Source organism: Varanus komodoensis, unplaced genomic scaffold (assembly GCF_004798865.1).
Source record: "Varanus komodoensis strain SLA01 unplaced genomic scaffold, ASM479886v1 scaffold10, whole genome shotgun sequence".
NCBI classification, from domain to species: domain Eukaryota; kingdom Metazoa; phylum Chordata; class Lepidosauria; order Squamata; family Varanidae; genus Varanus; species Varanus komodoensis.
Window position 1 is genome coordinate 14,190,337 of NW_025335269.1, and position 72,089 is coordinate 14,262,425.

General features: G+C 42.8%; 3 protein-coding genes across 3 annotated transcripts in view; 1 reads left to right on the forward strand and 2 right to left on the reverse strand.

Annotated features, from left to right (window-relative positions):
- Positions 1–7,290, reverse strand: part of EPDR1 (ependymin related 1) — a 21,019-nt gene extending 13,729 nt beyond the window's left edge. Inside the window, exon 1 of the mRNA XM_044454450.1 lies at positions 6,791–7,290. Coding sequence (XP_044310385.1) covers positions 6,791–7,080 — 290 coding nt within the window. The 5' untranslated portion in view covers positions 7,081–7,290. The remainder of the gene's footprint in view (positions 1–6,790) is intronic.
- Positions 7,291–14,457: 7,167 nt separating this feature from the next.
- On the forward strand, positions 14,458–26,197 carry SFRP4 (secreted frizzled related protein 4). The gene is made up of 6 exons (XM_044419130.1): positions 14,458–14,911; positions 16,403–16,489; positions 16,596–16,661; positions 19,999–20,197; positions 23,593–23,656; positions 26,009–26,197. The coding sequence occupies exons 1-6, from the start codon at positions 14,458–14,460 to the stop codon at positions 26,195–26,197; spliced, it is 1,059 nt and encodes a 352-aa protein (XP_044275065.1).
- A 6,663-nt stretch (positions 26,198–32,860) lies between these two features.
- Positions 32,861–59,222, reverse strand: NME8 (NME/NM23 family member 8). The gene is made up of 15 exons (XM_044419131.1): positions 59,190–59,222; positions 59,046–59,103; positions 58,433–58,539; positions 56,154–56,225; positions 52,330–52,446; positions 48,441–48,507; positions 47,849–47,974; positions 45,754–45,878; positions 43,284–43,480; positions 40,576–40,754; positions 39,741–39,885; positions 38,571–38,678; positions 37,519–37,670; positions 34,974–35,118; positions 32,861–33,120 (listed from the first exon to the last, which is right to left on the reverse strand). The coding sequence occupies exons 1-15, from the start codon at positions 59,220–59,222 to the stop codon at positions 32,871–32,873; spliced, it is 1,881 nt and encodes a 626-aa protein (XP_044275066.1). The 3' UTR covers positions 32,861–32,870.
- Between the last annotated feature and the right edge of the window lie 12,867 nt (positions 59,223–72,089).

A 72,089-nucleotide genomic window follows, 5' to 3' on the forward strand; every position in this document is an offset into this window, starting at 1 on the left:
AGCCACGTACCTTGCTTCCAGTAAATGGAAACTCCGAGGACTGCACTTTCTGATTGGTTTCAGATGCTCGGAAACTCACATCATGTCTATAGGCTTTTGGTCATGGATTCAAACTGTGACCATTATCCCAACTGTGGAGATAACTTGATGAACCAAGTTGTCCAGAAACAGCCAAAAGGCCTATGGTTGGACTCCTGAGCCAAAGGCAATGATGAGGAGAACAAACGGCTGAGTATGCCGCTTTTAGGGACTATAGAGCCAAACCCAAACTGCTTTCAAAAATAGACTTTGGAGTAGATAGCTTTTAAAAAAGGCCTCTCCTTCGACTCTGCATGGTCCAGAGAAAATAACTGGAGGAGGAGGCAAGGAATGGAAGATAGCTGTGGGGAGTTGGCTTGAGACCCCAAAGGACATTTACACAATACTCTATGCCAGTGGTCCTCAAACTTTTTAAACAGGGGGCCAGTCCATTGTCCCTCGGACTATTGGGGGGATGGACTATAGTTTGAAAAAAATATGAATGAATTCCTATGCACAGTGCACATTAAAAATTAATCCTAATTGAAATTAATTTAAAAATTAATTTAAAATTTTAAAAAATGTTTGCACCACTCCCTCAGGCTGCAGCTGAAGCCCAAGATGAGGTGGGGAAGAGCATGCCCATATTCAAGGGACATAACTACAACACAACCAAGGCACTAAATATAGTATTTTGCATAATGCAGCTGATGACTGCAACTGGTATTTACAAAGAATGAAGCAAAAATACTAAGGATAAATACCGTTAGTGCCACTCTTAGTATTTGAAGCAAATCAGCCCAGAACAATTCCCACAATACACAATGGCTGTATTTGGATGCAGAGCAAATGACTACCATATTTTAAGTGCAACCTTGCCAAAACTGGTACTGTCCAGATGAATTGGACTACAACTTCCACTGGCCATGCTGGTTGGGCATGATGGAAATTATAGTCCTTGCCACCACCCCAGTTCCGAGGGGGCCAGAAAGGGAGTGGGAGGCCAGAGAGGCGGGCGTAGGGCAGCTCCCCTGGCCAGGAGAGGGCCGCGAGGAGGGAGGCAAGGGCTTCTTTCCGAGGAAAGGGGAGGTGAGGGATGGGGCCATGGCTGGCCGAGTGAAGCGCCTCCCACTTCTCTCCGCCGTAGGGGAGAGAAGCATGGTGCCCACTTAACGTTGGCGGCTTGCCCAGAGAAGGCTGCGGCTCCTGCGCCTCCATTGTGGCCTTCTCTGGGCAAGCTGCTGTGGCCTTCTCATCAAGCAGCTGCCCCTGTACTCGGTGAGGCAGCCGCGGCTTGGCCTGCAGCCCGCAGACATGGCTCACATAATTAAAAATAGATTTAAAAAGTTATATTTTCCTTACCTTTTATCCTTTTTTAGTGTCTTCATCTCTCTCATTTTTCTGACCTCCTCTCTTCTGTATTCCTGCTCCATATTCCCGCTCTGTATTCAGAGCCAACATGTGTGTGCAACAGGGGGAAAAGCCAGCACATGCGCAGCTGAACTGTTACAATTTGGTGCATGTACCGGTTCCCTGCTCAGATTCAGAGAACGCCTGCGCCGGCTCGGAGCTTTTGAACTCACTCAGAGATCATTTTCTCCGAGTGAGTCCAAAAGCTCTGAGGTGGACTGGGTAAATGCCCATGGTGGGCCATAGTTTGAGGACCCATGCTCTATGCTCTCAGACATCTCCTTCACCAAATCAGTAGACCACTAGGCTTGAACACAGCAATTCAAAAACACTGAATGGCACAATCAGATAGGGATTTCTAGGGATTTCCCTAGGTTTCTGAGATGTTCACACAAGATTCGTGGTCCCAAGAGTGTGGCTGCGTAACCACAATGGGAGCTCACAAGTGTACAAGGCAGAAAGATTGATTTCACAGTGTGACTAGGCTGCACCACATGATGGAAACTGACTAGACAGATGAGAGTTGCTCCACAGAGGCTGAAATTCCATTGGCAACTACAAAGCAACAGTTCTAGCTGGGCAAAGAAGGTATCAAGGAAAGCAAGGAAACCTGCAGCTTTGGAACTGCGGTTTAGGGACTAAAGTAGGAGAGCGTGGGTGCTAGGAACAGGCTGTAACCCAAGCAAAGCTCTGGTGATTTTTGGAGCTGCATGATGAAGTGTCTGTCCATGCTGGGCCTCACAATCAAGAGGCACATTAGATATCCAGATAAAGGTAGTTATAGACTTGAAATAAGAAGAAAATGGGGCAGGCTCAGAATGGGGAAGAATAAAAGGATTAATAGTACAACTCCAAGAGAATTAAGACAATAAAAAAGAACCTCAGGGAGGCTCCTGACTCCCTGACTTGAGTGAAAGTCAAGAGCTAAGGATCACAATATTCATGTTTCCATGTCACAAATAAATACAGATATAGATAACAATGAGAGCTCTAACAGATGCTCAGATAATAGAGTAAGCGGCTGATCCATCTTGGGGTGAGGCCACTTCAGGATTTGACAATGTTTCTCTCCAAGGCTTTATACTGACCATTTTTAAAGCACCTTGCAAGTTGTATGGCTGTGGTGGCAAACTGTTTGTCAGAAAGGGATTTCTATTTCTCAGAATCCCCAAGTTTTGCATACTGCAGCAAGGCAACTTCTATTATTCCTGGACCATGAACTACAAATTACACAAAAGTCAGGCAGTGAGTACTCTTTGACTCCAAGTTGTCATGAGATGCCTGCCCATCCAGCTTTTCCTATAATAAAATGCATAGCAGATAAGGTCAACAGAATACAAATCACCCAGTACATATACACAGCAAGCCATCATGGCTAAGCTCCCCAGTAACAACCAGTTTCTGGGTGTGCCATTTTAAGATGCACACAGTTGTATCTCAGTGTTTGCCCCCACACATACAAAATCCAGCTTTTTCCACAAAGGAGTGCATAAGGCTACACTGAATCCTTCTCCCTGACATACTAGTTTTCCATGAGCAGGGATGCAAATTCTTTAAGTTTGACTGGGACAGCATACAAACAAACAACTTTGCTTACAGCCTGAGGTGATAAACTTTACAATTTTGGTGACTGTATAAACTGGATCTTAGATTTCAAGAATGACTTTTGTTCAACTGCCAAATCCTTTTAGAAAATGTTCTGTTCCCTAAATTCTGCATCAGTGCAGATGTTAGTTTTCCATATCCTATTCTTCCAAACTTGCTGCCACAAACCAATTCCCCAGGGTTGTTTTTTGTTTCTATCAAAAGATGTGCCAAACCACATTTTCTGATGTTTGAGAAAGTTGTGCCAGATCGCTAGCAAATCCTGTCTTCTTTTAAAATGTAGAGAGCTAGGTACATATTTGAGTGCTTAGCTGGATAATGGCCAGAATGACTCAACATCTTGCAAGAGCAAAGCTTCCCAGAATTTTCTTATATGATGTTAAACAATACTTTGTGAAATTTTTATTTTTCTCCATCCCTTTCAAAAACTGAAGCTAATTTTAAATAGCAATCTACCTTCAAGACAATCTGTCTGTAGAGATCAGGAACAAGGGATATAGCTTAGGTGTAGGCAATCTTTCTAGACCTGTGGGCATATCTGAGAAAGCCTTTGGCTATGGGGCAGCATCCAAATGCAATAAATATAATAAATAAATATAATAAATGGCAACTTGAAAAACTGTGCAGACCATGACCACGAAATGGATGCTCTCTGGATGAACACATGAGCCTGCAGTCACTTGTCATCTTCATTTCCAAAGAATGTCTATGAGCCCTAGATGTAGCCCAGAAAACTCATAGATAAGGATGATGGGAGTGGCTAGAGGCTCCCACTTTGCATTGGAGCAATCCTAGCTGTCAGTTAAGATTGTCTGTCATTTAAAATAGAATTAAATTAAAAAATATGGGTACCTTGACAGGTACCAAGAAAGGTGTTCACAGGAGCATTGGTGCCTATTCCTTATATAGCTACTCAGTTATGCTGTTACCTTCAGTACATCTTTGAAAAACTAACTTTTGGAAGCCAAAGAGCCTCTAAAGCAGCCATGGGTGACCTTAGGACCGTGAGCCAGTTCCTCTATGGGTATGTGTGTAAATGGAATGGAGGTGGACGGGGGAGAGGGTGGCACCCAAACAGTTAGCCTGACACAACAACCAGTGAACCCTGATGGGACAAATAATATTTCACTGGCAATTCTAAAGTGCATGTGACTTTCATGAACCAGCACTATAATGAAGTCACAAAACTGGCTTTAAAGAACAAAGTGACATGATTATAGTTTGGAGCCTGATTTGTCCCACTTAAGAGCAGACCCACTGAAAAGAATGGGGCTCAAGTTAGTTATTGTTTTAAAGGAGCTGAAGTAATGTCTTTAAATAATAACATGCCTCTAAATCAGAAGCAAGGAACCTATGGCCTCTCAAATGTCACTGGCCTACAGTTCCCATAATCCTTGACAACTGACCATATGGGTGGGGTTGAAGGGAGCTCAAGTTCAGCCACATTTGAAAGGCCCATAGTTTTCCAGGGCTGTCTTAAGCGAAGTGGTAACTGCTCATGAGTTGTTTACTTTGAAAGGTATCACCAGCTCTCCTAGCAAATGCTGATATATCTGAACTCCACCATGTGGTGTTCCCTATCAGTTCTGAAGAAGGACTGAACCAAGTGTGCAGGTCTATTCTAGCAGTGTGTGTTCAAGATTGTCTGATCATAGTTCTGAGTCGTCCTTACAACTGGCACATCTCCATTCCCAAATAAAAAGTAATTTATACTTATGCCTACAAATGCTGCAGGAAGCCCAATATGCAACAGCAAGTTTTGGGGATAAAATGTAATATTATCTGGATAGCATTCATGAGATTCAAAACTGGTATTTTATATGAATATGCCTGGCTCTGCCTTACCACAGTATGCAAATTTTAAGGGGACTTCTACATAAGGAAGAAAGCTAGCCTTGCATACCCATGTAATCCAAGATACTAAAATTACTCTGAAAGACTGAAAACAGGAGTTGTGGCTTTCCCAGAATTGTCTGCCTGGCCTGGCCAATATTGGATCCAGGGTAATAGTTAAGTCAGAGCTTTGATCACTTTCAACATAGGGATATCCTTATGTTCTGAAGCCAGAAGGATCTCTGCTTTGCACAAACGCAAAAGTTATATTGTGAAACCATTGTGATCTCTGGTTTAAAAAAGGGCCAGTCTACCACAAATTCTTAAATGTGCAGTAGCTGGAAGTCTACATCCCTGCCACAGTACAGCATTAACTTTTATTGCATTCATTTCTTATACTATTTGTCTTTTTAAACAGCCTTTGCCTCTACTCAAAGTTGAGGGCTTGAACTGCAGGACAAAAGGAAGGAAAGAACCTCTCTCCATTATCTTTTGTCATGCCCTATTAGCTGCTGATTTTAGAAAGTTGTGTAAAATCAGGAAGTGGAGAGAATGTGAATCACCACCTACAGGTAGTGGATATCACTACCTTTCCCCTCATATTTACCAACGCAATGGATGTAGAAGAAAGCTTGGAAGAACATGCACCCCCAATATCCCGTTTTGCCAGTACCATCGTTACCATCTTTCAGGAAAACAGAGAAAGGAACCACAAATTACAATTCTTTGATGCAGTTGTTTGATACACAAGTGTGGGAGATAGGCTGCAATATTTTGTTGGGCGGCCTGCTTGATTATGGTACCTTGATGCAAAGAACAGTTCACATACCTTTGCACAGTCATGCAAAACGGGATTGCAGCAGGTGCAGCTGTCTTCCTTGGATCGCTACTTATTCCTTCTATTTTTTGACATAGTGACAAAGTGACACCATCCACACACAAGAGATAGGCATTAGTAAGCTTGCCAGATCCAGAAGTTTGCAGATGTACAAGAAATTTTGAAAGACAAATAAGCTCTTTGGCGGGAACCCAAAACTGCCAACATTACTGGGCATGTTCAATGGGCACAAAGTGCTAGCCCAGTGTTGCAAGGCAAAAGAACGGAAGGAAGGAGGAATGGAATGTAGTGTGGGAAAGGGCATGGTGGTGGACATGTTGAACAGAACACTCCACGATGAAGTATTTTCTAGCAGCATCACTTTTATGCAGTTATGGCAAACACAATCTCTAAGTGCCTATCTTTATGAAGCCAAAAAGGTATACACAGAGGGAGCTATCAGCAGTCTGGGCAGGGTGATAGAGGGAAGTATTGAGATTTCATAAAAGTTTTAAAAAATAGAAACAAGAGAAGATGGGGGGGGGAATCCAAAAACAGTCCAATGACGATTGAGCATGCTCAGTGAGCACAGAATGCTGAGTCTTTCATATGCACGGTGAAAAGGCAAAAGGGCTATTCTGGAAAGGGGCGTGGCAAGTGGAAATCCTAAGCGTTCCACACTGCAACACTTCGTTGCAACTCCCACTTGTGGCACAGAATGTCACATCTTCACAGCCTGAGCCTCCCCACTGACGAACTCTGTTCCGTGAGCTGGGCCTCTCTGGCGACCGAAATGACCGCCACTAGTGCTAAGAAGGGCACGGCTGAGAGCCTCGTCGCTTGGCCGGCGATGGCAGGGGGCGCTTTGCGTGCCCGGTTAGCCGAGCGGGCGAAGGACAGAGACGAAGTAAACACACGCACGAAGCGACGAGAAGCGCGCGTAACTGGCCGCGGGCTGCCTTCCCCCACCCCCCGCAAGGGCGTGGCTCAAGGGGAAGAGACCCTCCCCCGAGCCGGCTGTCGCAAGGATTTTTCACGCTCCTTCAACCCCTCACGTCACCCACGACCGAGAACGCGCAGGAGCGGCGGGCAAGGCGGGGCACCTACTTCTTGCAGGGGATGAGGCCCTTCCTCTCCTCCAGTATCCGCAGGCGCTGGTTGGAGCCGTCGTAAGCCACGGCCGCCCGGGTGTTCCTGCCGGTGCTGTGGTCGTACACCACCGTGCGCCCCTCCCACTGCAGCGGGGCCTCGCAAGGAACGACCGGCTGCGCGCTCGTCGCCTGGGTCGGGCTCCAGCAAGTCAGGCAGAAGAAGACGCCGCCAACAAGAAGGGCGAGCGGCGGCGGCCGAGTAGACCCGCCGCGGCGGGTGCTGGCGGCGGCGGTGCTGCTGGCCATTGCCTCGCCTCGGTGCTAACGGCTCTGGCTGCGGGGAGCTCGAGGCCGCGCTGTCGCAAGCAGAGGAGAAGACGGCGCAGAGCCGCCTTGAACGTCGCTGTCTCCGGTCCCTTCTGCGCGACCGCGGGTGCGCGAGGCTGTGGCCGCAGGCGCGCCGGGAGGGCTTCTGCAAGGCTGCAGAACGGCAGAGGCGCTCTCGTGTTGCTTGTGCCGCGGCAGCCCAGCAGGAACTGCAGAGAGCGCCCCTGGCGCCCAACATGGGCATCAGTATTTACCCAACAGGCTTTCGGCTTCCTCTGCGCAGGGCAGAGAGGGATAATGGGAGAGGTAGATGCAGAGAGTTAGAGAGAATGGCAGCGAATAGTTGACTGAATAAATTGCTTTTTTTCATACCAGCGTAACCTCGAAATGCCTCAAGGCTGTCACAGAATCACAGAGGAAGAGCATGGTTTATTTTATTTTATTTTACTTTTTTGCCCAAACAAGACAAAGCCCGAGCTAGTTGTCCTAGAAAACAACCCAAAAACCACAGATGGGCCATACCTTTCCAAAAGCCAAGTGGTGGGGTTTGGACTGGTTCTGATCAAGGTATTGCCCAACTGTGAATGCGAATTTCGTGGCCCCCTCAAGTGGATTGGAACTCATGGTTAGCTGCTACCGACTTAAAGTTGAGTGCATAACCCAAGCTGGAACACATGCAGATTTGATGTGTAATATTAAGTATGCTACAATATCTCCATTTCATATGGTACTTAATGCTTAGAAAGCCCAGCTGTCCCATGAACCTGTATCCAGGCTTAATTGTACTTGGAGCAGACCCCTGGGGCTCATATATCATGAGTAACATGACCTATTGGTTTCAGCTGGGTCTGAAGTGAGAGCAATGGGAACCAATTCTCCCATTGATTTCAGTGGGTTTACTCTAAACATCACTACATTCTGGTCCAACCCATAATGTGGAAATCAAATGTTAAAGAATCAAACAAGACATTTCAACTGGATGTTCACCCAAATATGTAGGTATGGGACCATATTCTTGCTACTGTGAGCCTAAAATCACACCCTGAGCCTAGAAATGTTTTCTTAGAAGCAGTCTCCAAGGTCTTACTTCCATAAGACCTAAGATTACCTGAATTTAGCACCTGCTGAAATAAAAATTTAATTCATTACTAATGTGTTCAATGATTTCAATGGGCCTTAAATGCAACTACCTTTGTCAGCATCCAATCCCAATATGTGTGTGGTTGGGATTTGAATTTAATCAGTTACTCTAACACATGGGTCCTCAAACTATGGCCCGTGGGCTGGATCCGGCCCACCATGCCCATTGATCTGGCCTGTCATAGCTCGCCATGCCCGGCCTGCGCCCCCTGCCCACACCGCCTTGGCGGCCCACACCCATCCCTGGCACCTTTCAACTGGCCCCCTATTCAAAAAGTTTGAGGACCCCTTCTCTAACATGTACTGTTAATATGGCTCTTGTTATTCCTGCATCAAGAGAACTACTATTGAGAAGTAGGTGCTGCCACCTTGGAGTTATGAGTACTTCGTTGGCTCTGCTGCCACTACCAGTATCTTTCACTGAAAAACTTTCCATAGTGGGGAAACAAACTGCACAAGGTCTCCTTTCAGATGGTGTCCTATCCATGAATCTATTGACACAGGGAATTCAGTGCCACAAGGTGTAGTGATTGATGTTCTCTTACTTGGGGCATGGCCTATAGCCAGAGGAAAATTCAGAGTCCCAGCTTCAACCTCAGTCCTTCAAATCTGGTGTGCCCTCTTCTCACAACCAGTGTAATTCTTACTACACCAGAACCTGGCTGTGGATCTTGAAGTTGCAAGATTGACCCTGAAGCTGGCATAGGAGGAGAAGGGAGGAGGAAGGGATGGAAGGAGTCCCAGCAGTGCCTCGGCCTGCCTTCTTTGTAAGCAGGTGCAAATCGGCCATCAGCCTCTGTGCACCTTCTGTCCTCAGCAGGATGCTTGTGGTCAGTCCTCTGAGTGTACAAGGTTACTGGCAGCCACACTGGATGGCACTGCCTGATGATACACAGGTCTGTTGACAGCTATTCATCATAGTAGAGTGAAGCACCCTTGTTTGGAGGCAGTATACCTGCCGAAAATGGGAGCTAAACAAAAGGAGATGGCTACCAGTGGTGTGTGCCACTGATATTTGTCCTGGGAGCAGCTTGCTGCCCAGAACTGGAAAAGACTTCTGGGCCATCTGGATCTTGGAGTGATTCAGCTGTACAATTCATATGTTTCCCATTGCGCATTGGTGGTGGGGAGGGGTGATACTCATAAACAGTGATATCATGGACATTGTCCATTTAGTATCTGAAAGAGACAGCCAGCCTCCCATTCATATCAACAGTGTAGCAGCAATAATAGAATCCAGTTTATTATTATTTTTTTAAGTTTAGATGCAACCTTGCATGTTACAGAAATCTGCAAAATGGGATTGACTAATGATCATGAATCACAATCCACAATGTGGCTCTACAATACTACCCTCACATCTCTACAACGTTGCTGGCAGCACACAGACCCTGTTGAAGTTCTGAGGATCTCACAGTCCTGCTGAGTGTGCAGAAAGGAAGGCTAAATAGTAGAGCCTTTTCATATGACAGAAAAAGATTTTACTCTTCAGGCTAGCATTATCTTGAGCACTGGTGTAAAGTCCTGTTCTCACAGATGATTGGGGTACATTAGCAGAGGGAGGATTATAACTCTGAGCACATGCTTAACATGTAGGAATTCCCAGGATTCAATCTCGGGCGTTCCCCTTTTAGGGACCTTAAGTCACAGGACTACAGCCAGGAGATGAGCCAAGGTGATGTGGTTTGAAATGGCATTGCTGGGTGCATGTGTGTGGAACGTTTAGAAGTTACTGATCCATCCTGTGGAGTCTCCCAAGAACAGCCTTCTCCAACATGGTGCCCTCCAGATGTACTGAACTGAAGCATCCAGCCAGCTGGGGATTTTGACTGTTGCTTCCCAAAACATCCAGGTTGCAAAAAATGCCAGAGAATGTGTTGGCATAGTTGACTCAATTGAGGGGAAAACACATGCAGGTACAAAGTGATGGTTCAGCACTAGCAGAGATAACTGTTTCCATCTTCCAGCTAATAATTCCACCCTTCCCTGTATTCCATGAAAACTGATCTCAGAGATGCACTTGTAGAATTCAGAGCTGAATTTACTTAAAAAACCTGAATCCAATGGTATTTAGTTCCTATAAGGATATTTGTGTAGTGCAATGAAGATATGAGCTATGCTGTGCAAGGACACTCAGGACGGTCAGGTCATAGCAGAGAGTGCTGACAAAAGGTGATCCACTGGAGAAGGAAATGGCAACCCACTCCAGTATCCTTGCCATGAAAACCCCATGGACAGTACCAAAAGGCAAAGAGATATGATGCCGGAAGATGAGCCTCAGGTTCAAAGGTGTCCAAAGTGCTACTGAGGAAGAGCAGAGGGCTAGTACTAGTAGCCGAAAGGACACTCAGTTGCAGATGTATCCGATGGTCCCATGCTGTAAAGGAAAGTTCGATGCTGTAAAGTAAACTACAGCATAGGAACCTGGAATGTAAGATCCATGAATCAAGGTAAGCTGGACATGGTCAAACATGGGATGACAAGACTGAATGTCAACATCTTGGGAATCAGCAAACTAAAATGGACAGAATGGGTGAATTTAATTCAGATGACAATCAGGTATACTACTATGGACAAGAATCCCTCAAAAGAAATGGAGTAGCCTTCATAGTCAATAAAAGAGTGGGAAAAGCAGTACTGGGATACAATCTCCAAAATGACAGAATGATCTCAGTTCAAATCTAAGACAAACCATTCAACATCTCAATAGTCCAAGTCTATGCCCCAGCCACTGATGCTGAAGAGGGTGATGTTGACCAGTTCTATGAAGGTCTACAACACCTTCTAGAAATAACACCAAAAAATGATGACCTTATCATCATGGGGGATTGCAATGCTAAAGTAGGAAGCCAAAAGATAACTGGAATAACAGGCAAGTTTGGCCTTGGAGTACAAAATGAAGCAAGGCAAAAGCTGGCAGAATTTTGTCAAAAGAACATGCTGGCCATAGCAAACATGCTGGTCATTTTCCAACAACCCAAGAGACGACTCTACACATGGACATCATCAGATGGTCAACAAAGAAATCAGATTGACTATGCAGCCAAAGATGGAGAAGCTCTATACAGTCAGTAAAAACAAGACCAGGAGCTGACTGTAGCTCAGATCATGAACTTCTTGTTGCAAAATTTAGGCTTAAATTGAAGAAAGTAGGGGAAAGCATTAGGCCACTCAGATATGATCTAAATCATATTCCTGCTGAATATACAGTAGAGGTGACAAATGGATTTAAGAAATTAGATCTGATGGACAGTGCCTGAAGAACTTTGGATGGAGGTTCAGAACATTGTGCAAGAGGCAGCAACTAAAGCCATCCCAAAGAAGAAGAAATGCAAGAAAGCAAAACAGCTGTCTGAGGAAGCTTTACAATTAGCTGAGGAAAGAAGAGAAGTGAAAGGCAAGGGAGAAAAGGAAAGATACACCCAACTGAATGCAGAATTCCAGAGAATAGCTAGAATGCCTTCTTAAATGAACAGTGTAAACTTACACTGTAAAGAAATAGAAGAAAGCAATAGAATAGGAAAGACTACAGATCTCCTCAAGAAAATTGGAGATACGAAGGGAATATTTCATGCAAAGATGGGCATGATAAAGGACCAAAATGGCAGGGACCTAACAGAGGCAGAGGAGATTAAGAAGAGGTGGCAAGATTACACAGAAGAACTATACAAGAAAGACCTTAACATCCCTGATAACCATAATGGGGTGGTCGCTGACCTCGAGTCAGACATCCTGGAATGTGAAGTCAAAAGGGCCTTAGGAAGTCTGAGCAACAACAAAGCTATTGGAGGATACAGTATTCCAACTGAGCTCTTCAAAATCCTAAACGATGATGCAGTAAAAGTGCAATATGCCAGCAAATTTGGAAAACTCAGCAGTGGCCACAGGATTGGAAAAGGTCAGTTTACATTCCAATTCCAAAAAAGGGCAACGCCAAAGAATGTTCAAACTACCACACCATTGCACTCATTTCTTTTTTTAATAAATTTTGAGAAATTCTAATCCTAAAAAAACAAAAAGAAAATTACAAACAACATCCATCATCAAAAACATGGAGCCCGCTGGGTCAACCCGCACCCACTTCTTTTTCCATTTATGATAACTTAAAAACATATTTAAATCTATGTGAAGTCCCGTTTCTCTAGCCAATAATAAAAAAAATTGCACTCATTTCACATGCTAGCAAAGTTATGCTCAAAATCTTACAAGCTGGGCTCCAGCAGTTTGTGGATTGAGAACTACCAGAAGTACAGGCAGGGTTTTGAAGAGGCAGAGGAACTAGAGATCAAATTGTCAACATACGCTGGATCATGGAGAAAGCTAGGGAGTTCCAGAAAAACATCCACTTCTGCTTCATTGACTATGCTAAAGCCTTTGATTGTGTGGCCTTTGCTTGTGTGGATTACAGTAAATTGTGGCAAGTTCTTAAAGAGGTGGGTGTACCAGACCATCTTAATTGACTCTTGAGAAACCTGTATGCAGGTCAAGAAGCAACAGTGAGAACTGGACGTGGAACCACTGATTGGTTCAACATTGGGAAAGGAGTACGGCAAGGCTGTTTATTGTCACCCTGCCTATTTAACTTATATGCAGAGCACATCATGAGAAAGGCGGGGCTAGATGAATTTCAAGTTGGAATTAAGATTGCTGGGAGAAATATCAACAACCTCAGATAAGCAGATGATACCACTCTAATGGCAGAAAGTGAAGAGGAACTAAAGAGCCCCTTGATGTGGGTGAAAGAGGAGAGTGCAAGAATTGGCTTGAAACTCAACATTAAGAAAACTAAGATCATGGCATCTGGTCCTCTCACTTCCTGGCAAATAGATGGGGAAGAAATGGAGGTAGTGACAGATTTTGTTTTCCTGGGCTCCAAGATCACCGCAGATGGTGACTGCAGCCAAGAAATTAAAAGACGCTTGCTCCTGGGGAGGAAAGCTATGGCAAATCTAGACAGCATACTAAAAAGCAGAGACATCACCCTGCCGACAAAAATGCGTATAGTCAAGGCTATGGTTTTCCCAGTTGCAATGTATGGCTGTGAAAGTTGGACCAAAAAGAAGGCCGAGCGCCGAAGAATTGAGGCCTTTGAATTGTGGTGCTGGAGAAGACTCCTGTGAGTCCCTTGGACCGCAAGGCGATCAAACCAGTCAGTCCTAGAGGAGATCAACCCTGACTGCTCTTTAGAAGGCCAGATACTGAAGATGAAGCTCAAATACTTTGGCCACCTAATGAGAAAGAAGAACTCCCTGGAGAAGAGCTTAATGCTGGGAACAATTGACGGAAAAAGAAGAAGGGGACAGCAGATGATGAAGTGGCTAGATGGAGACACTGAAGTAGTGGGTGTGAGCTTAGGTGGACTCCGGGGGATGGTGGAAGACAGGAGATCCTGGAGTAATGTTGTTCATGGGGTCGCAATGGGTCTGGCACAACTTTGCGAATAACATAAGGATATTTGTGGGTGTAGAGTATGCACACATAAATACATGCACATTGTGCTATAGTTGCTATATGACACAGGCCGTATGGATAAGTAAATACAGAATCTTGAAAGAAGAAAAATTGGAGAACTTAAATATTTAAGTGTTGGGGGGGCAGGGGTGCTTTAGGTCTAGCTAAACAAATTCCGTTGGTTGGGATTCCACCTGCCCTTCCACTGCCCCATAACTCCATTGAAATTTGTGTCTGAATTTGTAGGTATACAGCAGACGAAAAGAACCAGATTACCGGCCCTCTTTCATTTACACCGCTCACTCGATAAACTGCCCCCCCCCATCTCCTTCTAGAATTTATGGCACGCATCAAGCCGCTTGCTGCGGGGAAAGGAAATTTGTAGCTCCGAGACACACGCAGTGAGAAATCTAGCGATGATGATGTCGCCTCGGGATTAAATCAAGTGGAGGTGATGTCAACGTGCGTGCCTTCGAGGAAACACACACAGAGAGAGCCCACCTCCCTTCCCCGAACAATGCCCGGGGCTGCCCAGGAGAACGCTCTCCTTTCCCACGTCACCGGTGCCACCGATTATAAGTGTGCTCCCGCCAGCGCGATGGCTGTGTGCACGTCTCCGATAGCTGGAGCCGCGAGGGCCGCCCGGGAGGGAACTTCTTGGCAGGGCGCAGCGGGGCTCGGACGCGGCAGCGGGCGCCTCCTGCCTCCACGTCGCCTGCGACGCGATCCCCAGAGCGAGGCCGGCTTGCCTCCGCCGAGCCGGCGATGGAGACGCTGCCGGCCGCCCTGGCGTGGCTCTCGCTGTGGCTCCTCCGGGCCGCCGCGGCGCTCCACGGCTCCCCCTGCGAGCCGGTGCGCATCCCCATGTGCCGGAACATGCCCTGGAACATCACCCGCATGCCCAACCACCTGCACCACAGCACGCAGGAGAACGCCGTCCTGGCCATCGAGCAGTACCAGGAGCTGGTGGACTTCGGCTGCAGCCCCGTGCTCAGCTTCTTCCTGTGCGCCATGTACGCGCCCATCTGCACGCTGGAGTTCCTGCACGACCCCATCAAGCCGTGCAAGTCGCTGTGCCAGCGCGCCCGCGACGGCTGCGAGCCCGTCATGCGGCGCTACAACTACAGCTGGCCCGAGGGCCTGGCCTGCGACGAGCTGCCCGTCTACGACCGAGGCGTGTGCATCGCCCCCGAGGCCATCGTCACGGACCTTCCCGAAGGTGGGAGAGGCGCGGCGGGGCAGGCGGACGGAGAGCCGGGGCGGGGGGGGGGGGGAGTCCAGCCGAAGCAGGGAGAAGCCGGGCTGGGGCTGGGGCTGGGGCTGGGGAGAAGCTCACGGGGGCACTTGAGGCTAGTCGCCAACTCCCAGGCTAAGCTGGCCCACAGGGCTGCGCGGGGGGTAAGCGTGAGGACAGCGAAAGCCTCGCAGAAGGGAAAAGGGCGGGATATACATCGCATGGGAACAGAAACAAATCACAGCAATGCAATGCAGCACGCGAGTCCATCCTAAATAGTCATCCCTTGGCTACTTACCCAGCCCCAAATAAGCGTCATTGGACTCCGTTCGGCTGAGTTCTGAGTAGGTTTGCTCTTGCAAAGAGTTCCCTACGGGTCGCCCGGGGCACCACGACCAGGTATTGCAATCATCATTATAACAACAGCTAGAAAAATATGCACCCCGGTTCCACCCGTTTGTACTTCGAAGTGGGTCCAGCTGGTTTCAGTCAACAATGTCCCACGCTGGAGACATTCAAAAAGAACCTGGACAGCCACCTGAGTGGGACAGTGTAAACTGGTGTCCTGCAACAGCAGGGGGGTGGACTCGATGGCCTTCATGGCCCCTTCCAACTCCACTGTTCTATGATTCTTTTCCCTTTTCAACGTGATCTTCGACAGCTTTACTCAGAACAAATCCTGCTGTGAAGAAAAATATTAAGGGCAGGCTCCTTAGGAGTTTTGCAATTTAAAGGCAAAATCCTATGCAAATTTAGACAGAAAAAGAAGTCCCACAGCTCCCTGCATCCCCAGGCAGCGTTATGGGAATTGTGCGGCCTAAATATGCCTAGGATTGCGCTCTAAAGCACGTTTATGCTTCAGTCGTGCCCGCCACGACCTGGATGGCAGGCTCTGGGTGGGGAGCGACAACTCCGCTGGTTTTGGGAGAAACGCAGCGAGCGGGCTCACGGCGCGGGCCCACGCGTGGTTCGCTGCTTTGGGAGGCATTCAGACGGCGCTCCTGGGCGCGCTTGCTTGCGGGCAGAAGGAAACTGAGCCACTGGGGCGCTGCCGTTTCCCCGGGCTTCTGCATCACGCCGAAAGAGAGACGGGTCCGCGGTTGAGAGAAAGATGGAGAGAGAAGGGAAGAAGGGGAAATAGGTGAGCGTGTATGAGAAGGAGCAAATTGTACGGCTATGTAGAGAGATAGCTATATGGCAAAAGAAAAGAAAAGATGTATGAGAATATGTGTATGTATACGGGACAGCGGATAATATAACGAGGGAGGGAGGGAGGGAGGGAGATGATACAGCCAGAGAGAGAAAAAGAGGGGATGATATCCATCCATACGTCTGTCCTGCTATATCGAGCGATAGACAGAGAGAGAAGTATGTTTGCCTGCCTATCCAACCAACCAACCACTCACCCGTGTGCACTTCTCCCTCCCTCCCTCCCTCCCTCCCTCCCGCTCGACTCTGCCCGCTCCTCCCGCGCAGAGGACATGAAATGGATCGACCTCTCGGACGACGTGATGGCCCACGAACGAGCGCCGCCGTCCGACTGCCCCCAGAAGGGCGCCCGCGGTGAGTTGCCCGAGCGCCGCTCGCGCTCCTGCCCCGCGACGGAGCCCGCGGCCGGCGCTCGCGGGTCTTGATCCTCTCTCCCTTTTCTTTCCCTTTCCGGATGAAGACCGCTGCAAGTGTCAAAAACTCAAGCTCACGCTGGCCATGTACCTGAACAAAAACTACAGCTACGGTAAGCCCCCGGACGAATCGGTTCTTTTTTTTCTGATCTACGAGCTGGGCGCGCGATCCTTAGCATGCTTAGCTGGGGGAGAGCAGTTCTGCCCTTCGCAGACGGCTGGGGGACCATGTGTCATCACCTGCTCTTCTTTCCCCGGCTTTTTTCTCAGGATCGCGGCCCTTCTGCCCCGCTTTCCCCCTGCCGGGAGTGTCTCCGGCCGGATGCAATCTGCCATGTTCATTGTCTGGCTGGATATTTTGAGAAATTAACGAGAATTCCAAAAGAATTGTGATGTTCTTCTCTTTGCTGCTTTCCTCCCAAATTTTGGGCTTCTTCTCTGGCAGTATAACTAGCTTTGATGCTTTACGAGTTGGTGTTCTTGGATGGGAAGAGTGGGGTGAGAAGAAAAGCGATTTCTTTGTAGAACCAAATGTTTATGAATCAGCGTGAATAATCAAAAAAGACAAGTGAGATCCCTGATCTTCCTTTACAAATAAACCCAACTGTTAAGGTGTCCTGTTCTTCAACTAATCTTCCTAATGTTATAGTATTTTCTATGCCTGAAAAAAATACATGTAAAGCTGTTACTTAAATTGGGAGTGTGTTCCACTGAACTTGGATAATTCCTTCTGAGTAAACTCTGGGTGTAAAGTTCCATTAGAAATTATATCTGAATCATAACCATACTTACCTGAAAGTATTCTTACAATAGGTCTGACAGCTTTCTAATAAGCAGATTTCTAGGAATGTAGTCGCATATGCATATCCAAATTCTGGCATATTTGCCAAGAAATAAGTCCCACTGAACTCAGTGGAACTTACTCCCAAGCAACTTGCATGGATTTGGAGCCTTAAGGCAAAATCCTATGAATGATTAGACAGGAAAAGGTGCTGCAGCTGGGTGGAGGGATGCTGAAAGCTGTAGGATCACTTTCTGCCTAAACATGCATGGAATTGTAGGTGTAGGCATTCTCCATTTTTTTTGGATTAGAGACCCTTCCCCATAGACCCATATACCTTTTGGCTGGATATGATCCTGTGATGAACCTTACTGAAAGCAGTTGACTTGCTTCTAGGAAAAGTGCATTTTGGGTTAATTCTCTGCTGGAAACAGCAGCAGCGTAAAATTTTCCTGCAGTCCTAGAATGAAAAACTGAATGTAAATATTCAGATGGTTAAATTTAATAAAGCATTCTTTTAGAGGAGTTGATAATGTATTCTGTGTGGATCCATATCAATAGGAATGTAATGTTTTATCTGAGGGCTTGTCACATCTTGACTAGTGCTAGAAATGCCCCTATGCTAGAAATGCTAGAAATGAGGCCATGGTATGTTCCAAGCGCAGTTATGCTCAGAGCAACCCCTCTAAAATCAGTGGAACTTCAGTTAGTGATGGTTAATTTGTCCCAGAGATTTCAATAGGTCCACTCGCATGACTCATTCTGGATTCAACACATTCTAATAGACATTTTAAATGTATTGTTGTTGTCTTATACATTCAAAACAGCTGGTTTCTTTTCAAAGTTAAAGAAGCCAAGTTGTTGGCAGTTTGATGAGGAAGCAGATCATCCAGCTATATAGTAACACAGTGACATATTGGATGAGAAAGATCAGAACCAAGATTGGAATATTTATTATTCCAACTCACATATGAGCCTTTTTTGATATGTAAAGAGCAACACTATACAAGTGTATTTATCTCCAACTGAATTCAAGGGAAATTACTCTCAGGTCAGGTCAATGTGTCTAAGTTTGCAGCTTCAGTGAGATCTAAATGAAACAATGAATGAATTAAAACTTTGTATTTCAGCGAGGGCATTCTGTGTATCTAAGCAGGCTTCTGCCTGGGTATCATGAGCAGAGTGATCCTGTGTCCCACAGAGAATGTTTAGAGGGTCATATGTTTGTTTCTAGATCCAAGGTCAGAAAAAAGCACAGACCTCAGAGCTACATCTCTGAGACATAACAGCAACCTCAGGGAAGGGTTGAGTAGGGCATTCTGGGGGAAAGGAAATGGAGGAGGATGGGTCTGCCAGCATATGATGTATCTTGGCAGCACCGCTCCCTCCTTTCCCTGTCTGAAGTGCCTCAGCTGGACGGATAAATCTGCAGGGTGGGCACGGGAAGGATCTAGAGGCTCAGAGGAGGTACAAAGAGCCTAAGCAGGTGCAAGGGATCCAAGGCGGCCCACGAACTGTGCATGGGGGTGGGGATAGAAGGTTTTTCAGGGCCAGATTGGGGGCCACTACCTAGCCTAGAGTAAAAGTAAAAAAGACTAGAATTCTGAGGATCAAAATATGCCTGTTCTGGCCTTCAGACGCCCTGGGAAAACACTGATGTTTTAACTGCCCTTCTCACATCAGTCAAAGTCCTCTACTAGATGGGTTTCCCTTTTGAGGCAATTCCACAAAGCAGGAACCACCACCAAGTAGGCACTTCTCTGGTAGCTGATAGGCTTGGTTCCTCCCTAGCCAGTTGGATCCAGAAGCAGCTGCCATTTATTTATTTATATCCCACTTTTTTCCTTCCATGAAACTCAAGGCAGCTTTCATAGTGCTCTTCTTCCCTTCAGTCTTCTCCTCACAACAACAACCCTGTGAGGAAGATTGGGTTGCAAATCTGTGACTAGCCCAAGATCACCCATGGGTGAATGGGGACTAGAACTCGGGTTGCATGAGTCCCAGTTTTGCATTCTAACCACTATACTACACTGGCTTTCCCATGGATTGTTTGCAACTCTCAGGGAAGGTGGGAGCCATCCAGTGGCAGGCTATCTGAGCAGGACATTGAGGGTCTTTTAAAAGCTCAAAAGCAGCACCCAGAAACTTTGGCAATATTCTTTTCTCGCTGTTCTCACTAGCATAATATTTTGAAGTTGCTGCGAATGGCCTCTGGACAGAAGTGTTAACAAGGAAGCAAATCGAACTACAAAGATGTTGGCTTAGCTTGTAAATGTTAATGAAGTGTTGATTCAGTTTATCCAATTTCTAAGGACAACCTCTGCCTCCTCCTGTGCACAATCCTGCTTTATCATTCATAGAATAATAATTTTAAGAGAGTTTAGCTTCTCATGTAAAACGTTCTACTTGTAGACTTGCAGTAAGATCTTAAATATATTCAATCAAGAACAAAACTCACCATTCAATGAGACTTACTCTTAAGTACAGGGGGAGGCAACCTGGTGCCATCAATACATTTTGGACTGCAATTCTGGACGAGCCAAGCTACCTGGAGCAAATTGGAATCTCTGCCTACCCCCACTTTACATGAGGTTTCTTGCGGTCGGTTTGCTTGTCCAAACTTTTACCCATGTGGCATCATTCATCCACCCTTCTTTTCCGTACTGTAGTTATTCATGCCAAAGTGAAGAGCTTGGAGAGAGGAAGCTGCAATGAAATCATCACCATGGTTGATGTGAAAGATGTACTGAAATCTTCAACTCCAGTTCCCCGTTCTCTGATTCCTCTGTATACTAACTCATCCTGCCAGTGCCCACCTCTTCTGCCAAACCAAGATGTCCTCATTATGTGTTATGAATGGCGCTCTAGGTAAGTGATGATACACTAGCAAGAAAACTGCATGTGGGGGTCATATTAACAACAGTGTATTCTGGCGAACACACCAAATTGCACCCACTGTATGCACGGAGCTGCCATAGCCATTGAAGTGAATGGGCGTTCCAGTGAAGGCAGAGCATCTCTATGCACCTGAGGGCTGGTGTGGCATAATGACTAGAATGTTGAACTTGGACTGGGTCCTGGGTGGTCCTGTGACAGCCATGATGCTTCATGGATTAGTCAGTCACTTTAACTCCATTTAATCCTGTAGTCAGGCTTGTTGCCTGCTGCTCTGAACTCCTTGGAGAAAGGCTGGGATATAACCATGAGTAAGAAGATGTGGAACTTCCATCAAAACGCCCCTCTTTGGAATGTTCCTGTTCAGGAAACTCCATTCCACTCTCTAATAGTCAATCATAATTCTGTATTATCTGTGCATGCTCAGTCCTCACTGGGCTTCCACCATGCAGGGTTTTCTCCCTGAACAGGATCCTAATATAGTTCTGCAAACCTGAAGGTTCCCCTAAGATGCCAATTTATCTTTCTTGCATGTCGATGGAGGTGCTTCATCTATATAAACAGCACTCAAAGGACTGAGATCCTTAGTGATGTACACAAGTGAGGCCTGCAACAAAATGTTGCAGTGTGGAGTACTCCTGTTCAGGATAGCCCATTCCTCTTCCCTCCCAGATTTCGGGGTTCCCCAGTTCAGTCAGCATCCCACGGTCACTGAGCACGCTCAGTCCTTATTTATTATTGAAGGGATCACCCTTCAGTTTCCCGACCGGGGATTTTAAATATTTTTTTTAAAATGTGGAATTTTTCAGGCCTGCCTTTATACCTCTGCCTTGTGCATAAGTGGTGCTGCCTTGGCTACATAAGCAATGCTTCTGGGAAATTTGAGTTTTCTATTGTTACATATATATTACCAAACTCATCCTGCCTTAGACAGGTTGGAATGTCCTTTGTTTGATACAGCAAAGCTGTCAAGCAATCCTACACAGCTATCCAAGTTGATGCACTGGGCCCACCCCACCTGAATGAAGCCAACTCATTGGCAACCCTAGGCAAGGCTTCTGCTGTAATACACTCCTATAGTTCTCTAAAGAAGGGGTCTGTTCACAGCATACCTGATGGGGAGGAGGCTGCCCTGCAGCAATATATCTCTGTGTCTTGGCTGACGAATGTCCTCTGGCTTCATACTGCATGGACTGCAAAACTAAGGGAAGTCTGTCCTTACAGCTAAAGATGCTCCTGTAGGCTTCAAACACATACACATGTATGAATGTGATGATGAAACAGAATAACCCTGAGCTGCACATGCCTGAGTCCTCTTGGTGTGCATGCCAAATTTCAGGTATCTACATTTGATGATTGTGGCACCATGATGCTGACAGAGGGACAGACAGACAGACATTCTCTCTTATTCCTACAGATGCAAGATGGTGGTGGTGGAGATAAATCTGGTCTTTTATAGCCATAGGTGACTGCATTTGAACAAGAAAGGGATGGAAATTGGAATAATCAGGATGGCAGAAACACTGGTTTAAAATAAAACTTAAAGATTGAATGTCTAAGTTTTGATTCTGCAGTGTGAGAGAAAATGGAGCCTAAAAGAAAGATAGCAGTTCATCGCATGAGATTGTAGAACGCCAATACATGAGTGTGAAGGCATTCAAAATTAATCTAGGGATTGGGAATAGAATGCAAAAGAGTTCCATATTTCATGGAAGAAGTTTGCCGATGGTGTTTTTAAAGGTCATTGAGGTTTCATTTGATATGCTTTGTCAAAGGGTTTGAAAAAGAGAGCAAAAACAAAAATATTGTGTTTCCCATTGAACTTGGCCACATGTAAACAGGGATTGAGTTACAGTGGCTTTTAAAATGTCAGAAGTAACGGTCACTTGCTTGGAAAAGTGAAAAAAAGACCACATTCTTGTTTCGATCACAAATCCCCCTTTTATGATTATATTGTGGGCCTCCGCCTTGGATTAAAGGACATGGAAGTCTTGCATTCATCTGGGGCCATAACAGCAAAATTCATCATAAAACACTCAGTCTGGTACAGTACTAGGTCCAATGCACATACTGATATGAGTGTTGCAGGGCAGAAAATATGTCTTCTTCTCTAACCCATATCCGTGTCCGTGTTCATGTCTGTGTCCATATGCAGACTATATCCATAGCCATATCTGGCAGGTTAACAACATACACAGACAAAGGTCATGCTATCCAGAACATGGACCATCTCCACAGAAATATACAAGCCCAAATAGACCTGTGAAAGATAATATCTTGGTGAATTTTGCCCTGACTTTTCGTTTTGCATTTCATAAGCTGCGATAACTCTCTTTTACTGTATACAACAGCCATGAACAGGGAGAAAAAAGTGATTCAGAACAAAGTGGAGATGTTGGCAAATGCTACAAAACCAAGTCCTTGGGCTGGATTTTGGAGATACATTTCAAATCTGGCTCCAGACTGTTGGACAAGTCAATGCCAAAATGAATCTTTAAAATGATAACATTATTGCTGGTTCATGCTGGGGTTGAACACAGGCTTGCTTTTCTGATTCTAGCATATGTCTGATAAATTAATTTGGATTATTTCTGGAATAGATGGAGAGTGGTATCCATTGCAGGATAAGGCAATTTATTTAAAATTATCTTATATAGAAATATAAATATATACAATTAGTCAGAATATAATAATTAAAGGGACTCTTGTAGCAGTAAATTGTGCAAATTCCCTGTTTAAATCTACATTTTTGTTTACATTGCATTGTTAATGAAACGACTGATAAAAGGAAATCGAGAGAGCAATCCTCCTTGTGAAGATGTTACAGGGGCCTTAGGATGCGGCAGATTTCCCTTTTCATGGGAGGAGGAAGTCCGCTAGTGCAGAACAAGGGCTACCAACAAAGTGTTACTTGTTACAATGGGAGAAACCAGCACTACCACCCGTTCTTCAATTTGGGTACTCCTATGGTGGTACGGAGCAAAAGAGGGCATGCTGAGCGTACTGGGACAGCTTAAGGGAGGTCTTAGTTCCATAGGATCTAACCCCCTCTCATTTCTCTTCTACCTGTCAAAAGATTGCTCTAGATATGAAATTTTATTGTCACTGTCTAGCCAATTTTAAAGCATTCAAATACTGTTGATTCCAGCACAAACCTATGGTTACATCTTCTACATTTCTATTCAGAAGCAAGTCCCATTGAGCTGAATGGAACTTACCCCCAGGTTAGGAAATATAGGAATACAACCTGAAATACATCTCCTCCAGGGAAATCAGTGGAATACAGAAGTATCCCATGTTTATGTTGCATTCGGTAAGGAAACAAATTCCATTGTTCTTACATGTTTTTGTTTTTCCATTTATTTCAGACTGATGCTTCTTGATGGATGCTCAGTTGAAAAATGGAAGGACCCCTTAAGCAAAAGATTTAAGGTAAGAGCATTTTCTTGACATTTCCACATACCTTCACTTTTAAAATAGGGTGTGGTAATTTCTCACTTCAGTTGCCTATATGTGGATTTTATAATGTCTAGCACGCAGCCCAGATTTGGCTTGAGGCTAACCCCTACCTGGCCCATGGGATCTTCCACAATTCCTTCAGGGGATGGAATTTAGCCTTTAAGCTCCCCTCCCTGGAGGGCATCTCTGCCTCAGATTGAGATAGTAGTAGGGGTTCCCTGAATGCTTCTGTTATAGAGTCTATTCTTCAGTCTGCTCACCTAAAGTCAGTAGTCAAACTGGGCAAGAACAGAGAGGTCCAAGCTGATGAAAAAACATTAACTAATTCCAATCAAACTATGAAGCCACACTCATCAACAAACTTAGATTACCCAAAAAACATTATCAGAACTTTTGGCAAAACATCCAACCATTTTCATCCCTGGCTCATTGTTGTTGTGGCTCATCAATTAAGCACATGTGTATAAGAAGCCACATTCTGCAACACATTAACATAAACCCTGTCTGTATATAAACAGATGCATAAACACAATGCTAAGGTTTATCCCTTCCACACCACAGGATTTCAAGGGGAATGTATTACACTGACCACTTCCCTTGGCAGGCTCATCTTTGCCAAAATGTTCTGGGGATTTTTTAAAAATTCAATTTATCTTGCTGGAAATTCCCTTTGAGACCTCTTTGGTCATGTCTTACCAGAAAACACAGAGAAGCCCGTGTTTGGTTTGAGCAGAGAGATCCACTCTTAGAAATACGTTCTTCTTGGACTTCCTTTAGTATGCACAGCTGTTTTGTGTCTTGGGTTAAGTGGCAATATTTACCATATAGATTTCTGACAGCTCAATGAAAGGGATACCTGGAAGTTTTAAAATGTACGATGGGCACTTGTGCCTACTCTAAAGTAAAAACTGAAAACAGATATAGCTATTAGATACAGACTTAGTTTTTGTTTTGGCTCTAAGGTTCCATTAGGTTTTTGTTTAAGTTGGATTCCGTATTTCCAGGAGCTACCAATGTCAGGGTCAGACCTTCAGATAATGAGTTCATCCAGAAAGAGTGTGATGAAGAAATGATATAAATGCTTCCATCTACTATACAAGTCACCTCCAGCTTGCACCAAAGCTTACTCGAGCACCAGTGTTCATAGATGCCTGGTTTGTGTCATTTCTTCTCAATAAACAAACAAACAAACAAACAAATAAAGCGGGGTGGTGGGTGGGGAGAAGACACATGCAAAAGAGGCCAACACGTAGTCAGGCACAACTAGTTTACATGGGAGGCTATCTGTGTAGTGGAGGTAGAACTGGCCTCAAGGGTTGGCATGATGGGGAACCTGCAGGTTGCCTGCATGCTAGCAGGAGTCCTCCTGACAAGAATTCCTTGGTCCTCTCTTCTTCACCATTGCAACATGCTGTTCATCCTTTACTTGGCTGGCTCAGACAACAATGGTTGGAAGAGGCCGTAAGAACACAAGCACAGAAGAGGAGCCATTTTGGATGGATGCAATGGTTCATTTGCTCCAGCATTCTGTTCACACATAGGCAAACCAGCTGCCCACTGGATCCCACAAGCAGAATATGAGTGCAACAACACCCTTGTGCCCAGGTTCTCTGGCACACTGGCTTTGATACACCAGGGCTAGTAGCCACTGATAGCTTTCTCCTCCATGAATTTGTCTAATCCCCTTTTAAAGCTGTCCTAATTGGTGGCTATCGCCACATCCTCTGGAGGTGAATTCCACGGCTGAACTTGGCACTATGTGAAGAAGTACTTCCTTTTATCTCTTTCAAATCTCCCACCAATTAGCTTCACGGAATGACTCCAGGATCAAGTACTGGGAGAGGGAAAATAATGTTCCCTTATGTACTTTCTCCACACCTCTAGCATGTCTCAACCTTTTTCTAAGCTAAACAGTCTCAGCTATTGTAACTTTTCCCCATAGGGGAGTTGCTCCAACCCCTTGATCATTTTAGTTGCCCTTTTCTGCAGTAGACGCCAGTGCCACTACCTCCTGCCTGGCAAGCTAGCAGTCGGTAATAATGAGAGGAAGTGGAAGAGCAACATTTAGCAGGACTGCTGGTAAGAAGGTAGGCTTGTGGAGGGAGACGGTCTGCTGGGAGTATCTTACCCAACACCCCTCCAAAAGCCAGGGCTGGCACTGAGTGGAAGTGTGCAGCTGGTTTCATCCTTCTGTCAGACTGCTGCACCACCACTTCCAGGTGGGCATCCATAACATGGCAAAGCCAACCGTGTATTTGTGACCCGAGGTTCCTTTCCTCTTTCACTAACCTTTTTGTTCTTTTAAACCACTCCCTTGTCCCCCAGAGGTGGGAGCAGCGACTCCAAGAACAAAAGCTGCAAGCAGCCCCCAATAAAAAGCAGAATGCTCGAAACTCTGGTCGCAGTGGGATGCTGAAGCAAAATTCGAAGAATACCAACCCAGCACTGGCTGCTTCCAAGAAGATCAATAAACTCAGAAGTGACCCGAAAGAAGTCAGTTCCAAGAAGATATGATTTACAGGTTTTCCTATGACAAAAGTCACAAGCCGGCCAGAGTGGAGCATGTGTATCCCCTGACCTCATCAACATAAACATTTACTGCAGTATTCCAGATAGACATTATTTGCAGCAATTTACTTTTAATGGATTGCTTCTGTTCCACTTTAACCCACAGATACAGTTTTGCACTAACCCGAGGTGAGTTGATGAAAGCTGATTGATTAAGCATAGATTTCACATAGCCAGGCATAGTTTACCAATAGGAATCAGGACGGGCTGTGATATAAACCCATGTATGGTAGAATACCGCCTGCATGCTAAAGCCTTCTTTGCACATGTGCTCCAGAAGGAGGGCAGTCGCCGTTTCCTTCACAACGGTGAGCCTACCAGAAGGAAAGGGCAATGGCACCCTTTGCGTCCATCCTGCTTCTTCATAATGACGCTAGTCAAAGATGAATCTTCCTGTGGTGGTGCTGTGCAGAAGTCCGACAAGTATGTGAGAAATATGCCATGTGCTGAACATGTGCTTCTCCCTCTCTGCACATCAGCAGCAAAATCTGAAGCTGCCTTGGCAGGAGGGCCCATGTGCTCTTACTGTTTGTCCAAGATGGGGGGGTGAGTTTATGCAGAAAAACCAAACTAAATCAAACGTACTTTTGATTTACTTTTGGCCAGCTTTCACAAGCAGTGTTAATTTTACTTTAAGATGTTAGCTGAAAATCAGTACTTATAAACAACAAAACCCCCAACTCAAACTGAACATTTAGAAATTATACTTAGATATTTGCCACATGTGACGATTTCTAAAACACAGAATGAAATAATCTAAAGCTTCTAACTGAAAACATGACAAAGAGCAATTTCACCTTGTTTTAAAATGTCGTTGAAAAAATGCAAAAACATCACTATGAATACTTTGGCATGTTTTAAGTATTACTAACAAGTTTGATTAGGCAAAAAAAGCCCTGATCCATAGATCACTCCTTGTGTTTAGCGGGACTCATAGACCTCTTCTAAGTTTGGAAGAACCCACTCTTTTCAACGGATTGTACCAGCTAGCAAGCTCACTCCATTGAGTGCACAGCTTGCATCTTTCAATTGAAAATGAGTGGGAAGCTTTTGGAAATGTAATCAGTCTTTTCATGCACCAGATTTCCTGGGCTAATAGAATCAGGACAACTGGTTGCAATTCAGAACTCCACACACAGAATTTTCTACTGTCTATTCAGTATAAAAGCTGCAACCCATCATACTAACATTGACTGCACAGTATAAGAAGCTGCTATTGAAGCACTTCCTTATTTGATGCAGCAGAGTTTGAACATTGCTGTCCATACCCAATGATCCTGATTCAGTAACTTGGTATCACAAACACAATGACAGTTTTCACTGTCAGCTGTAGAATGGTTTGTGTTGGGCTACTTTGCCTTCAATAGCTGACAATAAGACTCAGCTGCACATGCAATTTTTCCCTGAATTTTAAGTTATGTCCCACTGGATCTAATCCAGAGATGAGCACACAAGAGGTCACGTACGCATAGCTGAACTTTCTTGTTTATAGTTGCACTCAAGTTTTAAACACTGGGGAGTTTTAAAATGTAATTTGCATTTGTATCAATGGGAGCCCTGGAGTGTAAATGGAAACAAAACATTTGGCTGCCCTTGCTTGTACAATAGACTCTTGAAGGACTGTGGCCAATTTGTTTGGCATTGGGATGTAAGTCTTTGTCAAACCCATCTCATAATCTTGCAGAATTGTAAACTGCCCTTGTTTTTACAGGGATCAATGATTTGCTCTCTTGCTGTCTGATTTTAAAGTCCATTACCTGTAAGGGGTACATAAAGAAATGCCTGTAACTTGTAGCAGCCACAATAAGCTTTTCTACTGGCAAAGCAAACCTGGCTGTGCACACAGCTAATTGGCTGACAGTTGACTGTGCACTACATTGATTAGCTGGTAGCTGTGACACCTCACCCTTCCATCCCTGGAGCGTTAGGATTTACTAAGAGATTGCACATTTTATACAAGAGCTGTCACATGTACATTCAAGTGTTTATCCATTGATTTGGTACCTTTTCACTATCTTTAAAAGCAACACTGATTTGTAAAACTACCGGGAAGGGGGAAGAGGAGATTCTAGAGCGGCAACCCAAGCAGTGTTGCACAAGTGGGCTCTGCTTCAAAATCCAATCCACTCACACTCAATTCTGGAGTGCAAGAAGTACGCCTGTACAAAACTTAGGTGACTGTGCTTCTAGAATAAGGAGGCATCTATTTCTGAAGTATCTCAGTTGTACCCTAACTAAATCCTGATGATTAATAATATAGGAAAACATAAAAATTGCAACATTAACATTACATTGCATTGCATTGCTATTTTTAAAAAATTATGTAATCAGTTACTACTTTTAACAAACTCAGTGTGTTGACTGACACTTCTGCAATGATTTGTAATATTGCTAGTATCTGGCATTTTTATTTCTGTGAAAAAAGAATCTTTCAACATTTGCTTTTCAGAAATTAAAAGGGGAAAATGTAAAATGATTGCCTACATTGATATTGCATCTTTACTTTATAATGAAAGTGACCATGATTCACATTCTACCATATGGAAGAATAAATTTTAAAGCCCTATTTGAGTATTGTAATTTTATTTTATTTCTGTACTGAAATGTAATTTTAGCAAGTTTGCTAGTAATAGTTCTGCAAAAACAGAAGTGCAGAGAGACTTCTTAAGGCCAGTTCTTAAACCCGCTTATCTTGACATTTCACAAGTGGAAGATTATTTAATCTGTTACTTAAACAGAAACACATTCCTCTGATATGCACCACAAAATATAGAAAGACAAATCTGGGCAAATATGTCATTTTAAATCACTGAGCCTGACCATATATGCTTCATTTTTTTTCAAACACTGAACAAATAAACATGTTTCAAACCACGAAGAATTTTAGCTGGAGTACTGTGTCCAGTTCTGGGTACCAAGTTTAAGAAAGAAGCAGACAAGCTGGAAAGGGTTCAGAGGAAGCGACCAAGGATGATCCAGAGTCTGGAAACAAAGCCCTATGAAGAGAGATTGAGAGGACTGAGCATGTTCAGCCTTGAGAGAAGATTGAGGGGTGACATGATAGCACTCTACAGGTCCTTGAAGGACTGTCACAACGACGGAGGACAGGATTTCTTCATGATCATCCCAGAGTGTGGGATGTGGAATAATGAGTTCAAGTTGAAGGAAACCAATTTCTGATTAGATATCAGGAAAAATCATTAGAGCAGTATGATAATGAACCTAATTACCCAGGGAGGTTATAGGCCCTGCCACACTAGAGGCATTCAGGCTGCAATGGGACAGTCATCGGAGAGGGATGCTGTAACCTGGTGCCATGCACTAGTGGAGGGTTGGATCCAGTGACCTTCTTGGCTCTTTCCAGCTCTGCTACTTTATGTTTCCATGATTCATGCTGGGCCAGAAGGAACTAAATCCACCAAATGGAACTCCAGTGGATCATCTAGTCAACATACTCTTCTGAAGAGGTTGTGTCTGAAAATAAGATGATAACAGGATGTTTTCTATCTACAACAAATTGTATCTGAATTCACCCAGAATGGAAACAGCTTTCAGTTAACTGAATTTTATATTTTCAAAAATGCTTGCTACTTTCTCCTTGCTGTAATTATAGGGACACTGACACCTGAAACTCTCGTATCACCTGGCAAAGCCCAACTGGAATGTCTTCAAATCCTCCCCCAAAGCATCTTAAGATTCTGATCCTGCAGGCATCCCAACTAAACATCCAGTCTGTCGTTATGTTCCATTTCGAGAGTTTTTGTGTATATTCGGTAACCAAAACTGGGTAGAACTATTGAATTCAGGAAATTCACATTAATCATTATTAATGTCCTATTTATTTCAACAGGCCTTAGTCTGTCTCTAACCCAGTATCTATAATGTGTTTGAAGATACTCCTAAATTTATAACATTTTCTGTCTTGACATGAACAAGTGGTCTGGAGAGCATTTTTACATGGATTCTCTCCTCCCTTCTCTCCTTACCTACCCCTACCCATGAACAATCACTTTTTCCCAGGTTGGAAAGAATTTAATGCCAGAAGAAACTGTTTTATTAACTGGATTTGAACAGAGATTCTTGAAGTGGACCAAGTAGATTATTTCATGCATGATCATGGAGCCATGGTTCAAATAATGAGCTGTGGCTCAAATGAAAGTGATGCATAATACAGTGTCTGAAGATGCCAATGCATCATTATTGTTTTTACAAATTAGGAAATGATAGGAATGCATTTCCCATCCTTCAAACGATATTGATTTTACCTGAACTATATAGCTTGAAAAAGTTTAGCGTTGTACTAAGTTTAAGAAAACAACACTAAAATAACTTTTTGTTTTAATGGTTAAATTTATGGTACACCCAAAGCCATCTGAAACTAGTAGGAGAGCTGCAATAAATCCAGAACCTAGCTTTTAAGCATATCGCTCAAGCAGTCAAGTCTGTGCTGGCAGCTTTCCAGGTACATGTGTGTTTTGTGTGTGTGTGTGTAAAATGCTCATGACTGAATTATACCTGCTATCCATAGGCATACTTTTGGCCTCTACAGTAGATGTGGCATCTCATACCAGAGGAAAGAGAGAGTGGCCAGGTTCACACATCTGAAAAAGCCATGTTTTTTACCCTTGTTGATCTGTCATGTCATCTGAACCCAGCTGTGGAATTCCAGCACATTACATTCAGTTTCTGTAAATCTCAGATATAAGTAACTGTTTGCTGTATGTTCCCATGCTTCGCCACAGCTGTCAGGACCCTGAAACACTATTTCTCAATTGGTGGTGAAAATATGCCATAGTGCCATGAAAAGACTGGCAACAGAAGGCACCACTCCAGCCATCAGTTCTATACTACCCACAGCCTCCCAGCAAAACACATACCCACTCTTACTTCATTTCTTTTGGTTGAGCACCATGCCCATCGCACTGTTTACTTCCTGTAACAGAAAGTGAGTAAATGTACGAAGAGAGAAAAGGGGAATTGCAACATGAGTGTTAATTTTAATGTAACCCTCCCCCCACCCACTTTTGGTTAAGGAGCATGAAGGTGATGGACTGAAAGAGGGAGAGCCTGCCTCGAAACCTTAGTGGACCAGTCAGGAAGCAGCAGCCGAGGTCAATAAAGAACAATGCAGTAAGGAAAGGAATTTTGCTAGTGTGGATGGGTGGAATGCATGGTGGGCATGGAAGGACATAGGAAGAAGCATGGAAACCAAGTTTACAAGGAGGCTACATTACTCTGAGTGGTAGATTGAAGCAAAACAATAAAAGCTGTAGAAACCATGTCTGGCGAAGCTCTGTGGGTGTATATGTGTTTACGAGAGCAAAAGAGGAAAACTCCCTCTTCACCCAAGTTAAAATCAGTGAATTCATGATGTAAATAGTAAGTGTAAACAGTAAAAACTAGTCAACTGGTGTCAGAGATATTTCCATCTAGTTTGCTAATTACAAAGCGATGTTGGGGCATCTCGATAGCAGCTGCAAGAATGAATGAACAGATTTGGTAGGGAATCCTTGCACCTTGAACCTCAGCAGTTTATTGAAAGATGACCCAGGCAGAGAACCCTGCTTACAACAGCACTGTTGAGTAGAGGTTATGATCAGCTACAAGCTTTTAGAATATATACAGAGTGTTTTCTAGGTTCTGAGTCATGTATGCACAGAAGCAGGGCAGATGATGATGAAATAAGGGGAATACAGTCAAAAGAAAGTGAGAGATCTGCAGAGGTGGCTTAATAGAATAGCGTTGATTACAGGAGACTGACATAACAATTCAGGAAGGCAGGGATTATTGCCTTACCTGTGAGTTTGAACATGCAGATTAGGGTGATTGCTAAACTAGAAAACTAGCCTGGCAGCCTTATCGGCTGTTGCTGCTATTAGTGAAAAAATAGACAGGGATCAACTTCCCTTGGAGCCTCCCTTCAGCAAGCACCTTTGCAAAATGCAGCAGCATCTCAGGGGAGTGGAGAATTCCAGTCTCTTAAAGTAACAACGCTAAACAGAAGCCTGGTTTGGAATTCTGGTACTTTCTGAGAACGAGAAACAGGGATAATGCAGGTTTGATTTTAGAACAGAAAGGCAACCCTTTTCTAACAAGATTTATCTGAATTTTCCCAACAATGTCAAATAATTTCTTTCTGAAATGTGTAAACGCCCAAATATTTAAAAACTGTTATTGGCACACTATGTGCACTGAATTGGCTTCAGATTTAAGTATATACAGTTGGACTGGTGGAAATGGACTTCTCCACCCTATCTCCACAGCAGCCTCTCCAGCCCTCTAAAATGGGATATCCGAAACTGGGCAGAGTCCTTCTTTCATCAACAGAGGACAGATCTTGGATCCACACTATTATTTTGCAACAGTAACCCTAGAAAATTTTAAAAACATGAGGGTTCAGTTATCAATTTATACTGAACATAAAGTGTGATACTGATACATTAAATTTCACCAGTGGAAGGCTTTCTCTCTTGAAGCTGAAAGTAAAGATTTAAATGAAGTAGAGATGATATTCTTGATTTGCATGAACTAATATGTTATTACTGATTAATAATAGGGAAACACATTAACTTTATTTGTATAGTATATATTGTTGATAAAAATCACCTTCAAAATACTATTAGACATAAACATATTTGCGTTTTAGGCTCTCCAAATCAACATCTCCGAAGATGAAATTAATGCTTTCTACAGCATGATCTGCATTAGATGATCCATGAACAGCATTGCGCAAAATATCTTTTGCAAATTTGGCACGCAATGAATCAGGGTGAGTTTCTTTTGCTTTAACTGGATCTGTTGGTCCCATCAGCTTCCGCCATTCCTCCACAGCATTTTCTTTGGTTAGAACCATCACCACTGATGGACCACTAGCAAACCAAAATGCAATGATTTAGAAATGCTAGCAATATTTTTCTGTAGCAATGTGGACACATTTTTTTGGGTTGATATTACTAGAAAGACAAGCAGAGCAAGCCCATTTGGGTCTGCTGCCCAGGGTAATAGTGTATCACAATTCATCAGAAGCAAGTAATTATCCTAACATATAGGCTCCATAGTAGAAAATTTATACATGGTACATTGATGAGTGTTCTCAGTTACTCCCACCATTCATGACTTTCTGTAGCCACACGAGCAACAAGTGTATTTTTACATTCTTGTCCTGGGGTTCTGTAGCCAATTTCTGTACCCATGACAGGGTCAGTCATTTCGGTTTGGATGACACAACAATTCATTACAGGTACAACAACTCTTTCAACAGTCCATGGATTGTTGGGGTGGCTTGTTGACTATGCATATACTGCCTTGGACAAATTGGTTTATTTTTGAATTTATATGCCACCTACTAATCCAGATGGATTCTTTAGGTGACTTACAGTAAAATATTAAAAACAACAATAAAACCAATTAAAATCACAATATAAAATTAACCCTAATAATACCAAGTAAGTAGAACAACTATGAAAAATAAATAACAATTTAAGACTGTTGTTTAAAGTATTCAGAGAAAAGCAACATCATCCCCTGGCACCAAATTGAAAACAAAGCTAGTGCCAGGCTAATTCTTTGGATAGCCTGTTCCATAGTTGAGGGGCAGTCCCTGAGAAGGCCCTTCTTCTTTTTACTGTGCCCTATATCTTCTTAAGGGATGACCCTTTTAGAAGGACCTCCTGCCCAAATTTTAATGTGTGGATATGTATATATGGAAGTGAACGGTCCTTTACGTAACCAGGTTCTAAGTCTGAGTTTGGGTACATATATTACAACCTATTGCAGGTTAAATGCAGATTGCCACTGCACCATGGATTCTTGCATCATGGACTATGTTGTTGTCTGATCCAAGCAATGCTAACAAAACATGGTTTGTTAACTATAAACAACCCATGAAGATCAGCCATGGTTTGTTGTTGGATTGTGAACTGTGTGTTGTTCTTGGTTAACAAATCATGGTTTGTTAGCATGGCTTGGTTCAAACAACTCTGTAATTTAAGTTTCAGCAACAACCCATGGTTCAATGACAACTCACATTCAATCTGTGAACATGAGTTATTGTGGTGTCTGAATCCAGTCCAATGTCTTTTTTAGATCAGAAGCCTGAGGACAGATTCTTAAAGCTTTCTGGTAGTCTTTTGACTGAAGAGCAGGATAGAAATGCTTTGAATGACTTAAGAAATTATTATTCACAACGCTCCATGCCACCATGAAGGAATTGCTAGGCTACTACTCCATCCTCTCAGCCTAACCTACCTCCCAGAGTTGTTATTGAGATAATAGGATTGAGAGGAGGAAGAGAAATATGTAAGCCACCTTGAGTTCCTTGGAAGAAAAAAGGCAGGACATAAATATAATAAATGTAAACAAACAAAAAAGATGATGGGTTGATATGGGACTGTTCTTTGATTTTAGGCTGGATGGGGCTATGAATCTGCAATATGCCTCTGAATATCAGTTGCTGGGGAATATGAACAGAAGGGCACTGTTGCATTCATGTCCTTCTTTTGGACTTCTCAAAGATACCTGGGGGGCCACTGTTGAAACAGAATGCTGGATAAGACAGGGTTTTCGTGACATGGCTCCTCTTATGTTCTTACTTTTTTATCTCCCTGAAGAGCAGAAACTTTCTGACATCCCCATAAAAGTAATGGATGCTCTTTGTCACTCATTGTGTTTCAAAGTTATACCTGATATATTCAGGTATCCATTACAAAAAATCAGGACTTACTTAGACATATAAGAAACAAGATCATCAAAAAATGGCTTTCCTTCATGCCCTTTATAAAACTGTGCTGCCATCTCTGGAGTTATCTGTGTTTCTTTCATTTCTGATATAATAAATCCAGCATCTTTTACTTCTTTTAAAATTTCATCTAGAAGGATAAAATAGATACAAGCATGTTTTATTTCATTGGTGTATGTAACTTAAAACATTAAATGATCTTAAACTGTTAAAAATTCAAATGGGAGTAAGATATTTATTTTCACACCTATTTGAAATCTAATTTATTTGGATATCAACTTTTCTTCCTTTCTCACACCCCTCCTCCCTTTCTTTTCTTTCAGTAGCCTCTTGTATTCCCTGGAAATCTGTCCCTGTGGTTAGAAAGTTCCTTGGAAATGCTGTAATATACAGTGGATTTTAGATTTCATACCACCCAAAGGTTTCTCTCTTTGTTTTTAACCGAGTCTGTTATAGTAAACACTCTGAGTCTAGAAGGGACTGAGAAATTTTTAATACATATGAGACAGGGAGAAAGAACAGGAACAAATTGCTAAGGGAAGGGAAGGGAAGGGAGAGGGGAAGGGGAAGGGAAAAGGAAGCAGTCCTTCCTTCTAATATACCAATGATATATCATAAGATCATTGAAAGAGCAAAACTAATTTTCAGGCACCGTTTATTAAGTTGATTAAAAGGGGAGGAACTGATCAGTGGCATGGGGGACATGACTCTCCCACAAGTACTGTTTGTTCTTCATATTCTTTTTAGCTTGAAGAGAAATTAAGGGAGGTCCTGCTAATATATCCCCAGACAATAAAGGCCAAGCAGCTAAGGACTGTGAGATGAGCTTGCTTGCTTTCCTTTGCGGGGACTGAACTCTGAGGCAGTGCGCTCTAGTACTGTATGATTCTATGAAATGGAAGCTTATGTTTAGTCACTTTTGGAAGTTAGGGGACCTTATGCTCACCTGAGTTTGGGGTGTTCCACAGTTTTGTGGCAACTGTATAGACTAATAACAAACACAATGCAAGTGTAGATCCAAATAGGCACGTGTACTTACAAGAGGGTGGCATCAATAGGCTCAGAGAAAAAAAGAGTTTGTGGAAGCATGAAAAATCTTTAGAGAGAAACCCTAAGGTTGTGCGAGATGTCCCCCAAACAGCCCAAAAAAGTCTGAGCATGCTCAGTGGCACAGAATGCTGACTGACTGTTTAGGGTGAGAGAACTAGAAAAACTGGGGGAAGGTAGAATTGAATATCCTTGAAAAAGGAATGATGGGCTAACTGAGAAATTGAACAGAAATACATACAGCAACCTTTTGTTACTAGTTGCAGTTGTCGTATGTACTTAACAATGCATAAGCTGCATTCTCAGCCAATAACAACACATTAGTATTAAGAAGCATCAGAATTATAAGTTTCACATTGCCATTCCCACGGCAATGAAATCGACTGGCCTTCTTTAAGACAGCAAAATACATGCTGTCTAACCTTTATCAACCATTGTTAACCCCCAGCAGTAATTAATATTCTGTTATTTTAAAACAGCAGTTACCAATTTCAAAGCTTCACACTTTTGTCTCAAGCACAGTGTCCATTGATTATTGAATACATAGTTAGAGTGTCAAATATTGATTTTCTGCCATATTGTTTCACTGCAGTTGTACTTTTTTAAGTCAGCAGGTTGGATCCAGATTCTGCCTTCCACAAGTGGAAATCTCAGCTCACAGAGGGTCCCTTTGACCAATTTGGGGGATATCTCTTCCCTTACCCACCTCCCCTCAAAGCTCAATCCATACAGCAGGATCTCCTGACTCAGTGACTAGGTTCAAATAGTATAACACACACTCAAGGGTTGAGTGAACCATGGTTTGTTGTTACAATGTGGGAATCATGTTTTCTCAACCCAATTGTGCTAACTAGCCAGTGTTTTTAACCTCAGACAACTGATGAAGAGAACCCATGTTTGGTGGGTTGTTCCCCATGGTTTGTTATCTCTGTAACCCACACTCAACTCATACTCCATTCTTGACTGCAGTTTCCCATATTGCCTGAACACAGTCTCTATGCTATACTTTCAGTAGGCTGACCTGGAGGGGCTGCTTGGGGAAGGAGAAGGACAGGAAGTCCATTTCCATCCGTTCAGTTTGTACAGCATAGATCTGGATCCAACCCAGCAACACAGTCATAACCATTCATTTTAAATTGAAGAACCAACATATTTGAAGAAGAAAAACATTTTATACACTGGGCATACCCTCATATATTCCCCAAACATTTAGAGGGGGTGGGATCTCACTGACTGTCCCCTAAATACAGCCATACCCATTGACCATATCCCACAGCAGGCACGTGTTTCGCCTGAAGAAGAATGAGTCCTGTGCATGCATAGGGCTCCTCTCATTAACACAGTACAGGTAATCACAGGAACAATTTGACCAGCATGCTCATCAGGTTTAGAAGTGGCACAAGCAGATGCAATCCCACTTCCTTCCTGATATGTTCAATGCAGATGTGGGAAAGGTTGTGGATATAATATTCAGATTGTCTACCTTTATGTTCCTCAAGTGCAGATGGCTTAATGACAGCCAAAGTATTTTCCACCGGAAAGAAGAATTCTAATTCTTTTGCAGCTTCATCAGCTGTTGAGCTACCATGCAGCTGATTGATTGATGCACTGCCAATTGCAAACTCGGCTCGTAAACTAGGGAAAATAAAATCAGTACATTAAATAGTTCATGCAGAAGGTTTGTTTCCAAGTTCTATAGGTGTGTGCAGTGCCCTTGCAGCATCAACGGCAGTGCTAAATTGCCTAATTCTGCAGCTGAAGTGAGGAGAGAAAATAGCACAGACTCTGGATGAACAAATCATTTTCTCTTGAGAGAAGTTTCAGCCAAAAGCAACTTCAGGCCATTGGACTTCACCCAAAGTTAAATCAGAGGAATCTGTTACAGGTCTTGCTCATTTGTATGAATTCAGAATAAATTTAAAGCATTTCAGTCAAATTCACAACATTTCTCATTGGTGGGGGAAGGTTTCATACTCTCCTAAATGTGCTACCAGATTTCCCATTAATCAAAACACAGTATAAGTTGGAGACTCCTGCTCAGATGAAAGAAAAAGTAGTCCTATACATTCTCATTCAGAAATGGAAGCTTATCTTCAGCAATTTAGAGTATTGCCAGTTTGAAATATTACAGTACAGGATTTTTATAACTCCATGTTCATTAAGTATTGCATATTATATACCAAATAAAAGAATAATATATCACCATATTGAATTCTTCCCTGTATACTTATGTAGGGGGGTCAATTTAATTCTTGAGAAAATGTCAATGCAATACCACCAAATACCTCTGCTGTAGCTGATGCCAGTACGTGTGTCTCTCCAGTAAACAAATGGTTTGCTACAAGTACACTTGCAAAGCAGGCATGGAACTCCTATAACTTCCTGCAACATGCTGAACAAATACTTATTACTGTCCAGACGATGGCACTGTTGTATGAGTTAACATGTCAAAACCTTATATGTTAGTGTAAACACAGCCATCTGCATTAATGTTGGTGACATTTATTCAGGGAGGACAATTATTTCAAAAGTTACCAAGTTGGGCATTGTTCCTTTGCTTCCTCAACTGTCTTTGGGCCCAGTAAACCTCTCCATTTTTGTATGGCATTTTCTCGTACCAAAGCCAGTGCAAGGGTTGGCCCACTGTTGAATGCAAGAAGAAAAAGAGAGAGAGAAAATAAGATTTTTAAAGAAATCATACTTTTACAACCTTTAAAATATCTTTAGTCTGTGATAAGGCTATTAACACAAATTCAGTATAACCTGCATAGAATTTATTCATTCTAGTTTTAAGCACACATTATTCATTAAAAAAGCTGAAGTCAGGGTTTTCAACAAAGTTAATAGATCAATAAATGACTACACAGAACTAAGGGAAAAAATGACTAGAAACACCACATCCCCAGTACAGTTGAATTTCAGACATAGTTAAAGCATTGGCAGTAGTGTTTAGCACACATCCATTGCATTTCTAGCACATGAACACTGCTTATGTGTAAAACAAAAATAGATAAGCGGAGCTTAGCTTTAAAAAAACCCCTTACAGACCCATTCAGAGAAATTTGCCACAGATTCAAGTAGGCAGCATTCTCACTTTGTCTGGAAATGATCTCAACTTTGTTCAGCTTTCACCCTAGAACTTAATGTAAACTGTCAATCTAACCTGGAGATCCATCATTGATGTCCATCCCATCACCAGAAAGGCTAAATTAAATTACAGATCCTCTCTGACTCCTGAGGTGAAACATAATGAAATTGAACAGTGGGCAACAGAATGATTCACTGTTCAGTTTCCTATCCCACTGGGGCACCTGTTGAGATATCAACTCTCAGGAAAAGTCTTGTGGGCACTGAATGCTCATCCCTGAATAGCAGCCTATGTACATGCATATGTGTAATACAAGTGCTTTTCTATTCCAATGAATTCTACACATTCCTGATTGATATCTGATTCTCATAATTTGAGGGAATTTCACTGTTATTGCTATATTGTGTAAATTTTTTGTATTTTTGTATTTAGTGGTAATTTATTATGTTCTATTGTATTTCAATGTATTTTATTGTGTTGTAAGCCGCCCCGAGGCTTCAGCAAGGGGCGGCATAGAAATGTTATAATAATAATAATAATAACAACAACAACAACAACAACAACAATAAATTAAACTAATCCCTTTATGTAAAACTGTTGCTTTTCCAGTAGTTTACCTGGTCATTTCTTCTAGAATAGCTGGGAAATAATCTTGATCTTCATGCTCCTTGTAAAATAGTCGTGCTTGCTCTTCTGATAGGTTGATTTCCTTTTGCATTGCTATTTCAAAGCCCTCCTCCTCAATCCTTTTCAGAATAGATTCTGCACGCAAAAGATAACAGCCTCCAGCTTTAACTCCACTGTGCTCTATGGATCCCTCATTCATGCCTGAGACACCTTGATTAAGGTACAGCAGATAGTGTCCATAGCTGGGATTGGTTATGCTGCTGATGGACTTTATGGTAGTTGTGCTCCCTTAGTTCATTGGCAATGGTCAATGGGTTCCAAGACCTGTTCCGAGAGCTGGAAGCTGGAGGAGAAAAGAGCTAAGGCACAGTCCTACGGTCCTCACTGCCCTCTCTGCTTCTCCAAGGATGCAACTGGACATCAGAGAGGGGGGAAGGGGGAAAGGCCTATGTTGGTGAGCAAGGTGGGGAAGAAGAAGCCTGTTCCAACAGCTTCTACAAGTTCCCATCTGTATCCTCCCCGGCAGTCATTTAGACAAAATACACGGAGCAAAGTACAGTGGTAACAGAAATTGCCACTGCCCTGCCTCACTTCATGCATTGGATGCACGGAAGCCTCCAAGCCAGCTGTGAAGGTGGGGTGAGGTGACTCTGATTTGAAGCCCCAGCTCTGCCCATGGAGCACTGGAGTCAGAACTGGGACTTCAAATGTTTCTAATGGCTTTCTAGACAGCATCTAGCGGCCACGGAATTGTGACCTCAGAATACTGCAAACATCACAAATATTTTAATTGTGCAGGTAGAAAAGGTAACAAACTTCACCAACCTCTTCTTTCCTGAAACAGGGCAGGTCTAATCAAGGCCAATGTTCTCTCAACAGCTGGGCCTTTCTTTGCCTTGGCAAAATCAGGGAAAAAGAAGGCAAGTTGCCTGCTTGCTTCTTCCACACTATCTTGAACATCACACAAATTTAAAATGGCCTGGCTTTCCAAAATCCCCTTCACACTAATAAAGAGGAAAATAGTGTTAATATTTTACAATGACCTATCAGGAATTCATTAATCTATAATACCTTGAAATGAAATATAGAGATTTTACTGTCAAACATTTGCTGGGACAGAGAGACATAATTCAATATATAATTTTAGAGATAGAAGATAGACTTTGTATTACAGGGAATACAGTTTTCATATGAGGGAAGAATGGAGGAGTCTTACTTAAATCCATTAATCTACCTGCAGACTCACCCCAGTTTTAGCAAAACAATTTCACTTCCACTGTAGATTTCTAAAAGGTAGGTCATGATAAAATTGAGGGGAGAAGGCCCTCCTCTGGCCTCTCTTAAATTCAAGCACTCAGTGAATTTTCAAACGTTACTGACTCAGATCCAGACTTAGGTAGTCATGCTTACTGTAGATACATTGAAGTCAGCCACAGCTAAGCCTCAAGGATTTTGATGGATCTACTCTTTGTATGATTAGATATGGACCCAACCCAGTGAATTCTGATTATTGGTGAGTCTTAACATTTTAGGAGGACAGTAGCAAATAGCAGAGAATGTTATTTATTTGTAAGTTAATGCCTTTGGGTAAATGTCCAAGATGCATCTACATTTCCATTATATACTGAAGTAAGGCAACCAAGCAGGGGTACTCCATTATGATGCTGTCAATCCTGCCATTTACAGGGAGATCTGAAGAAGTACAAAGTATTTTCTGTAAATAAACCAATTCCATTTTCATAGCCAAAATTTGTTTTTTTGTCTGACAGGAAAGACAACCACTGAATCCTTTACAAAGGTAAAATAAAATGTACTAACAAATGTCAATGGTTACCAGGACACAATGGAAAATGTACATCATTGTGATGAAATGACTAGCTTTTCAAATATTTTCACAAATTATGCTACATAACTATCACAGCATAAATTATGATTTTAATAACATTAAAAAGAATTCTCAGTTGTCCTAAGGCACGATCCTATGCAAATTTGGAAAAAAGGAAAGGTCTATAGCTAATTTGCTGAGGCATACTGGGAGTTGTGACTCTTTTCTCTAACCAAAATTGCATAAGACTTTCTTTAATATATATAGTACTCTAAGCTGTTTGTTTGAATCTGGCTACTTCCTATGCTTTCAGACTCCTGTGCTTGATCCAGGTTATTCTTCCTTATCCTACATTTTATTGTTTAAATTTCTAACAGTGCAATCAGCCCCACTGAGCTTAATGGGACTTACTTTCAGATGACTGGGTTTAAAATTGCAACCTTTTCACAAGTCAGTGGCAGTGGAGAAGCACATGGGAGACCAAAACCAATGGGACTGGTGTGAGGAAAATGTTGAAAGGGATTTTGTGTGAGAAGATGTTTAGAAAATCTTCTCCATGCCAAGGTATTGCTAGATGCTTGGTTCTGAATTAGCTTATCTTGTTCCTTAAATGCATGAATGTGTTAGTGAACTGCCATCCTGATGTTTGCATTTACCAGACTTTACTCAGACTGCTACGTGTCCTTGCCTGGTTGACCATGTTTGCAGTTTGCATTATTCTTCTTCCCTTCAGATTCAAATTCACTTTGAATTCCCTGCAGAACAGTGCGTCTAACATATGATCTCATCAAGACTTCTTTTTGAGATGATTTAATCAATGCACATATCTACTGGCATACATCAATAACCCGGAAGTTGGGTGGGGAAATCTCAGGCTTGGAGACCAAATCTAGCTTTGCTGGAATCCCAGTATGGTCCTCAGATTCCCTTCCTCTGGAATCATTTGGTGATCTCCCAGCATTTGTGCCATTTCCCTCTATTTGATGGGATTGAAATACTTCTCCTAAGGCTTACTTATTCCCAATAAGAGCTCTAAGCTAGACTGTGCCACTATGCTTTGCATAGTTTGCTTCACTTCCTTAGCTTTTGACCCTGTCTTGCCACTGGAAGCCTGCAACAACTTCTCTAAAGTGGGCTCCATTCCATGGGGTGAAAGGGATTTTCCACCTCCATTCTAAAGGGGGAAAAAAAAGATAGGCGTACATTGAAAACTGTAACTGCATGGGCCAATTCCAGATTTCATTTTAGAAATGCTCCAGGTTAAACCAGAAGACAGGTTAAATAGAATGTGAGACAGAGCAAACAGAAAGAATGATAACAGAAGTAAAATCCATTCATTCGCAGAGTAGCCTGAGATTTGTTGTAAATCTTGAAAGAATGGACTGGCCTTAGATCCTGCACTTGACATCCAAATCAGTGAACTGAATCCAGAATTTAGCTGAGTATAGATCTCATTGTGTGGGGCAAGTGAGTTAATTCAAGTCCCACTGATTTGAATAGGAACAGAGTGCAGTCAGCATGGGGTTAGAGCCTGGTATTGTTCTGTTTACAATAAACTCACTTAAATGAATGTAACTGAAATGGGTCGTTAGTAACTTAAGACCCACTGATTTCAACAGGCCTGCTCTAAGAATGACAAAGTCCGGATGCTAGCTATATTACTGTATATTAGATACTTGCAAAATATACTCTCTCACACACAATCTACCTAGTTGGCTTTTCAATTTTCAGAGGCTCTGCTTTCTCTGCTCCCAGCATATCTTGCTCCTCTGATTGCTGTTCCTCCTCTTCTTCCCCTTCTTCCAAATGTTCTACAAGAGGCATCACTTCATGCTTTCCTTCAGATACTATCAGAACATAGCATGGTCCAGATAGCATAAATGAAACAAAGTCTTCGAATTCAGGCTGAAATGGGGGAAACCCAGGGGAGTTTGTCATTACTTAACAAGAGAGAAATGATTAACCTAATTGTGCATTCATTCAGAGATAAAATTCTCCCCATTCTTATTAAGATACAGTGGCTAATGTATCTTCATTGGGTAACACACCATTACATTTGTTTATCTTCTGGTAATTGAATTTGAGTTAATTTGAGAAGATGGAATAAAAAAGTATTTCATTAGACAGTAGGGAGCATGTTCACAAAAGTTTATGCCACAGTATTTTCAATCTTTAAGGTGCTAAATAACTCTTTGATATTTTATATATATTGATCTGACTTCTATCTACTTTGTCCTTTGAGAGAGCAATCCTAAAAGTAAGAAGGCTGAACGATGGAGCAATCTGATGCCAGAGCCTCTGGTCTGCAAAAGGAACAACACAGGAGGTGTTCAACTCTTCTCTCAGAGGAGCATCTTTGTGACTTTAGAAAAAGGAAATCAATCTTACATTGCAAGCAATGGGAGGCAATTCATTTAGTCCAGCCCTGGAATTGGTCTAAATGTTCTCCCATGTTGAAGGTGTGGTTGTAGCTAGGGTGCAGCTAGGTAATTTTAGGCTCTGTTCTATGGGGACTTTGAATTGGTCCATGTGTAATCACTGACTATTGAGAGTTAGACTAACAGCAGCTTTTCCCTTCTGCAAGGCTGGAGGACTGTTCAAGATGGTCCGCCCCCAGAGACTAATAGATCTGGATAGTTTCCTGGGGGAAAGCTTGAGGAAAATTGCTCGCAAAAATTCACACATTGGGTAACATTGTGAACAAGAGTGCTTACATTAGGAGAAATGTGCAGAAAAACACATTCAATTCTATATGCAAACTTTTTTTAAAAAAAGAAGCTGATGCAGAAGCAGGAGAAACCAAATGTAAGGTTAGTGGAATAAGAAAATGAACAAAAATCAAAACAATCAGTTCACTAAAAGGTAGAAGTGGAGTGAGTGCTGTAGGACTGCTTCTAGATTGAAGATGGTAGTATGGAGAAAGGAACTGGATAGGGTCCAGAGGGAAGGGCCTCGAGAGGGAAAAAAACTGCACAGTACAAAATTTAGGCACTAGGCTGGTATATTTGAGGCTAGAAAAACAAAGAAAACAGCTTCAGGAAGGAAAAAGCATTGTTTCCTATGAACTGTAGGCACCCTGGTTTAGACAACTATCTTATGGTCTCATGGATGTATCCCGAGGGCTATAGGTTTGATCAGAAACCTTCCAAGAAACCTTTGACGAGGTTGCAGCCTTGGAAGCTGAAAATTGATCTCAAAACTTCTCTCTGGCCCTTTCCAGCAACTATAGAGGTTTCCATGATGGTTCCTTCTATAAAGCTGAGCTTCTTACTTTATAGAGTGGTGGTGTGGGAGAGGGTTTCAGGCTGTGGCAGCAGACAGGAAGGGTAAGGACACAGCCTTCCATCATAGTGGCTCTGCATGTACATTAGATGTATTGCCTCAAGAGCAAAAATTATTTAGGCCAGCATTGCTCATATGTGTATTGCCAATTAACATAGATCTTTTAGGTATGACCAGGGCTTTTTTGGTCATAGAACGCACCGGAATGGCGTTCCGGCACCTTTTTTTGACAGATTTTTCCATGTGATTGTGAATCGCCCTGACGGGTGTAGCAGGTCGACCGCAAAAAGCATTAAAATAGTGCCTGTGGACTGCGTGTGTGTCCGCGCTGCTTGTGAGGGCGCTGCTTGGCTAGGGACACTGCTCAGCTTGGGATCGGTCATGGGTCATGTGGTCCCGCGCTGAGTGCTTACTGCCTGCGGGGACCATTATGTGTATCAGTGCTTTTTTTGTAAACATGCCCCCCCCCCAGCCCCGTAGTAAGCACACACACCAATCCCAAGCATCTGGAGCAGCTATCTCTCACTATCAGATAGCAGACACAATAGCAGCCTGCAGGCACTATGTTAATGAGTGCTGCTGATCTGCTAAGCCAAAATCACTTCCTAAAATCCATTGAAAAAAAGGTGCCGGAACACCGTTCCTGTGCGTTCTATGACAAAAAAAGCCCTGATGTTTATGTGTGTGTAGAGTGACTGGCTACGTGCAAAAGGTAAATAAGTTCTTTATTTCAAAAATGTTGGTGAATTGAAAATCTTTTTTCGTGTAAAAGTGTGACCCCAAGAAGTGAGTTCCGGCACCATTTTTTTTTTTTTACAAAAAAAGCACTGGATATGACCAACAGGTATAGTCCTTCCTCCCCTCTCTTCACCCTGCCATCAAGCTGTCCTTGTTACCTCTTCTGATTTTTGTTGATAAAAATCCCTCACTTGCTCATCAGTTAATGCCTTCTCCTCTTCCGCAAGTATAACAAAGCCTGCATTGGTGATCTTCAGTGTTATATTAGCCATCAGGTTTAAGCATATTTTAAAAGTAAAAATAAACAATGGGTTGTATTAGGTCATGTTTAACCTGTCAACCAATTAATGACTATTTCATTAATGAATTGTATAAATGAATGAATCAATAAAAATGAATGAAATCCACATTACAAAAACCTTCATGTGCATACCCTTTTAAATAAAAAGGCAGTGTAATGTAATTTGCAACATAATAAGCCAGTGCTACCAATCTTTCTTAGAATGAAGAGACAGCCTTGATAATTTTTTTCCATTCCACTACTGCAGGGCAGAGTGCATATTAAAATGCCTGACCTCCCCTCCACCCCCAACCATTGTTAGAAGATGCGTGACAATTAATAGGATTGAGCTGAGAGACTCTCAGTCTAATTTGGCATAAAAGTGTTTGATAGATCCTCAGACATTATGCAGTAGTGCTCACTGCAGTGACATTCTGCCAAGGAAAGCTCATGGTTCTATTCATTGTGAAATGAATTATTGGCTTAAAAAATGGGGGTTGGCATTCAAGCATCAAGGCTTTGAGCTGGTTAGGAAAGCATTGTTATCTACAGTTGTTACTGGCAAGTGATGCTGAAGTCAGGACAGTAAGGCCCAATACTAGAGGTGGTAGTGTGATGAAGAAGTATGTCTTGATGTTGCTGCAATGTGCACTGGTACTACAGCAGACAGTTCTGTGAGTTTTGTTTGGAGTGGTGTCTGAAATATAAAAGAGCCACTATCCTTTATAGTGTATTTATAAGAGCCTCTTACAGATTTATAAGCCTCTATTTGGACCATTGCGTTAAACAGCTTAAGTTCTGGATGTGTATCAATGAAGAAAGGGAAAAGATAAGCCAACAAGTTCCAACTTTGTAAGATTCTAAGGCAGCAGTGTTGAAAGCCTTCCAGTCTGAGGGCTGAGTTCTGATTCATAGATGACCTCTTACTGCTCTTACTGCTGTAACTAAGGGCTAAGAGAAGCATTTCAATCTTCTGGAATGGAAAAATCAGCACAAAGGTGAGAGAAGCACCAAATTATTGGGGAGGAAGGGCTGGGGTCATACAAAGGTGTCAGGGTCATTTGGAGACTCCTGGAGAGCCACCTTGGAACTTCAGATGGGATGAATGTAGCATGTGGGCCTGAGTTCTTCACCCCTGCTCCAAGGGGAACTCTGGAGCGACATCAGAAATAAAGGGGGTTCTTACAGGGATAAATCAAATATCATGACATAAAAACAGGTTGTCTTTAATGCAGTAGGTCTGCATGACCCACTAAGAAGGATACCGCCCATCTCCCATGTATGACAATTCACAAAAAACTCAGTGACTGGGTTCACATGATACAGCTACCCATCATAGGTTGCTACTCATGACAGGTTGTGGTGTCATGCAAACCCAGACCAATATTCCTAGTGTGGCTTGCATATGGGCAACAGACCACCCCAACTAATCATGTAAGAGCAGCTTGTTGTAGGGGTTCTGGCACCCACATTGGGTTGTCATCCTGTCTGAATCTGGATGACAAAAGGCATCAAGCTGATGGGCAATTAGCTAACAAGCCCAATGACAAAAGCAGCACCTCCCCTTGCTGCTTTTGCTATGGGGCTACTGGGCAAGTCCCAATGCCAGCCACCCCCAAATACCTCAGCAACACTTAGGTGAAGCTGACATTACCTCCCCCTGCCCCCAATTCCAGCCACTGTGAACCATTTCATATTCCCCGTGGCTTTCCCACTATTTTTGTGGGAAGAAAGTGCTGTTTTGATAGCTACAAGCCATCCCTTCAAAGTGCCCCAGCTACCCGTCAAAATGCTGGGTCCCTCTACAAAGGGGGATTTGAGTGAGGAATGGGCGGCTTTGGACTGAAAGCAAATGGCTGTCTATGGGCTTGCAAGAGTCTGAAGTGGTCACAAACAACTCATGGCTGATAGTATATGTTCAGCCTGAAGGGCCACAAGTTCTGCAGATCTGGCTAAGCAAAATCTGTTCTCCTAATGCTCACAACAAGATGTGTTTACTCTTTTTAAAAAAGTGTTTTTTACCATTTGTTTAATTTCTTCAACTTTTCCTTCAGCAACTGCATCAGGTTTTATAATGACAACGGTGTATTTTTCCTCCTCTAAAAAAACAGCAGTATGCATAACTTTTATTACATACACTTATGAACAGACCTTAGCACATAGCAGTAATGTGAAGAGAATGAGGGGGAACATGGGGTATGGAGGTTGTTATACGTCTTGTGTCATCCACTGCATAATTGGGAAGAAGGCTTGGGGTTCCTTTATTCTTAAACAATTCTGAACAAAATTCTAGGCAACAATAAATGCTCCTCAAACAAAACAACCGCTCAGCCTCCCACTCCCTCTAACATTTGCTGCCCAAGGCAGTGGACTCATTCTACCTAATGAGAAACACGTCTAAGTGGGAAAAATGCACTTAATTATTCTTCATTGGAACCCTTGTTCCTGTGTGCTGCTGTAAATACTGAACGCAAACTTTTCAAACAGTCTTTTTGGTTTATACACAACCATACCATTTTGCTTTCTAGCTAAATAGCTTGCTAAATAACAAACAGTAATACTTGCCTTCAGCTTCTTCTTCTTCAAGTTCTTCATCTGATTCTTTCTCTTCTATGATCACAAGCTCTTGCATCTGAAGAACCCCTCCCCCCACACACATACATTTATTAGCAAGTGCTGATATTATAATCTATTAGGAAGAAGTCTGCATGATAATTACTACTTCGTTTCTTCATCAAAATCAAGCTGTGTTAATTCAGATACACACTCTACAAGGGTGAAATGAAACATTTTTTCAAATGTTTTTAAATGTTTAATAGGATGTGAAGGTATTTAGATTATTAGAAAGGTGCTGATTAATTATGAACTTAGCCTCCTATTTTAGGCCCAACTAAGGTATGTAATGCAAGCTAATTGTTTAGGTCACAGTTAATTTGGGTATCTCCTTCATGGATCACTGCTTTGTCGTGGCAAAGCGGCTTGCGTAGCTCAATGAAGCTATGAGCTATGCTGTACAGGGCCACCCAAGACGGACAGGTCATAGCAGAGAGCTCTGACAAAATGTGATCCACCGGAGAAGGAAATGGCAACCCACTCCAATATCTTTGCCATGAAAACCCCATGGGCAGTACCAAAAGGCAAAAAGATATGATGCCAGAAGATGAGCCCCTCAGGTTGGAAGGTGTCCAATATGCTACTGGGGAAGAGTGGAGGGCTGGTACTACTAGCGCCAGAAAGGATGAAGCAACTGGGTCAAAGCCAAAAGGACGCTCAGTTGCAGATGTATCTGGTAGTGAAGGGAAACTCTGATGCAGCATCATAGGAACTTGGAATGTAAGATCCATGAATCAAGGTAAGCTGGATGTGGTCAAACAAGAGTTGACGAGGCTGAACATCGACATCTTAGGAATCAGTGAACTAAAATGGACAGGAATGGGTGAATATAATTCAGATGACCATCATGCATACTACTGCGGGCAAGAATCCCTCAGAAGAAATGGAGTAGCATAGTCAATAAAAGAGTAGGAAAAGCAGCACTGGGGTACAGTCTCCAAAATGACAGAATGTTCTCAGTTCGAATCCAAGGCAAACCATTCACCATCACAATAGTCCAAGTCTATGCCCCAACCGCTGGTGCTGAAGAGGCTGAAGCTGACCGGTTCTGTGAAGGCCTACAACACCTTCTAGAATTAACACCAAAAAATGATGCCCTTATCATCATGGGGGATTGGAATGCTAAAGTAGGAAGCCAAAAGATAACTGGAATAACAGGCAAGTTTGGCCTTGGAGTACAAAATGAAGCAGGGCACAGGCTGGTAGAATTTTGTCAAAAGAACACGCTGGTCATATCAAACAGTCTTTTCCAACAATGCAAGAGACAACTCTACACATGGACATCACCATATGGTCAACACAGAAATCAGATTGACTATGTGCTCTGCAGCCAAAGATGGAGAAGCTCAATACAGTCAGTAAAAACTAGACCAGGAGCCAACTGTGGCTCAGATCATGAGCTTCTCATTGCAAAATTTAGGCTTAAATTGAAGAAAGTAGGGAAAAGCACTAGGCTACTCAGGTATGACCTAAATCATCTCCCTGATTAATATACAGTAGAACTATGGACAGAGGTCGCAACATTGTACAAGAGGCAGCAACTAAAACCATCCCAAAGAAAAAGAAATGCAAGAAAGCAAAATGGCTGTCTGAGGAAGCTTTACACATAGCTGAGGAAAGAAGGGAAGTGAAAGGCAAGGGAGAAAGAGAAAAATATTCCCAATTGAATGCAGAATTCCAGAGAATAGCCAGAAGAGATAAGAATGCCTTCTTAAATGAACAGTGCAAAGAAATAGAAGAAAACAATAGAATAGGGAGGACCAGAGATCTCTTCAAGAAAATTGGAGATATGAAGGGAATGTTTCATGCAAAGATGGGCATGATAAAGGACCAAAATGGCAGGGACTTAACAGAGGCAGAAGAGATTAAGAAGAGGTGGCAAGATTACACAGAAGAATTATACAAGAAAGAGCTTAACGTCCCTGATAACCACGATGGGGTGGTCACTGACCTTGAGCCAGACATCCTGGAATGTGAAGTCAAATGGTCAAGTCAGAGCAACAACAAAGCTAGTGGAGGCGACAGTATTCCAGCTGAGCTATACAAAGTCTTAAAAGACGATGCAGTAAAAGTGCTACACTCAATATGCCAGCAAATTTGGAAAACTCCACAGTGGCCACAGGATTGGAAAAGGTCAGTTTACACTCCGATCCCAAAGAAGGGCAATGCCAAAGAATGTTCAAACTACCACAAAATTGCAGTCATTTCACATGCTAGCAAAGTTACGCTCAAAATCTTATAAGCTAGGCTCCAGCAGTATGTGGACCGAGAACTACCAGAAGTTCAGGCAGGATTTCGAAGTGGGAGAGGAACTAGAGATCAAATTGCCAACATGGAGAAAACTAGGGAGTTCCAGAAAAACATCTACTTCTGCTTCATTGACTATGCTAAAACCTTTGATTGTGTGGATCACAACAAATTGTGGCAAGTTCTTAAAGAGATGGGAGTACCAGACGATCTTATTTGCCTCTTGAGAAACCTTTATGTGGGTCAAGAAGCAACAGTGAGAACTGGACACGGAATCACTGATTAGTTCAAATTGAGAAAGGAGTTCGGCAAGGCTGTATACTGTCACCCTGCCTATTTAACTTATATGCAGAGCACATCATGAGAAAGGCGGGGCTAGATGAATCACCAGTTGGAATTAAGATTGCTGGGAGAAATATCAACAACCTCAGATATGCAGATGATGTCACTCTATTGGCAGGAAGTGAAGAGGAACTAAAGAGCCTCTTGATGCGGGTGAAGGAGGAGAGCACAAAAGTTGGCTTGAAACTCAACATTAAGAAAACTAAGATCATGGCATCCAGTCCTATCACTTCCTGGCAAATAGATGGGGAAGAAATGGAGGTAGTGACAGATTTTATTTTCCTGGGCTCCAAGATCACTGTAGACGGGGACTGCAGCCAAGAAATTAAAAGACGCTTGCTCCTGGGGAGGAAAGCTATGGCAAATCTAGACAGCATATTAAAAGGCAGAGACATCACTTTGCCGACAAAAGTGCGTATAGTCAAGGCTATGGTTTTCCCAGTTGCAATGTATGGCTGTGAAAGCTGGACCATAAGGAAGGCTGAGCGCCGAAGAATTGAGGCCTTTGAATTGTGGTGCTGGAGGAGACTCCTGCGAGCCCCTTGGACTGCAAGACAATCAAACCAGTCAGTCCTAGAGGAGATCAACCTTGACTGTTCTCTAGAAGGCCAGATACTGAAGATGAAACTCAAATACTTTGGCCACCTAATGAGAAGGAAGGATGCCCCGGAGAAGAGCCTAATGTTGGGAACAATAGATGGCAAAAGAAGAAGGGGATGGCAGAGGATGAGGTGGCTAGATGGAGTCACTGAAGCAGTTGGTGTGAGCTTAAGTGGACTCCGGGGGATGGTAGAGGACAGGAAGACCTGGAGGAATGTTGTCCATGGGGTCGTGATGGGTAGGACATGACTTCGCGACAACAACAGCAACAAATTTGGGTATTCTCCCTTAAGTTCTGTGAACAGGGTTTCCAACTGAACTTTGGCTATATCTGTCTGTGTGAACCACATTTTCAAAGTAAGTTGTGATGGATGAATGCCCTTATTGATGAGGGTGGGGTGAGGTGAGGGAGTATTTTTAAGGATTTCATTAGTGGCATATTAATACTACTAATAATAAATATAGCATTAATATAAAAAGCATGTAGTTCAGACATAGAAGGATAGGCAGCTATTTCAAACAAGTGGAAACAGGAATGCATGCAAAGGAAGGCAAAATCCTATGAGCCCTAAAACAAAATATGACATGTAAGGAAAAGCAAGCAAGCACATATTTTGCTAAAAATACTTATGCCAAGACCTGGCTGTGTTACCTCTGGTCTTGCTACTTCTCCTGCTATGATTTTTCTCTCTTGTTCTATCATGTGTATAATTTTTCTGCATAGAAGAGGTCCATTTGCACCTTTTACGAGATCTATCATCTTGCCATTCTGTAAACAAATATTGACAAAATTAACCTCTATGCTCCAGAAGATAACATAGTTTTGTTTTGTAAGTTCACCTGGCTCCTAGCTACATAACTTTTTCTGACTGAAATGTTTTGTTATATTCACTTGTACATTATTAGCATCTAATAGTCTGTATTTCACAGGTTCAAGAGAAACTTTTCATAATGTTTGACAGAAAAGACAGAATATTGATCTAGAACTAGGATCACCTAATATCTCAAACTATCACATAGAGTTGGATCAAAATGAAGGCAGCAGTCTTATGTACACTTACATGGGGAAAAGCCCCACTGAACTAAGTAGGATTAACTTCCAAGGAGAAAATACCTCTGCTTTTGTCCCTTTCAAATTTAATAATATTCACCTTTTCATTGCAAAATGATGCCCAAGACAGATTTTTACAATGTGGTAGTGATGCCTTGTCCCATTGATTTCAATGGGAACTAAATTCAGTCCTATTGCAATCAGGGCATTAAGGATAAGCATTGTTGGACACCCATCAAGAGTGCATTTCCCAGCAAAGGCCCACTGATAGGAAGCCCCTCAAGTTGCTCCTTTTCCTTACTACTGTTTACCTTCCTCTCAGTCTGGCCTCTGCCTACTTGCTTACTGGCTTTCTGCCCATCAGGCAAATAGGCAGCAATGATGATGGACATTCGCAGCTTGTAACGATGATGGTGGTAGGAAGACTCACTGAGGGAAGAGGCCCACTGCGAATGCTTTCTCCACGGGGTTTCATGCCCTCAAAAAACCCCTGGAGCCAGCACTAGGTCCAATCCACAAATTTAATTTATTAACATTTAAGTTTGCATGTGCAAAGAAGAGTGAAGTGCATGGCTGGGGAAACAGTGGGGTTGGTAGAGGAGACTCAAGGCTCTGGACAAGGAAACTAATAAACTCAGAAGCAGCCATGATTATCATGTTGACTGGGTTCACATGACATGCCAACCTAACATGGCTTATAACATGCCATGTAAAGCTGGGACAGGTTTCTCAGGGTGGCTTCTTTGGGGATTATAAGCCAACATGCCTAGCCATGGCTTATAGTAGGATCTGCTTGCCCCACAATAGGTTGTTGGGTCATCTAAACCCAGACAACATGACCCATCATTGGTCAAGCCCAATCACTAGCAAGCTATTTTGCAAGAGCAGCAAAAACTCCTTGCTGCTACTACCAAGCAGCTAGTGGATGGCCAACATTGCCAGCTGCCCCCAAAAGTGCCCAAATGGCACTTCAGCATGGCTGGTAAAGGCTCCCCTGCCCCGACTCCACAAGCCATTTTGAGTCCACCATGGCTTGACATCTCATTTCAGTTTTTCTCTCTGAAGATCAGGAAAGCCAACAGTCAAGCTAGACTTTCACAATGCCCATTTTGGCAGCTATGTGCTGCCCCACAAGGAACCCCTGTGGTACCTTGGAGGGACGGTCACCACTTCTTAAAAGAAAGAAATGGATTGATAATACATGCAAATAATTGTACTCCTTTTTATTTTTATTTTTTTAAACCTATCCTGCTAGATTTACACATACCCGGCAGCATGGGTTAGTGCAGATGGTCCTTGGGATCAGAACAGGCCAGGTTGTCCTTAAGATAAATTGAGCAGATTCCCACCATATGTAATCCCTATCCCAGCAGCAGGTAAGTATTTGCCCCCTTTGCAAGCCTCTGGCAGCTACTGACCTTGCTGAACTCAGCAAATTGTTCACAATTTGTATAAACAGGCTCATTCTCCCCTTTTGCAGAAGGTTTTCTGGATTTTCTAGAGGGAGATCCAGGGGCTGTAGTGGCCCTTCAACTTTGGAAATGTTTTCCCACCACACACCACTCTCTATGAACTGCACGTGTATTGCTGGATGGTATTACTTGGTAGTACTTGGACAAGTACGTCCTACCACCTGCTTACTCGACCCTTGCCCTTTGTGGCTGCTGGCCAAAGCCAAACACGGGATTGGTTTCTGGATCCTAGAGGTTATTAACGCCTCTCTGAGGGACAGCCGAGTGCCCGCTCCTTTAAAGGAGGCAGTAATCAGGCCTGTCCTAAAGAAGGCGTCTCTGGATCCAGAGATGGCCACCAATTATAGACCGGTGGCCAACATCCCGTTTTTGGGCAAGGTGTTGGAATGGGTGGTGGCAGGACAACTCCAAGCTCTCTTGCATGAAACTGATTATCTGGACCCATTTCAGTCCGGCTTCAGACCCGGGTACGGTACTGAATCTGCCTTGGTCGCCCTGTATGATGACCTGTGCAGGGAGAGAGACAGGGGGAGTGCGTCCCTGTTGGTTCTCCTGGACCCCTCAGTGGCTTTCGATACCATTGACCATGGTATCCTCCTGGATAGGTTGGCGGGATTGGGAGTAGGAGGCACTGCTTGTCAGTGGTTCCGCTCCTACCTTGACGGCCGATTCCAGAAGGTGGTGCTGGGGAACTTTGGCTCTGCACCATGGCAACTTTGCCATGGAGTACCGCAGTGTTCCATTTTATCCCCCTTGCTATTTAATATCTACATGAAACCACTGGGAGCGGTCATCAGGAGGTTTGGGCTGAGGAGCCTTCAGTACTATGATGACACCCAGCTTTACCTCTATTTTTCAACCAATCCAGGCGAGGCAGTGGCTGTAATGAACTGGTGCCTGGCCGAGGTAATGGGCTGGATGAGGGCCAATAAACTGAAGCTCAATCCAGACAAGATGGAGCTTCTGTTGGTGGGTGATTTGAGCTCCTGGGTAGGTGACTTGGGCCCTGCCTTGGACTGGGTTGCACTCCCTCTAAAGGACAGGGTCCGCAGCTTGGGAGTGCTCCTCGACCCAGAGTTGTCCTTGGAAGCTCAAGTGACAGTGGTGGCAAGTAGCACTTTCCTTCAGCTTCAGCTAATCCATCAGCTGCGTCCCTACCTGGAGGAAGATTACCTAGCAACAGTAACACACGCATTGGTTACTTCCCTGTTGGATTTCTGTAATGTGCTTTATGTGGGGCTGCCCTTGAAGACGGTCCGGATACTTCAGATGGTTCAAAATAGAGCTGCCAAGATGCTGTCAGGGACTGGGTGTTATTCTCATTTAACCTCAGTCCTCTATCAGCTCCATTGGCTTTCCATCGAAGTCTGGGCTCAATTCAAGGTGCTGGTTATCACCTATAAAGCCTATAAACAGCTTTATTACCTATAAAGCCCTAAATGGCTTGGGACCAGGATACCTAAAGGAACTCCTTTTTTCCTATTTGCCCTCCTGCCCCCTGAGATCGGCAACAGAAGCCCTCCTCCGGGAACCCTCTGTGAAAGATATTAGGAGACAGAGTACCAGGAGGAGGGCCTTCTCCACGGTGACGCCCCGTCTATGGAATGCGCTCCCCAGAGAGGTCTGCCTGGCGCCGTCATTATATGTTTTTTGGTGCCAGGTTAAGACCTTTTTATTTAATCAATATTTTAATAAGTTTTAATATTGAATTGTATTATTATATTTTATTAATTGCAGTCAGAGTGGGTCATCAATTTATTTATGCTGTTAGCCATCCAGAAATGTTTGTAATTGGACGGCATACAAATTTTATAAATAAATAAATAAATAAATATTACTGCAGATTTTCAATAACAGTCACGCTACAGTGATATGCCAATTTGCAAACTGAAAAAGGTAATTTAGAATTAGCTGGGAAGAAGCAAAATCAAAAATTAACTATTGTATACTTACCATACAGAAGACAAAAGCAGGTTCACATTTATCTTTAAATGGGAGCAAGGATGTAATATTATCAGCTTCTGCCTTTAATGAAGGACATACAAATAATTTAGCAGATTTTTCTAATATATGGAGGACTCGAAATGAGGTTGCAATTCTTATACTGATTCTCGCTAGCAAGGGTGGGCAATCTGTAGCCCTTCAAATGTTTTGGTCTACAGCTCCCATGTTCCCTTACTATTGACTATACCACCTAGGGCAGATATGTGATGTAAGCCAAAACTTCTTGAGGTTCACAAATTGTCAACCTCTGCTTTGTAAAATTCTAGTGACTGGTTAACTGAGAGTTTTGATTTGCAGTTTGCTGCTTGCTTTCCTCCTTTTTTCCAGTTATGACTGGATTCAAACTAAGTATTCTTAGTAGCACTTCACCATATGTATGGCCATTGTCCATAGCTACACAAAAATATCATTGGTTAAGCCAGATTTAAGCAGTCCAAATTTTATTTGGAATGCTTAACTTATCTACTGAACTATACAGGATGCTGAGATGCTTAATTTTGGCTGAACAGGGGGTATCAGTTGAAATAATAACTAGATTTATTTAGGATAATCATGCAAAAGCCAAAATAAGATGGATTCAAGAACCATTGTACTCATGAAAATGAAATTAATCACTGTCACTCACATTAGGAGTTCTTGGTTTTTTTATTTACTTAATTTTTTTAGTAAGTATGCCTACTATTATTATTATTTTAATTTCTTTTCCGCCTTTGAAGACTGCAAGCTTCCCTAGGTGATTTACAATATAAAACAGACCATTCTAGATCAACAGAATACGTTCATAAGTTCATAAATAAATTGTAAATAAAATTAATAATTATCTAATTAAAACAAGTGAAATCCCAAACTTAAATAACCAACCAAAACTGCATATATAATACACATCTTTCATTTAAATACCAAAGAAAATACCTCCCCCAGCACCAAAAAAATAAACAAAAATCAGCTGCTCTTAAAAGCAACAGAGAAAGCATGCTTTACCTTTCTGGGGTGGGAATTCACTATGGAAGGGACCATTTCTGAGAAAGAACTTTCGCTGAGCCTCCACTGATGACTTTAACATATGGACAAGTTCATAAGGGTGCAGGCAACCTTAAAATAACTTGGGCCCAAACTGCTTAAGGTGTGGGAAAGTCAAAACCAGCACTTTGTATTGGGCTCAAAAATGCAGCCGCCAACTACGTAGCTGGTACAGAACTGCTGCAATATGATCTGTTTGGCTAGCCCCAACCAGATGTTGACTGTGGCTGCATTCTGCACCAGCTGAAATCTCCAGGTCCTCTTCAGAGGCAGCTCCACCCAGAGCTTATTATACTCCTAGTCCAGTCTGGTTATGGCTCCCCTTACGCACTATGGTCCCAATGGTGGCCTGACTCTATGCATGTTTATTGTTAAGTAAACAAAAACCTTTCCCATTGTTTGGCAGTGGTACATGGAACAAATAACTGGGTTTAGGTCCTCACTTCCTTTTTTTATCCTGCAAAAGTCACTTCATTATTTCAGTTGACATTCCAGTATTTTCCTTATAACATCAAAGGCAGTTAATCCCATAACAAAGTAGTATTGTTTAGAAGGAAAGAGAAAGAGAAAGATGTTATTAGGGAAAGTGGGTTATTTGGGAAGTGGGTTACAATTCTACATTTTGAAAAAAAAACCACCCAAATTTATAGAAGTGGAACATTCACCTGAAGTAGTGCGTGTGTGTGTGTGCTGAAAACACCACCATTCTAACATTTGAGATCAAAATATCTCCTTGTTCTGATATGGTTCCAGGTTTATTCCTACTTAGACTAGATCCATTGTAATCAATAGTCCTTAAGTTAGTAATGTCTTGCTTGTCCATTAATTTTAATGGGTCTGCTCTAAGTGTGACTAATGCTGAATTCAGCTTCATGGGGGGAGTTGCATTATTACTTGCTGATGAACTGCAGAACTATAAGTCCTCTTGACTTAAGAGTAAACTTCATGTATTATTATTATTATTATTATTATTATTATTATTATTATTAACTTCTTCCACGCCTTCTTTACGACTAAACAATGAACAAACAATGGCTGTTTACACATCATAACACATTTTCACTACCAGTCAAGATCATTCTTGATATCAATAAAGCAATGATTATATCTCAAAATATGGTAATTTCAACATCAAGTGGAGGATGGGGGAGGAGGAGGAAAATATCTAAAATATTTGGCAGGAAGAGGTTTAATACTGAGAACTTTACCACAGCAAAGTGCAAAAGATCATCTTCACCATATTCATTTTTCAGTTTTCTGAATAGGTTAACCACAGCTTTGCAAGGTCCACACCAAGCCTGATAAACATCTACTACTGAAAAACAAATACACATACATTTAAATAAATGAACTACATTAGTTTTTTCAAATGGGAGTTAGCCATTTTTCTGCTTCTATAGGGGGTAAACCTTAAGGGGGGGGCGGCTCTGTGTTAAAATCACACATTAGGTCCCAGGGAAAAGGTTACATATTAATGAGGAAGGAGCCACACCTCCACCAGGAGTTAATCTAGCCCACCAAAGCCTCCTTACTAGTCAACACAGTGGCTGGAAACATTTGGCTACGATCAAGCATCCAGTTTCACAAGCACAGTAGTTTGGTCACAGCTGGGCTAAACACTGTTAAGCATCATGGTCCTGGGTGTCACCACATTACAAAGTGTCAGTTTTGTATGAGTTTGAGGAGCTGCACCCAGTAGAGTTATGCAGTGTATACCCTTATAAGTGAATTCCGCTGGGTGTACAAAATAAAATGCTGGCATGCATGTCCAACATACGCTGTAGATGAGAGGAAAATTAAAGAGGGGTGTGCAAAAGGTACCTGTTAGACCTTTATTCAGCAACATGTCTTCCCACTGTGTTTGATTGAGTATTACCATCTAAATAAAGGATATGTAGAATTGTTTAGCTCTAAAATCCTGGGTGTTCCAACAAACAGTTGACTATGAAAGCATAATCTTTATACCTGGAGCTGAACTTCTTTCTTCTTGCTTGCCATGTTGTTTCCTGTGATTGTGCAAATGTAACAAACAGCCAGTTGAAAAGACTGAGGCAGATCCTATTGCGGGGCTCTTAAGCTAGTTCAATATTAATTTCCGTGCACTTTGCTAATAAATGTTTCTGGCTATAGGCTGTTGCAACAGATGCCATAAACAAACCCAGTTGAGGCACAGTCTTGTGCAAGGTTAGACCGAAAAAAGGACTCGTGTACCCCAGCCAGCATAACTGCTCTGAACCTATGAAATAAAATGATACTGTGCACCAGCATGGGGACAGCAGGCATGGGGGAGGCCTTTTTTCTGTCTAAACTTGCATAGTATTGAGCCTAAAATGTGATAATTTGAACATGTCATAGCTACACTTGCACCTTTTAAAGTCAGATCAATTGAAGCATTTATTCCTTAGCAAAGTATTTCAGATTTACAGATATGAATCATTATTTAGGCTTGCCTTTTTCAATGCAAAAATCTTTTATATGTGTGGTCTCTGTGCACGTGTGTGCGCAGGGGGGATAGATTGAAGGCAAGAGTATTTTAGAGCATTGAAGGTACATTTGAATTTTGAATTAACAAAAATTCAGTGTGTATAACAGAGCACAGCAACATCTGTGAGTCCTGGTGACTAAATTTGGAATCTTCTCTAAAACACCCTGGAGGCTTTACCCTTCCATACCACTAAAATGGCAATCGAAGTTTGGCATTACAGCAGCAAAAAAGCAGCAACATTCCTTTAAAACGAAGTGTGCAATGCCCACTTGGGAAACAAAATTGTGCTCTCTGCACATTGTGTTTTTAAGAGAAATTGCTACCTTTTTTCAGGCAATGCGGCAGTTGTGGGATGGGCAGCTACAAAAATGGCCAGGGGGAACCTATATGACTTAGACAAGACATTGCCAACTCTTGGTGTATAACACATTAAATGATGCCTCTGTTATAAATCTTCTCTTCCCTTAATCCACTATTGGTCTCCAGCCCTTATTTTTGCATCCAGTGGGGAAGATAACTGTAGAAAGAAAGAAAGAAAGAAAGAAAGAAAGAAAGAAAGAAAGAAAGAAAGAAAGTCAAAGGGACTTTCTGGATCATCTAGTCTAACTCCTGGCTCCAGCCGGCTCTGCTCATGACATGCCTAGCATGTGCATATCCAGCCTATTCTTGAACACTGATGGGGCTTCAACCACCTCTGTTCCATACTCTAGGGGTCCTAACTGTCAGGAAGTACTTTGTGGCATCCAAACTGAACCTTGGTTCCCTGGTCTTTGCTCCATTGGAACCTGCCCTCCTCCGCAGAAAGAAAGAAAGAAAGAAAGAAAGAAAGAAAGAAAGAAAGAAAGAATAATGTTGCACTGAGCTAAACTGGATATGAGAAATGAAGGTTCCTGAAAAGCTAATAGACTAAATGCTGATTGAAATCTTGTGGCCTGAAACACACAATAGTTAATTACTACTGCAATTACCAGAAATTGACCGGAAGGACTAAAGTCTTCAAACAACAGGTACCACCAACTGAAATATATTTCTTTGAAAATGACTGGGTTCAGACACAGTGTCAGACAGCACAACAACCTAGAGTATCAGTTGCTGGGTTGTGTGAACACAGCCATACTATAGTTTGTTGGCCATGAACTGATGAAAACACATGTTTTGTTTTTGGATTGTATACTTTAGATTGTTCATTAATGGGGACCAGCAGATACTCCCATATCACGCTGGTCCTATACCATCTACACTGGCTGCCAATTGAAGTCCAGGCCCAATTTAAGGCACTGGTAATGTCCTATAAAGCCCTAAACAGCTTGGGTCCTGGACACCTAAAGGAGCACCTTCTTTCTATGTGCCTGCCCACCCCTTGAGATCTGAGGAAGAGGTCCTTCTCCAGGAGCCCTCTTTGAAGGATATTAGGAGCATAGCTACTCAGAGGAGGGCCTTTTCAGCGATGGCGCCCTGACTTTGGAACATGCTCCCCAGGGAGGTTTGCCTGGTGCCATTGCTTTATTCTTTTCAGCATCAGGCGAAAACCTTTTTATTTATTTATTTGGACAACTTGGTACGCCGCCCCATTCGCATAAGCCTTTCCCAACATTTTAATATTTAATTGGTTTTATCTCTGATTTTATCACTAATGGTTGGATGCAGTGTGTTGTTTATTGGTATGCTGTTGTTTTTTGTAAGCTGTCCAGAGACTGTGGTATTGGATGGCATATGAAAACTTTAAATAAATAAATAAATCCGAACTCATATGAATGTACTATAGACTTCTCCAGTATCTCTAGTCTCCAAGACCCTTTCACATGTTCAGTTTTGTAATAGTTGTATAGGGCTACAGAGAGCACTGTTTTTGGTCTGTCTTTCTGATGTGGGAGCACAGGATATCAGCTGTCTATTGCAGCGTTTAAATAGTGATTCCACCTATATACAAGTCATACATGTATTAAAAATATACTGTAAAAATATATTGTAAATAAGCCTCCAATTACCTATTTCTAAAGGAAACCAAACCTGGATAGCTGCTGTGCTCCTGGAAGAGAAGAATAAGCATAATATGATCAATTCTAAAAGATTTAAGAAAAATCCAAGTGAGTGCTTATGCCTCTACCCATTCCATCTGCTCTACCAATTCCCTTTGACATACAAATCAATAGGAAGAACCTTCCTTGGTTAAATCAGGCAAGCATTGACATATAAGCATGCCAGAGAAAAAACCCTCTTTTCTAGAAATCAGTATCTATGCATCCTTGAAATGTAGATGGCACTGACCAGGCACCAGTCCAAAGAAAACTAGTTGGCACTCGACAGATAACAGCAGCTCAAATAAAGGGCAGTTCACACCAGCCCACACCATCCTCTTCCTCTTCTATATAATAGCACCCCATCCTCCCCCCTCTTTTGGGCATCTTCTTTGGTATGCGAGTAAGATCATGTCATTGCAACTTTTTACTTCTGTAACCTATCGGAAAGTGTTAACTGTGTTTTGTGTATCTCTTTATTGATCAATATATATAAAAGGGCCAACTGAGGACTGTTCAGGTGCACCATCTGGAATGTTTCGTTGGTAGCCAGTTATTCTCAAGAATAAATCCTTTAAAAGAAAGTCTTCCCCTGTTGTATATTTTGGGCATACGCACACCAGGCCAAGGACCATTTGGTCAACACCTTCAGCGTGTGGTTACTCCCATCAGTTTCATTGCACACAAGGGAGATTTTGTGCTTCCTAAGAGAGGCCTCACTGAGTCTTTTGACTTAAGAGAGAATTAATTGATATTAATGGGTGGAGCAACCTGTCCTCCTGTATTGCATATCACTGTTACATAGTTCTCTTCAGGACTTTCAAGGACCCTCACAATGGCATGATCACCTGGGAGAGAACAGGTAGCAGTTTCCCTTCTTGCCCCTACTAACATACCACAATGGCTGCTGTATTAATACAAACTCCCACTCCAGTACACAAATGGCATCAGTCACACCATGAAGCAGTCCCTGTCATTATACCCACGTTGCAGGAGAACTACTCCAGTAGCTGAAGTCCCCCTTGCGGAAGCAGGGAGATGGAGAGAGAGGAGAGCAGGCCCTCGCTGCTGTTGCTATGGTCACCAAAGAACTTCTAAGCAGAAGCCAACAGCAAAGAACAGGTGGGCAGGTGATGCACTTGTGTTGGGCTTTAAGCCTGCTGAAGGTGGATGTGCAGAACCTTCAATGGGTCCAGAATGCTGCGAAATAATTGATACTGAAATTAAGATTCCTGCCAAGCCATGCAATTGTGAGGAGCTTGGGGCTCAGGGAAGGCCCTCTTGCAAAATCCAGTGGCTGAAAGCATCACAAAATTCCTTTTAAAAGGCCATCTATGCTAGTAGCTATCAGGACATCCCGTAGCACTGAATTCTACACGTGAATTGCATGAAGTACCTTCTTCATAATTAAAAGCCAAAAGTACAACAATACCACCAAAACAAGAAAATGATTACAATGAAATAAAGATGTTTATCTGCACAAATCCATTTAGACATTTATGGATCTCTATCACATTCCCCATTTCACTACTTTTTTCCTCTAAATTTGAATTATTTTCTAAGTATCAGGGTGGTTGGTTATCAGAGGCTTCTGGATTCAGAGGAGACCCCTTGGGGTGTTTCTACCTGAGCAGTTGGCACTTGTCTTCTGTTGATGCCCTGAGCAATGCAATGATCTAGGAGGTTGATACAATCACTCCTGAGTGCTGGCTTAGAGTCTGTGGTGCCCTTTCCAGTGCTTGGCAGCACCCTCACATTTGTGATCCCAGGCAGGCAGCAGAAATAGGTGCATGTACTGTAGGTGTAACCTTTTCCTGGTAGGCTACCTTATTTTGTCAGGTAATCTGCATTCAACTTGGTGAGACAAATAAGCCTGGCTTATATAATAGTGTTAGGATATTCGTTTGTTTTTCTCCAAGAAGGGAGAAATCTGACTTCTACTCTTCTGCTTAAGTTCTCTTTAAGGACTGGGACAGAGGATTAACCACCACCACCACCACAATAGCTGACTCTGTTTCATGCACTTTGAAGTAATAACTATGCATTCTTTGAGAAGTCATCACTTTCCTTATTACTTGGTTAAGTTCTTTCTCTATTGCTTCCTTCCTGAATTGTCTAGGCAACTAGCACAGTCACATGGTTTCCAAATGTCTAGCCAACCCAGAGAATGAATCTTCTTTTCTTTTCCTTGGTGTCCTTTTGATTTTCATGTTTTATGGAACAAACTTTATTGCAGGGATGCTTTGCCTATAAACTGCACTCTTCATAACTGAAGAAAAAAATGTTGTTGTCTTGGTGGGTCTATGGTGACCTTAAAAAGAGAGAGAGAGAGAGAGAGAGAGCACAACTGCTGTATGATTAATAGCCTGGAGAGTAATCTAAATCAAAAGATCTGCAGGGCTAAATTTAATGACTTTTCTTTTAGGAGAAACAGCATGACTGTGTGATTCAAGGATACAAAGATGGTCTTTTCTTCTGAACCACCATATTTAGCCATATTCCAAGGCTGTTATGGAATTAGTAGAAAAGTCACTATTTTTGCATCATAGTTCTACATCAACAGGGAATAGTCCTTTTCCTCCAGCAGTAAACCTCTCCATAAAATCATGGGATTAGTTTTCCTGGAAAAATTCTTTTAAAAACTTCCTTCCTAAAAGTATGTCTCCTGTTTTATAATGCATCCAGTATGGTGTAGCCTGGTTGTTAGAGGCCAGTATATCAGAGCAAATGCTAGATGTGAAATTCACAAGTTGTCCCTTTTTTCAGAAGCAATTTAGAGTACAATAGGGCCATTTCTTGAAAGGAGAATACCAACACAGCTTCTGTTTTTGTTGTTTCAGATCTGGGAAATCTGATTTAAAGCCCCACTGCCTGTGTCTCTGTTTATGTGGACAAGGTGATTAATACTCCTTGTGAATACAGACCCATGACTTGTCTTGGCCATAGGGTAGCATGTATCACATATTCATTGGATTGACAATTGTAATCTATCCTAATTCTGGAATATGTTCTGACACCAGAGGCCTACCCAAGCTTTCAGTGTTACTGGATGGAATGGCTAAGGGTCAGAGGTTGGACAAGGAAATGTCAAAATGTACTGGTAAATATTAACTATTGAAGAACTGCTTGCCATAGGTCATTGCCATACCTCGAGTGACTGGGTATTGGGTTACCGTGCCCAGAAAAGTATTGTGCTTAGAAATAATATACCATATTTTTCACTCTATAAGACGCACCTCACCATAAGACGCACCTAGTTTTTAGAGGAGGAAAACAAGAAAAAAAATTCTGAATCAAATGGTTTACTAAACTATTTAATAATCTATAACAGAATACAGTAATACTGTATTTCAAACTTGTAAAGTGAACAGCAGTCAACAGTGGCATTAAGAACCATCATCACTGTCATTAACAAAAGAGAGACTTTAAAGTTCGAGTACTCTTCCAGTTTTCGTTGAACCCATAGAACTCATCATCTCTAGAGTCAGAATTTATGAAGCTCTGTTGCTCACAATCACTGACATCACTTTCTTAGTCAGTAGTGAAATTATTGAAGGAATCCACAATCTACACCAGTTATACAAGAGCTGCTGCAGACAATTCAATAACAAATCTAAAAAAGCCAGTAATGTCCACGTTGCCCTACTAGTAAATAATAGAAAAAAACTTCTGAAAAAATTAGATATTGTACGGTAAATCAAATACACAGCGGTCTAAGTAGTCTTTGAAGAATAAACTTCATACATGAAGGTAATGCTGTTCAAATATCCACTGATCCTAAAAAAAAATGTGTCTGACCAACTAACAGATAACTGATCCATGGAAAGCTTCCTGATAATCACAGGCACATTCCCCATCACTTCCCCATGGGCTTCATTAAAAGACGGGTTGCCATTTGAAAACACACACCGACCTGTGATTAATAGCTCTCACCTGCGCCGGAGGAGGGGGGCAGAGCAGAGAGCGCGTGCTGGCCAGGTGGTGCCACGTGGGGCCGGCAGCATGCCGGCGGTGGTCTTCCGTGTGGCGCAGTGGCGGCAACGGTGGCAGCAATGGCAGGTCTTCCCGGGCGGTGGGGGTGAGCAGTCCGTCTCTCCGTGCAGCCGGCGGGTTAAAGCCCGCGGCTCCTCCTCCTCTGCACACCTCCCCCTGAGCGGCACAGCTCTCACCTGCGCCGGAGGGGGGTGGCAGAGCAGGGCGTGCCAAGCGCATGCCGGCCAGGTGGTGCCACGTGGTGCAGGCGGCCGGCAGCGTGCCGGCGATGGTCTTCCAGGTGGCGCAGAAGCGGCGGAAGAGGCAGGTCTTCCCAGGCAGTGGGGGTGAGTAGTCCGTCTCTCCGTGCTCTCCATGTGGCCGGCGGGTTAAAGCCCGCGGCTCCTCCTCCTCTGCACACCTCCCCCTGAGCGGCACAGCTCTCACCTTCTCCGGGGGGGGGGGGCGGAGCAGGGCGTGCCAAGTGCATGCCAGCCAGGTGGTGCCACGTGGTGCAGGCGGCCGGCAGCGTCCTGGGCATCAGGCACACACACATTCACTCTATAAAACACACAGACATTTCCCCTTACTTTTGAGCGGGGGAAAGTGCGTCTTATAGAGCGAAAAATACGGTAGGTTTCTCTACATCAGTGGTGGAGAAACTGTGTCCCTCCAAATGTTGTTGGGACTCCAGCTCCCATCAAACCTACCAAGAATAACCAGTTATTTAGATCTGTTTCAATCCAGTTTTGGTCTACTTTGGGGATGGAAACAGCCTTCGTTCCTATGGTAGAGGGATGGTATGGGGAGTGCGTTTTCTTAGTTCTCCTGATGTTCTGTTCAGCTTCTTGCCATGCAAACACACACAGTTAATAGTGTGTGCATCTCATTGTGCATAGCTTCATAGGAAAAAGGTTACATGACCAGGTAAGGCCTAACATTACTCAATTGTCTGACTTGCACAAGTGCACAAAGATTACACTGCAATATTTTTATGTCCAATGAGCTTTTAGAGGAGTTATTTACCAGTACGTGGGAATAAAAGACAATTGCCCAATTTATGAAATTCAACATACCTTGTAGGAGAAGAGAAGATCCAGCAGGGGTAGCTCCATCCCTATTTAGAACTCAGAGAAAAGGATTTGGAAGACAGCAGAGAAATTGAGAGAAAGGGGGTTGAGGACTGGAGGTGGTACTTAATATGATGAACTTGAGAGTTTGGATCTTGCTCAGTGAAAAATGGTGATTTGGTGCATAAATGAGAAGGAGATAAAATAATTAAGAAAGGGGAAAAACAGATTTGAATGAAGCTACAGGTGAGAGAAATTAACAAGTCCTGGACCTGTGCAAGAACTTGGTTGACTGTAATAATAGTTTGTGTGGCTTTAGGCCCTTTTGGTAAAAAGCATTACTGCAGCAGCCCTTCCAACAGGAGGCATAAAGGTATCATGGCTAGAAAGCATGCCATAGTAAGCATGACCTTCTGTGGGCTTCTAGTAATCTGGTGGGCATAAAGAAAGCCCTATTGATCCCAGATCCCTCTGAGAATGCAATAGGATCTTTGCCCAAGACCATGGCAATTTTCCTGAATTTAACAAATCGTTGGCTATGCCTGCTGGAGACTGAGAAGGGGAAGAGGTCAACATTCATTTCAGACCCCATCTTTTAACAGGGGAAGAATTGGCTAGCCCTACAATCTTCTGACCCCATGAAAGCAAAGCATGTGTGGGAAGAGTATCATATTGGGATAGAATAGTGGGACATGGATTGGCAAGATGGGTGTTAGTGTTTCAGGTGAAATGAATTGGAGAGTGCTACCAGGGATGTGGGAAGGTCCCATTGCACCTGGACTGGAAATTAGGGCCCAATTGGAGATCCAGAGAACTTGACTACAGTGCATTCTCCATATGGAATCAGACCAATCTAAATGGTGTACGTTGGAGTGCCATATTGAAGTTGGAGGCCGGAACAAATGTTTTAGTCCATCCAGTGGCCAGTATATTTCTTTGGAGACAAGGGACACTTGATGTGTCAGCTCTTGGGCCCCACATTCAAGATATGTCAAGGGAACCAAACCATCATGGTTGATAGAACTGGAATGGAACTTTCATTTTAGGGTTTCGCCACACCTCTGTGGCAAATTTCTCTCGTTGGGCGCACAGTTGTAAGGCCATCTCAGAGAACTATATTATCCAGACCATTCTATGAGGAAGCAAGTGTGTGATGTGAGATTGCTCCTATCCCTCAAAGGAAAAGAATAGTAATTATTTACTGTTCAGCTTCCTGGTCATGGATTAGGATCTAGGGTACTCAGTCACTGACTAAGGATTGACTACATATTGGGTACCAAAGATGGGACATGTGCTTTCATAGGGCAGGGATGCTGTGCTTGTATCCTGAATGGTAATGGAAAGCCAGCTGTGTCGTGCCTGAAGCCCCGACAGAGACAGCACCTCACGAGGAGGTCTTGCACTTGGGACCCTGTATCCAAAAGCCAACCCCGCAACCTAGCTTGGGGGTGGCTGAGCAGATAGCCGCACCTCCCCCTGACTCCCTGCCCATTGAGCAAACACCTGAGCCCACATCAAAGCAAGAGAGCCCTGAGGGAAAAGACCCCGCAAGTTCTACTCAGGAAGAGTCGGAGCAGGCTGCCCCTCCTCCCACTGATGCTGAACTTCCTGAACACGACACAGGAGACGCAGGGGGCGTGGTTGACTTTCTCTAGCGACCAATCGCAGAATTCTAAGAAGATACGAGCAAAAGCAGAGCTTGTTATGTGAGAGAGAAGAAAGGCGTGACCGAGAGAGCTAGTCCCACGTGGGCTCCGGGAGAGACACCACTAGAAGATTAATATCTGCATTTCAAAGACCTCAGCTAAAGAGCTTATCTATTGAGTTGTAAATCTTGTAAACAAGTAGCAATAAAGGACTCTAGTTTTATTGCTCGTGAACATGTGGGTTGTTTACATGTTGAGTGCCAGCTCGACAAGCTGAGATTGCCCACCTCCCCTGGCCGACTGGGCTAACTCCTGCCCAGAAATCCCTGGTCCAGAAACCCTGGACCAGCCACTTGATTCAGCACATGACAAACCCAAGTTTGGGGAAACAAACAACATTATTGTATGTGATTATGGGGAAGAGAGTTGTGGGAAAGAAATACGTTTCTACCTGGGATATTTGAATGGGGGAGAAACAGACTGTTGTAGGGGATTATTTGAGATTTTTGGAGAGGGATGTTAGAGGAAATGCAGCAATTTTGGAAGAAGCATAAAAGATCAAGATACAGCTACAAAGCAAGAGGGAGTTCCAAAGAATTTGGAATGGGGAAGAATCAGAAAAGAGAAGCAAAGAGAATAATTGGGATATGGACCACTCAGAAGGAAAACCGAAGGTTATGCAAGGATTTATCTCTCTGTATCAGCTGACTTGCGAAATGAAGGGAAACTGTTGAATCATTTCTCTGGAAAAGAAGGAGAGAGACGGAGGAGAAGAGGGGGTGTTCTTCTGATCCATAGCTCTGGTCTTTCTAGAGTGAACTGTTAGAACATACTGTAGGATATCCGGTATACAAGGTGCCAGAGGGCTCAATCTTTTCTCCCATGCTCTTCAACATCCAAATGAAACTACTAGAGAGAATGCTGATGGCATGCAGCTCTTCCTCTTTCATTTGCCTGCAAAACTAGGGAGACTGTAGAATCAACATGAACACAGATAGAAGATGAACAAATTGAAGTTTAATACAGATAAAATGGAAATACTTTGGGTAGGAAAACTAACAGATCTAGGCAGAGGGATGCAACCAGTTCTGGGTGGGGTTGTACTCCCTGCACCAAGGCCACAGTTTGCGGGTTCTTTTGGATTCAGAGCTGTCTGCAGAATTGCAGGTTGAAAATACTCTGTTATCACCTTAGTCTGTGTTGCCAGATGTAATCCTAACCAAAGAAGGCAGATTTAGTATTAGTCACACATATCCTAGTTACATCCAGAATTAGACTATTATAATGTATGCTACATGCCTTTGAAACTGGTCTGTAGTTGCTCAACTGTTTCTACAGGTCAAGTAATCAGAACACATTACACAGATTTTGTAGCTCTAGCATTGATTAGCAGTGTGTCTCTAGGCCTAATTCAAAATCCTGGTTTTGGCCATTAAAGCTCTGAGTATTTGAAAAATTATCTGTACCATATGAACCTACTTGTGGTTTAACAGAACTACTGGAGGCCTTACTCACTGCCCCATCTTGAAATGCAGTGAGACTGGCAAGCACTAGCAACAGGGCCTTCTCAGCAGTGGCCTTGTATTGGAACAGCCTCCCAATTAATTGTTGATTCCTTCCCTTGCAGTTTTAAATATGCTTTGAAAACTCAACTATTTCAAATAAATATTTTATTGTTATTTAATTTATATCTTGCCTTTTCCTTTTTTAAAGAACTCGAAAGTGGCTTACATCATTCTCCTGCTGCTCTCCATCTTATCTCCACAACCCTGTGAGGTAGGTTGGGCTGAGTGCCTGTGACTGGCCCAAAGTCACCCAGTTGGCTCCCAGGCTGAGTGGGGAACTAGAAACCAGATCACCTAAGTCCCAGACCCACTATACCACACTGGTTATGGCTCTGAGAAAGTTTTGTGTACTATCTATTACACAATTGGTTTTGATATTTTTGATATGGATTGGTTTTGATATTTTTAATTTTAATATGACTGTATTGCTGCATTTTTAAACTAGCATGTTCACTGCTTTAGGTGGATTTGGTCTGGAAAGGCAGCTTATACATATTTACAGTATGTCATGCAATTCAGTTGTAGTCCAAAGACAAATGGAGTGGCACAATTTCCCCCTTCTACTCTACATGCTATGCTAAGGTGAGGAAAGAAATTAGTAGACAGTGGCAGGAGATGTTGTCCAATAGTTTCTCACAGGAAGGGCTCACCATTGGCAAGTTTTTGCACAGCATCTGTTTCACTAAGAGGTTTTGGGTTTTTTAGGCTACTGCTGCAAGGAGAAATAGTTTCACCTCTATTTTGCATTCTCCACAATGGTCCAAATCTAATATTGCTCCAAAAAGAAGCTCACTCCCAATCAAATTTAGGGCCTATCAAGAGGTGGCAGGAGGGCCTTTTTGGCCAGGTCTCAAATTCATGCAGGGCCTCAAATTTTAGTGTGTTGAAGCAGGCCAAAAATTACTACCATTCAGCGATGGGGCAAGATCCTATGAATGGCCTTGCTATGATTAACATAAACTATGACACTGCAAGAAAACCAGTCCTCCCACCACCATAATTAGTGAATTTATATAGGAAAAAAACCCTAAAGAGCACTTGTTAAATAAAGTTTTTAAGAATTACAAAGTGTTCAATAGTTTGTTTTGTGTGAAATGCACTCATTTGCTAATATAAACATTTAAAATATTAACAATTTTTGTGACCCTTTTTTGGCATTTCTTCAATTTTCAATATACCAGGGCAGCCTCAAAAAGTGGAAGTGGCCTGGACCTCTCCCAATCTGTGATAGGACCTGATTAAATTAAATCAGGAGGAGCGCTTACATCCATATTTGCCCAGTCGCCCCCTGAGATCGGCAGGAGAGGCCCTTCTCCGGGAGCCCTCCGTGAGAGAAATTAGGAGGGTGGCTACTCGCAGAAGGGCTTTCTCAGCGGTGGCGCCTAAGTTATGGAATGCGCTCCCCAGAGAGGTCTGCCTGGTGCCGTCATTATTTGTTTTTCGGCACCAGGCAAAGACCTTTTTATTTAAGCAACATTTTAAATGCTAACACAATTGAATTTTATCTGGCCAGGGCGGCTTATTTTATAATGTGTGTTTTAAATTATGATTATTTTATATGGATATTTTAACTTATTGTTTTATCTAGTGTTGTAAGCCGCCCCGAGGCTTCGGCGAATGGGGCGGCATAAAAATGTTTTAATAAATAAAAAATAAATAAATAAAATGAAGAAAATGCCCGGGAAATTTTGCAGAATAATCTTTTATTTCTAGAGGAATAAGAAAGAAATTTCAGAACTTTTCTGAGATTGTCTTGTCTTTTTTTGGCTCATCTATAGTAGTCCTGCTTCAGAGTTCAGCACCGTCCCTGGGAACTTGCAGATGTTATATTTCTGAGGGCCATTTCTGGATTCATCTTCTTTCTAATGCTAGCGCCAATAATAGTTCCCCCAAAGCACTGTAGCAAATCTGAGCACTGAGGTTGTGCCCAGCTCCAGGGAAGAAGTGGAGCTTGTCCTGTCTCAAAACTTGTCCTCCAATTTTCTGAAAGTTTTCTTCCCCCATTGAAGGAGGGATCCATTTTTTCTGCTTCATTTTCAGGAGATTTCATATCTCTTTTGGGCTGTTTTGAGCATCCATAATCACTGTGAGGAGGCTGAGGGTGCTCTG

Excerpts from the sequence above, each read along its gene's own strand:
- SFRP4 (XM_044419130.1), top strand. The coding sequence starts at position 14,458 with ATGGAGACGCTGCCGGCCGCCCTGGCGTGGCTCTCGCTGTGGCTCCTC. Across the intron at positions 16,662-19,998 it reads GAACAAAAACTACAGCTACG|TTATTCATGCCAAAGTGAAG; the intron begins GTAAGCCCCCGG and ends TCCGTACTGTAG. Across the intron at positions 20,198-23,592 it reads TGTTATGAATGGCGCTCTAG|ACTGATGCTTCTTGATGGAT; the intron begins GTAAGTGATGAT and ends CATTTATTTCAG.
- NME8 (XM_044419131.1), bottom strand. The coding sequence starts at position 59,222 with ATGGCAAGCAAGAAGAAAGAAGTTCAGCTCCAG. Across the intron at positions 37,671-38,570 it reads AAGGAACAATGCCCAACTTG|TTTACGAGCCGAGTTTGCAA; the intron begins GTAACTTTTGAA and ends TATTTTCCCTAG. Across the intron at positions 33,121-34,973 it reads CTTGTTTCTTATATGTCTAA|TGGTCCATCAGTGGTGATGG; the intron begins GTAAGTCCTGAT and ends TTGGTTTGCTAG.